The 72,089-nt window shown below is 40.3% G+C and overlaps 1 protein-coding gene across 1 annotated transcript; it reads right to left on the reverse strand.

Moving 5' to 3' along the window:
- Positions 1 to 30,712: 30,712 nt before the first annotated feature.
- On the reverse strand, positions 30,713 to 36,480 carry LOC115784140 (homeobox protein OTX1 B). The gene is made up of 4 exons (XM_030735255.1): positions 36,258 to 36,480; positions 33,985 to 34,156; positions 33,186 to 33,337; positions 30,713 to 32,067 (listed from the first exon to the last, which is right to left on the reverse strand). The coding sequence occupies exons 2-4, from the start codon at positions 34,079 to 34,081 to the stop codon at positions 31,267 to 31,269; spliced, it is 1,050 nt and encodes a 349-aa protein (XP_030591115.1). The 5' UTR covers positions 34,082 to 34,156; positions 36,258 to 36,480; the 3' UTR covers positions 30,713 to 31,266.
- Positions 36,481 to 72,089: the final 35,609 nt, after the last annotated feature.

Below are 72,089 nucleotides of genomic sequence, written 5' to 3' on the forward strand. Positions count from 1 at the left end.
GAATGCAGGCAGTTCTTGGAGGATGAGAGACTTGATACCATTGATTGGCCCCTTCATCTGTTTGACCTGAACCCAGTAGAACATCTCTGGGACATCATCTGTCAGTCCAGTTGACGCCACCAGGTTGCACCTCAGACTGTCCAGGAGCTCAGTGATGTCCTGGTCCAGATCTGGGAGAAGATCACCCAGGACACCATCCATTGTCTCATTAGATGCATGCCCCAGCGTTGTCAGGCATGCATACAAGCACACCGGAGCCATACTGAGTACCATTTTAAGTTGCTGCAATGAATGGACTAGACTGCCACAGTAGTTTTTCACATTGATTTTTGGGGATGTCTTTGAATTTGGCCCTCCATAGTTTGATCATTTTCATTTCCATCAAATGATGTGGGATCCGTTGTTCCCAACACGTTACCCGGTTCATATCAGTGTAGATATCCAACATGATTTTTTTTTTTTGTCCTATTGAGATCCAGTGTGTTTTCAAAGTGTTCCTCTAATTTGTTTGAGCACTGTATTTTTCCAAATGAAAATGAAAAATCCTCATTAAATAGAAAAAAAAAACTTCAGTCTGAGACAGTATGCTTCTAATTTAGCAATAGTGTACAGGTGAAATAAAGTAATCATATAGATTTCTTTAATGTTCAAGTCAAAGGACACATCCTGGTCAAAAATGTCCAAGTTTCCTCACAATGGTACATAAGGCCAAGGATTTGCCATCCAGAGTAAGCATTTAATTTGACATCATGCTTGATGCATGAAAGTTCTACCTTTAGATAAGGCCTTTATGTCTTTAAGATATGGTTGAAGTTTGACTAATTAATTTGTGCCATCTACATAGAGAAATTATCCTCTGGATAGCTCTTATAATTTATGAGGCTTTTTTCCTTTCAAAATGTTTCTGATATAGAATTGCTCCTTTCACTTCTTAGGTTGCTGTTATTTATCTGAAGTTGAAGCACTGTAGGAATATGTCCCTATAAATATCATATAGCAGATAGCTTTTATTTCCTTCTGGAAGAATGATTTTAAGTAGTGTCTGCTGCTATTTCTGATGCCTGATTCTCTGTTTTAATTTACAATTAATTCAGAGTTAAATGCTAGAAGTACAGGACTGGGAGAAGGTTACATTCTCTCTATTTTCATGCAGTATTTATGTGATCAGTGTAGCAGCTGAATGTGTAATGCATTTATGTGCAGCATGTCATTTCTCAGTTATTTCACATCTCTTTTCTGGATGTATACTGCATAAGAATTCACATAATAGGGAATTATTTTGTTGTTGGGTTCTTTGTAGGTTGTTTTTAGAGCGAAACAACTCAAAAATGTTGGATTTTCCATCACAGTGACATGTTAAGCAGCACTACACATTTTATAATTTCCAAGCTATGTTGTATAGCAGAAAGTATATATAACAGATTATGAGATCTGTTACATGTCAAAACCAAACTTAGCACCATACCACCCTCAGAAAGACAAGCTGCATACCCTGTTCTGTTTTATGGAAGAAATACGTTGTTGACGATATTTCCCATTACTGTGAGCTTTGGTCATAATTATGGCTTCCAGGCATCATCGTGTACCCTTAGCAGAAAAACAACCCCAAAGCTTAATGTTTCCACTTCCATGCTTGACTGTGGGGATGGTGTTCTTCGGATCATATTAAGCGTAGTGTGTTACCAATGGTGCTCTTGGTGACTGTGGTCCCAATTACCTTCAGATCATTAACAAGCTCCTCCTGTGTAGTTTTGGGCTGAGCCATCACCTTTCTCATAATGGTAATTTTATATTTCTTTCATTTCTGAATAATCTCACCAATCGTTGTCCCCTTCTCACCAAGCTTCTTCCTGACGGCCTTGGAGTCCATTCGAGCCTTGTGGAGGTGGTGGAGAGGTTGGAATGGAAGAAACTGATTCTGTGGACAGGTGTGCTTTGTACATATGAGTTGAGATCAGAAGTGTCTGTAATTGTTTGCTTGATTGTAATCTGTGTGCCACATGGGCAGGCAGCCAATCTGTGAGAGCCAGAATTCTGGCTGGGTTCTACGGGATCAAATACTTTATGTAATGTCTTTTTTTCTGGTTATCTTTTAGTTGATATTCAGTCTCTCTCAATTCAAATGAAAATACCATAAAATTAGTGACTGCTCATTTCTTTGTAAGTGAGCAAACTAACAAATTCAGCAGGGGATCAAGTAATTATTTTCCCAAATGTATAAGGACAAAAAACTCAAACATTACTGAATTTTGACTGTTTTTTGGTTCGGTTGGCATCAGCCCTGCAGCTTGTCACTTGTTTGTTATGACTCATAGATGAAAAATATGGGGATTAGGAAAATTTTTGGGAACTTGTAGCACCTAAACAACAACACAGACAGCAGAGGGGATACGTGATTGCATCGGAGAGACGGTTTTTGTTGCTGAATGGTTGGTACTTGTGGAAATAAAAGGTAGTAGGAGGTACTGACCTGAGATTGAACCCAGTCTTGGTGATCTCATCTGCGGTGACTGGTTATCTCCTGCTCTGTGCATGATTCAGACGGGTGAGGCTGGAGGCTCAGTGTCTCCACATCGTCTGTGTCTTCTTCTTCGCCCCTATGAACCTGACACCCATCCTCCGTTTAGGTGTGTCTCTAGGCAGTTACACTGCACCTGCGGTATCCGACCTGGTGGCGGTTAGCTTTGTTCATCTGCTCCTCGAGACTGCTCTGCTAGCTGCCTCACTCGATTCATATCTCAGCAAGGTGGACGTGCACATGGTCACATTCCGATGGGGATTTGCAGAGTGGATCGGAGAAACTCATCTAAACCAAGGATTAAAACTCTGAGCCAGTTCAGATGTTCTGATAGGAAATGTTGGCTACATCCTTATATTCTTCTTTTGCATTTCATGGGAAAGGCTGTCAGCATACCTGATGGCAACAAACACAGGCGGTTTACAGAAGCTGATTAGTGACTTGCTGACCTGGTATCAGAAAACCTCCACAGTGCCTTTCCAGCTATCAGTGGCGCTGGAAACCCATCACTCGGCTCTGAAACCTTGTCAGAGCACCAACACCTGGCAACCCTTTGGGATAATTAAGACTGGTCATGCCCTGCACCCCTCCATTCACTGCACACTTTTATCCCCCCCCTCCCAATGCTTGCTGGCAGCAGCCTCTGCTCTGTCTCTGCTTCATCCACTTCTCCTGCCAATCACACACACTCTACCATCTGCCTGGAATGGCACTGATAGAAAATGCCCTAAAGTGCTGGTGCAGGGCCAGCGACAGTTCTCTATATGGTGATTAATGGTTAATGGTGAAGACAGATGAGGAAAAGTGTTGTGCTTCCCCTCCTGAAATCTGACAGGAAGGCTGTTTGGCCTCACATGAACACAACAATGTGAGGTCTTTTCAGCCTGTCACCCCAGATCACATTGCTGTTGTCAGTTTAGTTCAGAGCACTCCACTGCGACATCTTAAACTCTTTTTTTTTTCTCATTTTTTATTTTCTGCACTGTTTTCTGTACATGACATCACTACACTGTAATTAAAATACATTATGTCTGAGCCTTTTTCTCATGGTTTAACAGTATGAATCACCACAAGAACACCAATCCAATTTAGAGCACACTTTCACAACTCAGTGCTAATTTAAAGAGCCAGCATACAGCTGAGGGTGACAAAGAACGAATGCACCATCAATCAAAAATAATTCCAGAGCATTTTTTGTTGTTATTGAATATTAAGCTGCTCTTAATTGTCTATTTGTCTGTTCAAAAGATGGTGGTTTATGGTGATAATTTTTGTGCCAGTTCATAGTTTTTAACCATTAATGCGACAGTTGTTACATTACATGAAAATTTAATTGAGTTGAACTAATGTCTGCAATATCGGCTTTAGAGTTAAACTGACAAAACATGAAACCCAGCTGCACTGAAGGCTGCATTGTTACAAACTGCTCCACAGCATAATCCTGAAATCTGTGTGGAACAGCTCCCCTGTGCAGACATTCAGTGGACATCCACAGTCACATAGTCAAAGAGACTAGTGTGAGGTCTTTTTGATTCTTGCTCTTCCTTATTGTAATGGCCAGGTGGTGGCGTATTGAATATGCATGGATTGAATAAGGGAGCAGAAGTATGACAAAGGTTCTCAAGTTGTCTCACATCCTTGAATCATTGTCCTTGACTACAAAGAAGCATTATAGAGGAATAACACATTTATCAAGTGTCCTGCCCACCTTTCCTTGACCTTGATGTTTTCATTGAGGTCATGAGGTTGGGAAAATGAGATATGAAGGATTTTTGGAACTCACTCCAAAATTCAAAAAATAGGATCAATTTTATATATTTTTTTAATTCAATACGACCTAAAATGAGTGACCGACCCATAAACTAACCAGGAAAGTGTTTAGAGGTCAAATCAGAAAGCTGATGTCATGGTCTCCTGTCCTCCTGGGCTGACTTGCCCTTTCTCTCTCCCTTTTGCGCTCTCTCTTCTGTCAGTATGAATGGGAGTGTGTTGTTGTTCTCTCTCCAGAGGTGGAGCCCTGCTGGCTACTCACCTGATGTGCATCTCTGATTACCCACCTGTTTGCCTTTGGCCTGATGAGGGGCTCCACTATAAGAAGCTGGTGTTTCCACCCAGCTGATGCCAACCTGTTGTACTGCTTGTGGTAATAAGCTCGGCACAGCTAATGTGCTTATGCAATTAAGTGCTGCTTCCAAAACTCACCTGTGAAGGGCTGTGGAGAGAAAAGCTGGATAGAGTGAGAGGAGAATCTGAGGATTGCCCACGGATTGATTTTAAAGACTGTTCCCCAGGAGACTTTTAATAAAATCACTGTTAATCTCATCGTGTGTGTCCAGGTGTCTTTGTAGCTTAACAGCTGGGAGCCATTAAGCACTGTCACTTCTCAGAAAGAAGGTCCTTGGTTCAAATCCAGCCCGGAGCTTTTCTATGTGGAGCTTGCATATTCTCCCTGTGCCTGTGTGGGTTCTCTCTGGGTATTCCAGCTTTCTCCTATGCAGGAATGCAGACTGGAGCAGCCAGGAATCAAACCACCAACCCTCTGAGTAGCAGGTGACCTGAGCTGCAGCCGCAGCTATCACCATCTGGTGGGCTTCAGATAGAATGCAGGTTTAAGGTATTTCTGTACTGGCTTCATTTTTCTGACCCGGATGCTACATCCATGTTTTATACTTTCTATGGCCTAACATTACATTTTACAGTAAAGCGATTTCTAGCAATCTGGTAAATAACTGCATATAAAATTTATTCTGACATCTTATTAACTCAGCTGCCCCCCAAAAGCATTTAACATGGTACACATGATCTTTTCCTAAGCCCAAACAAGCAGTTTATGCCTAAATCTTAGTGATTCCAGAGCAAATTTAGTTGTTATTGAATATTAAGCTGCTCTTAATTGTCTATTTGTCTGTTCAAAAGATGGTGGTTTATGGTGATAATTTTTGTGCCAGTTCATAGTTTTTTAACCATTAATGCGACAGTTGTTACTTCACATGAAAATTTAATTGAGTTGAACTAGTGTCTGCAATATCGGCTTTAGAGTTAAACTGACAAAACATGAAACCCAGCTGCACTGAAGGCTGCATTATTACAAACTGCTTGATTGAAGCTTATACCCCCCCCCCCCCTCCCAAAAAAAAAAAAAAAAAAAGAACGCACACACGCGCATAGACAAGACTTCAGTTAACTTCAGTCCCAGCCTCTGGTTTCTAACTTTCTCATTCCTCACTCTTAAACCACAAAAATCATGGTTTTTCTGACAATCTTCTCAAATTGAATAATGATAAAATGGAAATCCTGCTGATTGGTGCCAAATCTACCCTTTCAAAATCCAATCACTTCACACTCACCATTGATAATTTCACTGTCCCCATTTCCTCCCAAGTTAAGAGTCTGGGTGTCATCCTCGATAGCACTCTTTCTTTTGAGGCTCATGTCAAAAACCTCACTCGGTCTGCTTATTTTCACTTACGTAACATTGTATGTTGTGAGGTGGGGCCTCCATGGATCGGACTTCTTTGTCCAGCACATCCTGCAGATGCTCAATTGGATTGAGATCTGGTAACCTGGAGGTCAAATCAACACCTCAAACTCCTTGTGCTCCTCAAACCATTCCTGAACTATTTTTGTTTTGTGGTGCATTATCCTGCTGAACGAGGCTACAGTCATCAGGGAATACCACTTCCACGAATGGGTGTACATGGTCTTACAAATAGGGCTGGATCAGGTGACCCTGTACCTTAACTTAGGATAAGTTCACACTGCAGCCTGAAGTGACCCAAATTCGATTTTTTCGCCCTCATGCAACCTGTATCCGATTTTTTCATGCCAGTCTGAACAACGCAGATCGGATTTTTTCAAATGCGACCCAGGCCACTTGGATATGTGGTCCTAAATCCAATACGTATCCGATCTTTTCAAATGTGACCTGAGTGTGTACGGCCATGGTTGCATTTATCCGACCTGCACGTCATTGATACTCGACAAACGTCACTATTCTGCGTCCTGTTACGTGGACGCGTGTGTGACTTCCGCAAACATTGAGCGTGCTCGCTACATGTGACGTTTTCGCGTCCTCTACTGCGCATGCGGGACACTTTCAGGTTCGTCTGCTGTTCACACGCAGATCACATCCAAGTCGCATATATTTGGAAATGTGAACGACCACGCAAAAAAAATCGGATTTCACAAAAAATCGGAATTGGGTCACTTCAGGCTGCAGTGTGAACGTAGCCTTAGTCATGCTGCAATAGGCCTAGGCTTTTGGTGAACTTCCCATGATGCACTGAACACTTCTTCTGTACTCCCATCTTATATCATTAAACTGCATCTTCTGTCTTCAGTGGTACCTTCTGGATGTTGGGGATTTTTTTATTGCTATGTTATCAGTATTCACAGTAATCATTTCTAGTATCATTTATTAATAACTATAGTCATCACATGCACTGGATTAATGAACACTTCATGCTTTAGAATTGAGGCCTGTTATAGTTACTCTCATATTATTCCTGAGGCCTCAATCTCACCTACGCACATTTTGGGTTACGTGACATCGTATTGCCTCATATTATCCTCTATTTTACTTTATGACTGTGTGCCCCCTGAAGCATGACTCAGCAGACCAACCTGTGTTTGGATAATGAGAATTATTATGGGGATAAATTCTAATTAAGTGGGTTCTGTCTAAAAGTGGTGGTGTAACAAAGGCTTTTTAATTTTAATTTTATTTACTATGCCTGTCAGATTTGTCACAAAGCATGAGGTACTCTGGTGATGTGTGTATATTTAGCACACGTGAGAAAGTAGTTGGTAGTTCGCCCGGAAGTTCTTGGTCTGTGATCAGGTTTCAGGGGGACACTTTATGCAAATTGAGAGGGGTCAAAGGCAAGAGAGCAGAGTTAGCATCAGTTTATATGATGAAGTGCCTGCTCTTTGTCTCTGTCTTCTCTCTGCATCTGTCCCTGTCTCTTTGTTTCTCCCTTTCCTTTCCTTTTCTTCTTCTTTGTGTGTGTGTGTGTGTGTGTGTGTGTGTGTGTGTGTGTGTGTGTGTGTGTGTGTGTGTGTGTGTGTGTGTGTGTGTGTGTGTGTGTGTCTTTGTCATATTTCTGTTACTGTCTGTGTCCTGGTCTTTGTATTTGTGTAACCGTTTATTTTGTGTGATGAACAGTCTGCATTGGATCCTGCTCATCCTGGTGATTTTTTTTTTTTAATTTTAGTTTTAATTGAGTTTTTTACAGGATTGAATGCACTCCATTTTGGCCAAAAGGAAACATGGGGACCCCTAAAATTACAACCCAACACTTCTACAGTTTGTTTATCTCGTCTCCCTCTACTCTTCTCATTTTCTCTTCTTTCCTCTCACACCCCAACTGCTCAGGCATGGCTGCCCCTCCCTGAACCTGGTTCTGCTGGAGGTTTCTTCCTATCAAAAGTGAATTTTTCCTTCTCACTGTCTTATCATTACAGTATAAAACATCTCGATACAACTGTTGTTGTGAACTGGCACTATATAAATAAAACTGCATTAAACTGAATATAACTCACTGTTTCTCAAACTGTGGGGTGCAGGCTCATGACAGGTGGGGCGCGAACGATCTGGGAGAAAAGTCATGCAGAACAAATGTTGAACATCGGATTCATTCTCACAGCGGAATGTGGAACTAACGTTAGCATACCTTGGCAGGTACGTTAGTATAGCGGCTAGCCAAATTCTCCTCCGTCGCCATCTTTTTGTGTACATAGAGCCGTAGTGCTGCTTCGCCTTGACACCAAGGGGGAATCATCCCTCCTCCCTCCGGCCGCTCTTCGTGAAAACATTTCATCAGGTGAAGTGAAGCACGATGGAAAAAGTTTGAGAACCACTGATATTACTGACTGAAGGCTGTAAACATGACTGCTTACAGCCTTCAGTCAATTTTTTACAAACTCTTTTTCAGAACATTATTAGTTTGTGTTTTTACAAAAGTAGCTACTAAATTTACATGGATAAAATAAAACATTAAGTCAATGTAAAATGTTAAACTGTGCAATTACAGTCTCTGAGAGTCAGAGTACAATTTCATTAAAATGGGATTTATATTTCAACAATATATTTTCTTAAAATTTAAAACGATCAGAAAGAAATCCATATTTTCTGGTTGCAACAGTGTAACCACCTCTGGTAGAAACACCCCCCTGAGTTTCCATATAAAAATGAACACTTCAATTTTTTTTTTGTTGTTACTGTTAAACACCAGACAAAAAAACAAGTTAATGAGAAAACGATAAATAACCCTGCATTTCTGGTAATATGATAACAGGTTAACACAATCAGCATTATTCAAAAATACCATCACCAGCCTTGACTCATCTCCATGGGTTACTTAATGTGTCACATGAGTCTGTCTGTTTTGGGGGAATCTGAGGAAGCCTGCTGGATTGTGGCGATGGTGAATCGTGGCGCCGCTCTGTCCGCCTAGCACCACGTTGCCTCCTCAGGCTCTGCACTCATTTATGTTGCCTTTATTCTGGGCAAGAACTGAGCCAAACATCCCCCAAAAGGCCCACAGGCCAGCGAGTGAGAGAAAGAGAGATTGAGAGGAAAGGACTGAAGAGAGAGAAAGTGGTGTAATTTAAAACTTGGAATCAGTGTGACACAAATTGAGGTTACATGGCAGGAGAGCAACAATACTGCCGGTAGCAAAAACATTTGTGGTTGTATTGATTACGTATGTGTTTCTGTCATCTTCTTCTTCTTTTTTTTTTGTACAAATTGTGTTACATAAACACGCAGTGTGACATAGCTCCATACAAACAGTGAGTAAATAAACCCTGGACTTTCAACTTGCTCTTGTTGGGCTAGTTCCCCAAATTACTGTGCATGCTATACTATGTGTGTGTCTGCATATCACTGCATACTGTGGTTCACCGCAGCTCACATTAGTTTCAAGTGAATCCACACACACACACACACATGCACACACACACACGCACGCACGCACGCACACACGCACGCACACAAAGACTTATATTAATATGCAGTCTTTAAAAAGGGGTTTAAAGCTTTTTAAAACAAACTTTATTCCTGCTGACAAACGTAACACTCAGATGCACAGTAACCCTGGGTGCTTATGTCGTAAATCTGCATAGTCGCTGCACAATGTAAAATTCATAGACAAGTCGTTTCTGTTATGAAACAGGAGGTTATAGACGGACTCTTTTCTATACCCTAAGTATTATCACTGTCATTGTCCATATGGAAAATAAGTAGGAAAAAACTTTTACAATTTCTGCAATAATTTTTGTGTTTTATAAGACTAATCTATATCAGATTGATTTGCTCATTAAAGTGACCCATTTGGCATTTTCTCCTCCATCATACCATTTACTGACCATAATTTATGTGATCATTTACTCCAAGCGTTCTTTCTTCCCTCACCTCCTTGTGTTTATACTCGACTCTGCATTAATCATTAGTTGTTAATGATCTCTGGCTCTCTTCCACAGCATTTCTTTTGTCCTGTCTCTTTCCCCGCTGCCCCTCCCTGAGCCTGGTTCTGCTGGAGGTTTCTTCCTGTAAAACTGGAGTTTTTCCTTCCCACTATCACCAAGTGCTTTCTCATCTGATTGTCTCAAGAGCTTAAAAAGGCAACTGGACATTTCCCATCTTATCTAAGGGGCTTCTTCAGTTCTAAAAACAAAAGGTGAAGAGTCCCTGGTACTTAAATCCTAGTGGGGGCTGTGTTGCAGGGTCCTGATCACCACATGTTTTTGTTCCAGTGGGTGGGTCAAAGTGAGATACTGGTCTGTGCGTGTGGGCTTCCAGTAAACTTTGATGCTCAGGCTTCCATCTTCCTCAGTGAGCACAGCACAGTGCAGGAATGGTAACATATACCTGGTGTCCTCCCTGTTGAACTTATATTATCTGCTGAGTTGATGTGGTCAGTGAAGGCTTCTACTTCTTGGGCTTTGATTTTGACCCAGGTGCCATCCAGATGTCTGTACCAGTAGCTAGGTACAATTGCTTTGAAAGAGCCAAGAGCTTTACTTTCCACTTCCTCCTTGTAAAGGTTGGCTACACTGGGGAGCCCATGGTACATCCATGCTTTTTTCTGTAGAAACCATGGTTGTACAGTGCCTTGCGAAAGTATTCGGCCCCCTTGAACTTTTCAACCTTTTGCCACATTTCAGGCTTCAAAAATAAAGATATAAAATTTTAATTTTTTGTGAAGAATCAACAACAAGTGGGACACAATCGTGAAGTGGAATGAAATTTATTGGATGTGTCAAACTTTTCTAACAAATAAAAAACTGAAAAGTGGGGCGTGCAATATTATTCGGCCCCTTTACTTTCAGTGCAGCAAACTCACTCCAGAAGTTCAGTGAGGATCTCTGAATGATCCAATGTTGTCCCAAATGACTGATGATGATAAATAGAATCCACCTGTGTGTAATCAAGTCTCCGTATAAATGCACCTGCTCTGCGATAGTCTCAGGGTTCTGTTCAAAGCGCAGAGAGCATCATGAAGACCAAGGAACACACCAGGCAGGTCCGAGATACTGTTGTGGAGAAGTTCAAAGCCAGATTTGGATACAAAAAGATTTCCCAAGCTTTAAACATCTCAAGGAGCACTGTGCAAGCAATCATATTGAAATGGAAGGAGTATCAGACCACTGCAAATCTACCAAGACCAGGCCGTCCCTCTAAACTTTCATCTCAAACAAGGAAAAGACTGATCAGAGATGCAGCCAAGAAGCCCGTGATCACTCTGGATGAACTGCAGAGATCAAGGGAGCCGAATAATATTGCACGCCCCACTTTTCAGTTTTTTATTTGTTAAAAAAGTTTGACACATCCAATAAATTTCATTCCACTTCACGATTGTGTCCCACTTGTTGATTCTTCACAAAAAATTTAAATTTTATATGTTTATGTTTGAAGCCTGAAATGTGACAAAAGGTTGAAAAGTTCAAGGGGGCCGAATACTTTCGCAAGGCACTGTATTTGAAATATGTTGTGGTAAGGCAGAGATCTACCAGTGTGCAAATCTGTTGGGGGTAAAGCTGGTTCTGAAGTATAAGGAGCCATCTTGCTGTAGTTATTTTCTGGGGTCTCGCCTTAAGACCTCATAGGTATTGCTGTCACTGAGGAGTGTAGTAATTTTGTTGTAATTAGGACAACGGTGCACCTCCCTTTGTTAGCTGGCAGTATAGTGATGTTTAGGTCTTTATTCGGGGATGTGATGACCTTCTTTACTTGAATAGTGAGGTTGAATGGAAGAACTTTTACATTGGAGAGGGTAGCTGAAACTTTCATCCTGATTTGCTCTGCTTCAGGTTGTGTTAGTTTATTAATGCTTAACGCTGTTTCTTTGGCTGTGTTGAGATCCACTATGGGTTGCTGTTGTGGTTCTATGGCAAAATTGAGCCCTTTGGCAAGCACATCCTTTTCCGGTTTAGTAAGGACCCTATCTGATAAGTTCTTCGCCCACTTATTTTGGCTGTCTTTGGTTGTGGTGTCTTCCTGTTCTCATGCAGATGTTCTGGGTATTGATCAATCTTTGTTTGCAGTGTTTGGAATTTCCAAAGTTGTCTTTCTTTGCCTTTCATGTGTTGTGCCAGCTGTGCCTTGTCCACGAACTTAAATAAATTCTTCTAAGATGGAGAAAGGTAGGAGTGCTGTGAGTTTCTGTAAGGTCTGGTTGATCTTATTTTGGAGTGCATCTATAGTGAAACGGACCTTTCTCATCATTTCACTCAGAATTTGGTTCTCTGCTTTCCATAAAATCTACTCAGCTCTATCTCACTTGACCATGAACCCAAGGTGCATTCTCTTGGAAACCAGTCTGGACTGTTTGCATCTCAGGTAGTTTGTATAGTCTACTAGTTTCCTTGATTCCCTTTCATACTCCTGCACCAATTGAAGGGTGTTCCTCCTAAAGTGCAAGGCAATATGTCTGTGTTAATTCTTGTCCAGGTCATGGTGGTCTCAAAAGCTTGAAAAAAGGCAACTGGAGTTCTTTAATTTTGTTGACGATGTTTCCACTCTCATCCAAGAGGCTGCTTCAGTTCTGAAAACAAAAGGTGGAGAGCCCCAGGTATTTAAACCCTGGTGGGGGTTGTCCCCTTTGGCAGTGGTCATTGACCCACTATTAATCATGCGGCTCATAAGGTCACCCTATTATGTGACCTACTGAGGTCACCTGAAGTAAGGTGTGAGTGGAGGTGGCCTCTTTTACTCCTCTTTCAAACCATCAACCATGTAACACTGAACATTGAAGTGTTCACAGCAGAAGTACACCTGAGTCTTGTCCTGTCAATGAGGCTCTGCTGTTTGTGTATATTTACACACACACACACACACACACACACACACACACACATATATATATATATATATATATATATATATATATATATATATATATATATATATATATATATATATATATATATATATATATATATATATGCCTATCTAACACTTATATCATCCATTACTTATATTTTGCATAAACATCAACAATGCATTTACTGAGTGAGATACTTAAAGGTTCATACTTATGGTCTACAAATTTTGTGAAAAAACAGATCTTTGCCATTTTGTTCTGATAATCATTGTTACTTATTGCTGTATTTTCAAAGGGATGATATTGGCCCAATTAATCTGTTGTCTTTGATGAATTAAACCACAATGAGGAATTGTCGCTATATTGTATCTATTTTTTTCTTCTAAACCTTTTAGATCATTAACAAATACAGTAATTCAACTGTATGAGAAAGCAATCATCTACATGACATGTATTTGTATGCATATCCTCCAAGTGCACAATCACAGAGGACAGGTTTAAAAAGAAATTAACCCTGTTTAATGGAAGCCAAATGGACAGATGAACAGAAGAGAAAAAGAAGAAAGGAGGGACACAAGGGGAGGCAGAGGCCTATATGATCTCACTGCTCATCATAATGAATACATAAATGCATCTTTTGGAGCCCTGGGTGTCCCACCAGAGCTGGGGCATTATACCCGCAGTGGTGTGCCTTTGTTCTTCCCCATAGATGAGCAACAGTGAAAGCAATCTGTCCTGTAGTGGAGCTGTATCCAGCAGCCTAGCCCTGATAAGGAGACCCCCCTGGCCTCCCCACTAGTGTCTGGTTCAGTGGGCTTAACTTTGCCTTTCTAATCCCCACCAGGAGAAAAAAAGTGCTTTGATTATTTGCTGACCAATAAAGCCCAAACTGAGAGCAGAGGTGGCATTTGTTTCAGGGGTTGTAGACAAGGTTGAGGCCATGATTGGCACATTTATTGCACAGCGTTTATCACTTCTAGTGATCAGTCCGCCTGCTTAATAATGTCTGCAGGATCAAGTGCAAAGTGTTTGTGCTTTTTGTTCAGCTCTTTTTCATTCCTTTTCTTTTTTTTTTTATCGGTGTAAAAACAACTACTTAGAGAATGGAGGCGCTCAGAAAGAAGTTAATCTCACAGTATGGAGAGGCTTGGTATAAAGGACCACAAAGTGCCATTCAGGCTGCAATGCTATAGCATCTACAAGCCAAGATGGCAGGTACCCTGTCCAGTTCAAATATCAACCACAAAGGCCTGATTATGGCATGCACACACACTTCCCCTCCAGCCCCACAAACATCCAGAGTAAACCCTCGACAATGCAAATGAACCACGTAGGTTTGGGTGAGATAGCATAAAGGCTTTAAGCTATGCAAAAATATTCACAATTCAAACTAGAAAATGAAGAGAAAAATAATAAGATATGAAAAGTAGGGGGGAAAAAATGATATTTTGCTTTGCTGGCTGTATATTTAGGCTGTCTGGAGTGTGCTGGGGATTTGTTACTGTCTATCACCTTTCCCCCCCTCCCCTTCCCTGCATCATCTTCCTCTAATTAAAGTGTTTGTTGTCACCCTCAGATGCAGAGTGTGAAATCAAGTTAGCAGTTTATGTAAGAGCCGTGGTGAAAATCAAACACTTTGTTCATCAGAAAGACAGGGACTTCAATCACTCCGAGCTGGGATATATGTTCCCATTGTTGAATTTGCTATCTGCACGCTAAGCCAATTTTCTACTTAAGTCTCCCAGCTTTAAAAAAATGTTATTTGGTTCCCTATGTGGTCTTAATTCTTACCCCTTGCTGATAAGCACAGCTGCAGCAGGCTGGGAAAATATAGGCCCAATTATAGAAGACTTTAAGTTCCAAATAATTCTGGAAAGAATAGAAAAAAATATTTTAATGTGCTGGGGCTACCACTAATCACAGCCATGGTGGAGGTCAACTGGTTTAGAAAAATTGCAAATATAATTTAATTATAATATACACATTCAGACACATTTCAAACCATGCAGGCTACTTAACATCAGCTACCATTGCAGCTAACTATCACTCTCTGCTGACATGTTTGATTACATTCTCTGATCATAGCTACAGTAACACCATCCCCTGATTTATTTCTCACATATTAGTACTACAAATGATTTATTACCTTTGAGTTTATGAAGGTATTAAGAAATCTATAGCAGAAATGGGATTTGCTATTCCATATATTTTTTTAAATATATATTTTTGGCCTTTTCTGGCTAGTGAACAGTGACGATAGACAGGAGACTGGGGAGAGCGAGCGATATTGGAAGACACGCAGCAAAGAGCCACGGTTCGGGCCGCCTGCACCACAGCCATGCGGTGTACATGACGGCCTGCTCACCAACTGAATCCATATATTTTTTATTACCTGTAATTAGGACCTGTTTTTTCTTTTTTAGGTTGGAATGAGGCCTTTAAATGAACAAAAGACTGAGTCCTCTTCCACGGAGCCAGCCATGCTGTAGCAAAAAATGGACGTATTTACAGACATGGTGGGTGAGGGGAGGCTCTGACTGAGAAGCTCAGGGACATACTCACATGGTAGCAACTTGTCAGTCACAAGGTAGCCATACTCCGAAGCCTACCCTGCTTAGTCTGTTTGCTCTAAATGGGCCTATAATTTACATAATGAATATTGTCATTGTTAAATGAAACTAGTGACTGAGACAAACTCCTTAGGGATGTTTTTGTAAAGGTCACAAATCAAGTAAGCAGTAGAGTCAATTTCTTGTAATCTTCCACACAATCAGACTTCTTTCTGTTACCGTGCTGTAGCTTCCCATCACTCTTGGAAATCAGTGGTTGAGGGAGTTTATTATAATATACTAGATGACACTAAATCCTGCACACTTGGAATAACATAAGTCATCACACTACCAAGGAATCAACATCTGTGCATAATTTGGCCAGCCTACTGTATCTATGGTGAAATATTTCACAGGACAAATGAAACTTTTGATCTGCTTAGGATGTTTCAGAGAGTGTCGGGGAATCATTGTCCTCATTTTCAAGGTCTGTAAAAGACTGACAGCGATCAGTTAATCAATTTTATGGAAACTATTTCAATTTGAAACAAAGTAATAAACTGACTGAGTGACACTGTCCATTAACCTTGGCGCACTGGTGAAAATCAGTCAAATCATTATTTATGATACACGTGTGAAAGAAACAGAGACCTGGGGTTATTTTTTTGAAGCTCTAAATCAGAGATTTTCTGAGCCTAAACAAACAGCAGGGTAATGTAGCACTGCTTCTGATTTCCTTTATCCAGGATGCCATGTACTGCTGTTCCCCCGATATGGTGCCAGCTGAAGTTGCTAGGAGATTTGTGATGAAACTCCAAAGCCTCTATTGATATCAGTCAGCAGTGTTATTGTCCAACTGGGTAGAGGCCTGGCCAGGTGTTGCATCCTGTGAAGCTGAATAAGCCGGCATAGCGTGGAGAAGACTTCAGCCAGTCTGGAGAGTTAGACCCCCGGCCAGCTGCAGCTGTTGCTCAGATTGGTGGGAGGGGGGGCACAGGTGTGGCCTGATGCTGGCCTACTGAGGTACTGCGGTGACAGCAACCTGGCAGAGATCTAACCCCATAGTACCACCTGCACCCCCCCCCCCCCCCCCCCCCCCCCCACCCCCCCACCCCACTTCATCACCGCTAACCCCAACCCCTCCCCCACGCCCCTCAGGGGGAAACAGGATCTGGTCCAGAGGGATAACAGAAGAGGAAGAGAATCCAATTTCTTATCCAGCCTGGCAACTGACTTAATTCCATTTTTGGCAGCCAGTGACTAGACTGCTGCTACTGCGCCAGTGCCTGCAGCCTCCCCAAACCGAGCAAAATATAGAACTACAGTACAGGAAGAAGGAAAAGGAAAAAAAAATTACTCTTGCAAAAATCTTTTGGCAACGTTTAGTAATGAGTTGCATGAACGACATGAAGTAGAGTGGATGGAGGATAAAATAATTGCCATGTTACCAAGTATAAGAACTTTTAGGGTGTAAACTGTGAAACATTATTTATTTTTTATCATTCTATTTGGTGTTAAAGTAGTCGTATTATTCATTTCCACACTCTGGTGTCTTGCACATTTTTTTCATATTAAATGATTCATAAGAATAGATTAATAAAAAACAAACAAACAAAAACGAATGCAAGCTGGGGTGCAAATAGATAGGAAGATATTGATGACTTTATTGTCATTTTTGTAATAAAGGTTTCATGACTGATTAGTGACCGAGGTGTACTGATGTTTTCCTCCGAACTAAGAATCAGGAGTTTATTCCAACTGATTTCACGCCACACTCTTTTTTGTCTAACCCTCACTCAGTGGGTTTGGTGTCTAAATCCAGAGAATGCAAAGAAAGACAAACGTGACAACAACAAAACCAAAACAGGACACAAATCATCGTCTCCTGGTTGATTTTTTTATTTATTTTTTTTGTGATTTTGCACCCTGCAGGCACACTCAATACATTTTCTACAAAAACATTGAACACGTCAGTTTATGATGCTATAATGAGGCAGTTTTCATAGATACACTGTAAAGCAATTTTTAACCAATTAGTTATCTTTAATAATTACTTCAGTGCTTGTTTTCAGTAAAAATAATATCAAATATTTTTTATTTAATTATTATTTTCCATTTACAAACAACAGTTATTGTAAAGTGTTGAACTTCTTTTTGCTTTTGGTTTGAGTTTCTGTTTGAAATAAGCTGGAAGTGTTTTCACTGATATTTTTTCCTCAGTGATCCTCATTTGGTGACAGAAAGTGCTTTATACATTCACACACACACATTCATACTTGCACTGCACAAGGATACATTGACACACAGACTGGAGCAGCCAGGGATCAACCACCAATCTTCTGATTAGTGGATGACCTGCTCTACCTCCTGAGCCACAGCCACCCGTCAGACGCTGTTATTCAAACAATAAATGTAATTTCCCTTTGAGCTGTGGGTCAGTGTTTATCACCTGCTTCTCTGAACGTGCTTCAGACTAAAGCAGGCAGCCACTGAGAGGAAGAGTGAAGTGACACATTGAATTCCCTGGTTCATGGGAGCGTGCATAGGGACCCATTAAAAAAGAAAGTCATGATATAACCTAAAACCACAGTCAGTTATCTCTTTCATTTCACAAGCATACATCATAAATGCTTCTGAATATTTTCATTTAATTTCATGTCATAATGTGAGTGAATTAAATGCCTCCTCTATACATGTTAATGTGTGAGGACAACATTTAAGTTCTCAGAGTTGCAGCTGACGTTGCAGAGGAGAGAAACTACATGAAAGAGTTGGCAGTAATTTTATTCATATTTAATACATTTAAATACAGGACAGACAGATGAAGCAAACAGAAAAACATGAAAAAAGACGAGAAAAGGTGAGAAGCTGTGTGAAGAAACTGAAAGAAATGTTCAGTTCTGAAACAGAAGGAAAGATCGAGTTCAGATGTGGGAAAGGAAGAAAGGAAGAGATGAAGGAACCCACTTTCACCCCCGCTGTTTCCCTCCACCCTCCTACCCACACATAAGTGAGAACCACAACAGTTCCAGTCCATTTGTCCTGTAGGAGTCATCCACTGAGTCGAGCAGACTGAAAAGGTGGAGCTGAGGCCGTGGAGCATGAAAGAGGATAGTAGAAGAAGAAGACAACAGGAGAAGAGCGAATAAGACGAAAGGAAGGGGCGGGGGGGCAAAAAACAAGAAGGGAAGGTCAGTCTTCAAACAATCCCTCCTCCACCCCACCACTTAAGAGACCCTTTAGGGGGGAGTCAAATTATTAACACTCCTACAACCACTTTAATGATGACAAAAGAGAGCATGTGTGGGGGGGCACTGATTTTTCACCCAGTCATTCAATTTCTACTTTAATTAGTCTCTAAATGAACCCACCTACAACCCAGAACCCCACGTGTACACACATTTTTAAGTGCTTTTTCCTTTTGTTTGATGTCATTTTTGTTCTGATTAGAGCAGAAAAGTTGGCTCACACATTATGTGACGGTGGTTTTGCTGTGGACCTGTCACACTGCGGGTCAGCTGGTGTTGAACGCTGTGACATTGTTGATGGTTTTTTTTTGTTTTACTGATTGTTTGTCTCTTCGTCCGGCTGCACTCTCGCCTAAAGGAAACCCAGCAGTCATGATCGCACAGATACTCAGATTTAAACTTTAAGTCAAAAACACAGTTCATCCTTCCAGCACATTGTTTATCAGATTTAAACTGGAGCATTGAGTGAACCGTTGGTTTTGAATAATTTTGGTTTGTATGGCTTACACTGTGATGTAAACCTTGAACACACAAACTAAAAAAACACTTTCCTTGGACATTCGTAACACTCAAAAAGTTCCTAATAATACTGGTTGAAGCTGCTATGTTTGCGTGGCTGCTCAAAGGCAGGACAGAGTATCTGTAGGTAACCTGCAGGTAGTTGGCGTGAGTCCCTGTTCAGATGCTGAGATCTCTGAGATGAATGTTTTTGTGTGACGTCTACAGCGCTCAGTCCAGATTTACACATTTATGCTCTAAATGAGGAGCACAGGGCGCAGTTAATATGTGGTCACAGACTCTTCTTAACCCTCAGAATAAAAGCTGTCCACCTTTTTTTATGCGTCTGCATTTTTTCCATGAACTCTCTTGCTGCTGCACACACAAACACACACAAAATGAAAGCAATCAGTAAATAAAGTGAATAGTGGACAAAACCAAATGCACCTAAATGTCTCAGCCTGTACTTTATAACAACGTACAACCTCTGTTCATCTCCTAAGTGGACAAGAATAAATAATCATTAGACACGGCATTGATTTTCATGCTGTCAGGCTTCTTACTCAAAGAGTTTTATTCAATTCAATTCAATTTTATTTATATAGCGCCAAATGACAACAAACAGTCACCTCAAGGCACTTTGTATTGTGGGTAAAGACCCTAAAATAATACAGAGGAAACCCAACAGTCAAAACGACCCCCTATGAGCAGCACTTGGTGACAGTGGGAAGGAAAAACTCCCTTTTAACAGGAAGAAACCTCCAGCAGAACCAGGCTCAGGGAGGGGGGGTCATCTGCTGTGAGGGGGCTGAGGGGAGAGAAAAAAAGACCTGCTGTGGAAGAGAGCCAGAGATTAATAACAATTAATGATTAAATGCAGAGTGGAGTATAAACAAAGTAAATAAGGTGAATGAAAAGAAACAGTGCATTATGGGACCCCCCCCAGCAGCCTATAGCAGCATAACTAAGGGATGGTTCAGGGTCATCTGATCCAGCCCTAACTATAAGTTTGATCAAAAAGTTTTAAGTTTAATCTTAAAAATAGAGAGGGTGTCTTTTTATAAATAACAATTTAGCAGATATAAGAAAAAAAGTAGCTGGTTCTCTCTCAGTGCCCTGCAGCCAGTCAGAAAAGATGCAAATCCGTGAAATAGTGGCTGATTTACTGACATTTCAGTATAAACAGTCAGTAATAGTCTGTTGTATAATTAAACATGTTAGCTTAGCCAAAGAACAGGGTCAGAGAGCACAGGAGCTCAACTTACAGGCAAAAAGCAGATCTCAGCTGTATCTGAATACTTCTGCATGCTGTGAGAGACACGGCGTTCTGTTTCTTCAGACCTCTGTTTATACCGCTGATCATGTTAAGAGGCTGTGCAGTGGGCGACTGTCCACCCAAGAACCTTAGAAACCTTCCTCATGTGGGCCACTGGGCTCGTGATACACTGGTGGAAACCTTGAGGTTCAAGATCTTCAGCTGAGTTGTTTCGTGATCTTTACATGGAAAGTTGTCAAGAAATAGAAGAAAATAAAACCAGGTCAGAAAAAAAGGTCACATTTGCTCATATTTAAGACTAGCATAACAGATTAAATTTAGTGCTGGTATGTTGTGGTGATGAACTGATGCAAACAGAATAAATGGATATTTTTTTGTCATTTTTCTCAAATTGAAAATGGTAAGCCAAGAGTGCTGGTATTTGACTCCCATCAGGTAAAGGTGTCAGCCCTCCTGAGAGTTAAAAACGTGTGTGCTTTCTCTCACTCAGCATTGACACTCCCTCATTGTGAGGTCTAGATGTCACCACAATTTCCAAATTGATTCCATTTAACTGAGATCTCATCTAAATTGGCTCTCAGAACTTAATTCTTTGTTTTATAATTTGCTCTTAATCGCCTTCACTCTCTCCTAATGATAAGGCTGCCACTTTGCTTAGAGTAAAACCCCTCATTGTGAGCCCTTAAAGCTCTTAAATAAATAAGATTAGTGCATATCCCCTGTTATATTTGAGAATAAGATGAGTGCTATCAGATCTGCCCATGATCCCTATCCTCCTAGTCTGCTCTTCCCATCCATCCATCCATCCATCCATCCATCCATCCATCCATTTCCACTTAACAAATTCAGGGTGAATGGATCTGATTTTAATCTGAGTTTTTTTTTCTCTGCACTTCACAGATGTGCTAGTACCAACTCGTTGACTTGTCTTTTAACCAGTCCATGGTGTTACACCACATTAGCATGTTGGCCCAAACAGCATCTGCTGCAGACATACAGACTCCACTAGCCCCATGATCCTCAAATGGGTTCAGTTTGTCAAATGTTAATATTGGAGAGATGAGTGAGGGAAAAAAAGCAAAAGTGTAAAGTAGCAGTTTAAAAACTTAAGGCACTAATGGTTATTTCAACCAAGAAAATCTCAGTGCTGCAATAAAAGAGCATGGCTCAAGTATAAGTCTAAAGTATGTCCAAAGTCTCTCTGTTTGCTGCTCATTAAAACCTCAGTGTTTGTTTACACCTGATTAAATTTAATCCTGGGTTTCTTGTGTTGCACAGGGCTGTCAGTCAAAGCAGTGACAGATGCACTGAAGGGCACCTCAAACTTGCGAACATGCTCTGACTTGTTACCGGTGCTGTAGAAACAAAACCAGCCACAAACAAAGACCCTTACTGGGCAAAGCTCAGTTAGCAAAATGCCTTCATGGTGATCGAATAACAATGCAGACATTTGTGACCAAGAAACTTTGTGTTTTGTTTCAGAATGATGTCATACAGTGTGAGGCAAGAAAGGGAACCACTGTGAAGGTTTATGTTTAGAAGCTTGTATTTTTCACCTTTCACTAAAAAAACAATGATTGAACTGATGGTTGAGCCCCAGCCAGTCATTGCCTATAGGAAAAATGAATGGGATTATTTCTTCTGGTGCCAGGGGCAGATTAAATAACTCTTCCCACTTTGAAACTCCTGTTACTCCAGCCAGTACAGAGCTGAAGACAGGTGTGTAATCAGTGTTTATGGGTAAATGTTGTGTAGAGTCCATTCTGAGTGCTGTCAAACAAAGTTTTTATGGTCATGTATTGTGTTTTCCCCAGAATTTTTAGTCCCAGGGACTAATGTCTGGGAAGGTTCCTTCAGCCCTTTCTTATCTTCTTTTTCCACCACAGTCTAAAGCTCCATGAAGATTAGGCAAATTAGTTAGCTAATATATCTCAGTGCAGATCACTGTCTCAATTTCCCACTGGATGTCCTCCTTTGCATAAATAACAAGGGCTGTACTTTGTTGTTGGTCCTTCTGAGGATTTCTGCTATACCTCAGTGCTATTGTGTTGAAGCACAATGAAGACAGACTTTGTTGCTGTTGAAGGCTTCTAAAAATGGCAGGAGCAGAAAACCCCATCACAAAGGCACTAATACTTCTGGAAAAATACCACCTGATCACAGACTTAGAATTTTGTTACTCTAGGAACACATAAAAACCAGAATGGCGTCTGCCATCAGTTACTCTGTTTAGAGTCAGATTATACTACAGGAAAATGATCAACAGCTGCATGTTTCCATTTTTTAAGAGGTCACAGATCAAATGGAGGAGGCCAGTTTTTCCATTACTTGTGAAACATTCCTGGATCACAGCTCAGCAGAGACACATTCCTCTCTGCCACTCCAAAACTCAACTTAATGGGTATTCCCTAGAAGGCACAGACTCTCATTTTTCTGTCTCTTTCCCTCTCTGCTCTTCTTTAAGTGTTAATCCTTGGGAAACTTCCACCCATAGCGGCTTGTTTGAAGCAACCCAGTGGCAATCTGCTAAGTACAGCCCCCAGTCATCTGAATCATTAGATTAGGCTTAGCCACGGCCCTGACAAAGAGATTTCCTATCGCCATTTGTTTCAAGGAGAAGCCCTGCTTTAGTCAGCACAGCCTCAGAACTGAGAGGCATTTGGAAAGCAAATGACTCAAACGTAGGATGCTGAAAATAAGATGCAGTCCCCTCTGTCTGATTTATGGTACACATGCTGGTGCAGCATGTACTGTGTTCATGGTACCAAAGGTTACTGTGCAGGAACTGTGCAGATAAACGAGTGAATCTGAAAGAGTCACAAACACAACAAATCACTGGTTACCTGACAAAAAAATGCACGTAGTTAAATAACTGAATAGATCAATTGCTACAGTAGGCTGTCCAATGACATAAACCTTATAAGACGGATGATGCATCAATAATATTTATCAATAATAATATGGCAACACTGCCATATAATTAGTATAACAATATGTGTGACATGAGTATGCCTCACACATCACATGATTTAACCTAAACATGATTTTGACAAGTTTCTAAAACTCACCAACTTCCTGTGTGGTGAAGTTGATGGAACGTGAACAGAAATCACTTCAAAGAGTCGCTTTTGTCCTGTGCAGCATTTAATCTTCCCGCTTTGAAGACGACTGGCATTGTTGTTCCCGTCGCTGACAGCTCTGATAGGAATTTTCATGTTGGTGGAGGAGGAAGTAGTGCTGTTAGTGGGTGTGTGTGGTACCAGACTGGCTTCTTAAACAGCCGAGGAGCCATTTTGTGCCGAAGGAGTTCCGGACATGTTGGGGCTGTTGACAGTCTGCGCTCAGGATTAGTGGGCCAGCAGCAAGGCAATCCCTAATCCCTCACTGTAGTAATCTATTTACCCGCCATGCTAAAGGGATTTCCATATGAAACTATACACACAGAGATGCTGTCTCCAAGTGTTCAGAATCATAACCTATCATTTGGCTTTTTACCCGTTTTTCCTCCTTCAGTGTTTTTTTTTTGTCTTTCAGGTTCTATCAGTTTCCCTTAGCAATAGATATGTTATAAAAACAGCTGGGCTAAGTCAATGGTCAGTTGAAGGGAAACCTTTGGTTACATTTTATGCCACATTTAAATTACCCATTTAAATTTTTTCTGGAAAACATGTAATAATATAGTTATTACATGTTAACCCTTTGTGGGGCACCAGTGGGTTTGTCTCCAGTGGGTTTATATGTGAAACTGGTTTCTTATGAAATAAAACTTTATTTTCTCCAAATTGTCTGTAATTTACAAGGAACACATCTATATTTTTGTATTTTATGAATAAATATCCTCTATCCCGCCTCTATTTTAATCACAAGCTGGTACAAGAGTTTTATTGTGCATATTTTAATGGGTTCAGTGCAACAAATAAATCCTAGAGAGCAATGAATGTTTGGCTCTAATCTGGATCAAATGGGCAGTTTTCTGTGGACTACATTTGGCTCAGATCCACTCAATATGGGTCAGATCCCAGGTGGTTGTGACATTTGGGTGATATCTGGCACCCATTACAAGTTCATTAACCTGTGTCAAACCCGGCTCCTGAGTTTTGTTAATCTATCATAATAATAGTGTTTAGGTTAGAGGATCTGTTTCAGTTCCAGGAGTTTGGTTATGTTGCTGAGATTGGTAGACTCTGCTGGTGCTCTGTGAAAAGTTCTCTGAGGATCATCTTCATCCTTAAAACCTCTTTACATTTGTTGGGTAACTTTTGCTAGAAGTTCAAATTTGAGACATCACAAAATCCCTCCATTAGTCCTTTCAGCAGCTAGTCATTTATTTCAGCTGCTGCAACTTTCTGTAGTTGAGAAGGAAAATTAATAATAATTCCTTAATGCTTTCATTTCATTAAATCTCTCCACAGATAGACACTGAAGAAACACCCTCCAAAGGATACAGTTACCACCTGTAAGGTTGTTTGTGCCAGGGTAGGTGTCTCCTAGATCGCATTTCACCACACACACACACACACACACACACACACACACACACACACACACACACACACACACACACACACAAATGTCATGATAGTGTATTGATGTAACAATTAATACACTCTCATGATATGCAACAATAAATTTGGAGGGATCCAACCAAGGTCAATTTAGGAATGAGTTTGCTATGAATTTACCAAGAAGCTTGTGTTCATATGGAACTGGAAGGAACTGGACATGGATACTAACACAGCTATGTGATCCACTTTTATGATCGACTGTTGCTGTCACAATTTGGCAGTGTGGAGGGCAGGTAGTGGACCACAATGCAGGACTCAGGAGACATAGCTTTATTGCTGGCAGTCTGAAGGTAAAAGCAAATCCACCCCTCCGTACAAAAAAAAAAAAAAAAAGAGACTGAACAACTGACTCATAGAAATCCACTGAGAACGAAGGGCAAGGAAATGCATGTGTGGGGGACATGACAAGGAACTGAGGAAAACAGAGGGCTTAAATACACACATGAGGTAATTAGAGAGAGAAGACACAGCAGGGGAAACAAGATACAGGTGAACAGAATCTAAGTAACGAGACAAGGGGAAGCAAAACTCAACACAACACACAACACACGAGACTAGCAAAATACACCAGGAAACAACCAACATGAGACAAAGACTAAGGCATACAAACTTGACACAGACAGACACAAAAACCTGGGTCCAAGTCCCAGGGGCCATGACAGTTGCACAAACAACACTAGTTTTTGTTTTTCTGCAGACTGTGACCATTTCAATAAGGAGAGATAATTAGAAGGATCTGAACATGATTTACTGACATACAGAACTCAATTTATCTATTTGACAATTAGACTCCGATGGCCCATCAAAGCAGAATCCCAGCAGTGACATGAATTAAGGCAGGATTCCCGGAGTCGAGACACTGGTGGTGGTGAATATAAAGATGGAGGCTTGGATGGTGCACAGTGACTTGGGTGAGGTGGAAATGGTGAGGAGGTGTGTTACATGAATGAGTCTGCAAGGAAGAATGACAGGTGAGCAGTGAGATTTAAAATATGCAGAGTGGAGGCTGATTGGCTTGAAGAAGGTGGGCAGAAAGATGATTGGATTAGAGCAATGATGTCAGCTTTGAGTTTGACTGCATGGGAAAGTAGAAGTGATGTGAAGAACAAACTGGCAGCCAAATACCAGGAAAGCAGACAGAGGAGTGAACACAGATCTTTATTGAACTTATGCCTAAGCTTCATTTCATTGTGGTTGGTGCATGAGTGGCTCTCAGTCAGTCTCAGTGGTGTTTACGCACAAGACAGATACAAACTTGAAAGTCAATTATCAACACAAGAACCTGATAATACAGCACTGCCATTCAAAACTAATCAAATCTATTAATAGTGCCAACATTAGAAAATAAAACACATAATAGAAACAAAACAAAGCAAACCAGCGGTGTGCATTTAGCATGTTGGTTACACAGTCAGAGGGTGTGATCTCTGTGTAATTACTTGACCACATTTATGGTGAGCTGATGTTAGTAGCAGTGTTAATTTTGGCAGCAAATTTTGATTTAGTTTTAGTCATAGTATTTTGATGAAAATGTATTTTAGTTTTAGTCCTAATTTAGTCATCTGAATAGTTTTAGTTTTATTCTAGTTTTAGTTGACGAATTATCATAAGAATATAGTCGACTAAATCTACAGTCGATTTAGTGACTAAAATATAAAAGGTGTAAAATGTAAATGCTGTTTCTTCAGTTCCCTTGAATTAGTCATTATAGACACTTACACAAAATGTATTAAAAGTTATGGAATATTATTAATAATATTAACATTAGCGTTTCACCTGCTTCCCACACACCTGATCATTAACACCACCTTACTGAGATAATATGAGCGTTTTAGAGCAGGACGCGCTCTGAAAGGTACAGGGCAGTGTTCAGGACTAAGATCAGGAAAGGCTGATCCACCGCGGTGTGGAGATTTTTCTCTAAACACAAACGCTAAACTGGGAAAAACACTTTACCCTGCATGACATTAAAATGCTTACCTTTGCATGGAGATCTGGGTGACCGGTTTGTCATTTAAGATTTGTCGTGTTTTTACCCAAGATAGTCGCCCATATGGTTTACACATCGTTTTGTTTATCACGATATCAAAGGACAAATGTGTCCATACATCAGCTCTTCTCTTTCTCCCTGCTGACAAACTTAGTTCTATCGGAAGTAAAGACAAATCACAGGCTAGTTTGTCCTTCCCGGGTTCAGAGCAAATTTTGCAACTGTGCATTTGATTGGATGTTTTCCTAACTTGTCCCTGCCTTTCACAAGTTCTGATTGGATGTCGTCCTGCCAAGCATTTTTGTCTTGTTTTCATTCGTTGACAAAAGTGTCAATTAATTTTGTTATCGTTTTTATCCTTTTAGGTAGTTTTTATGTAGTTATCGTCTCATTTTCATCATGAAGAAAAAATGTCACTGACGAAAACTTGACGAAAATATTTCATCAGTGAAATGAACATTGGTTAGTAGCACCTCTTCCAGCACATAAACAGTTTAGTTGCATTTCCTTGTACATCTTTAGCCAAACTAAAAGCTAGCCATGAGAGTTTCTGAGTTGTGCTCTTGAGCCACCAGTGGAGCTGTGCTTATCTTGCAGGCGCTTCTTCAAAATGTGAAGTAGAGCTCATACTTATTATGACCCAGGCAGAAAATAATGCAAGTACAATGCAAATGTCCCTGTAATGCTAGCTGACCTGACTGACACAACCATAGGAAAGAAACTGGAAGGAGAGAGAGAAACATTTCAAATGTATGTGAGATTTTCTTTTCACTTTTTCTTTGGTTCTAACCAAAGGAACTGGAAAATGCAGAAACATCTTTTATATCAATGGTTTGCTTATTTATAATAACTGGTACGATTAATTCTATATTGTCACTAAGTGTGAATGTGACTGATTGTCGGTAGAGAGGCTTCTTTGATTCTGAGGAATTTCAACAAACGTATGACTGTTTAAAAAGAATATTTTATTGGAAGATCACGAAAGAGACTCATTTCAGCTCCAGTCCTGCAGGTCAGTAGGCCCAGGAAGTTGCTATGCTCACTGCTGCCATGTCCTCTATGAATCATTTATTTTAAGGCAACAGAACTCCTACTCCAGGAGCACTCATGAGGAACTCTGATATCCTCGAAAGTGCGTTTATATCTGAAAAAGTTAGGTGACCCCCTGAGAAGTCATTTCAGCATTTTTCTGGAAGACTGAGAAGCCAAAAAGCAGAGTCACTTGGTCACTACAAAGATGCAGAATAAATATTCACATCCTGGGGGAGAGGCTTGTTGGATAACAAGACATATGAAACAGCTGTTCAGGGAGAGGTGTCCTTTCTCTAAAATAAACTGCATTTATAGGCTGAACATGGCCTGAAGATTAGTTTGTCCTAATGTGCTAATTCCTGGCTCATGTTTGCATGAAGCTGCGGTGCACACTGCTAAAGCCCAGTGGGATGCAGAGTGGGCAAACACATAGCACTGATGCCGTGTTTACTAAAAGCTGTTTGTCCAGCTGTTGGAGGGACGCAGCGAGGAAACGGGACAGCACTTAATTAAAATCGTGATTCGTCCCTTTTTCCCTTGGATCAAATGAGTTGTACATTACTGTCGACACGGCCAAACAAACAGCAGGGATGCCAGTGTACATGTTTGCTAACCTGCCCGGCTGTGAGCTCATCACTGGGGGGTGGGGGGTGTTGATTATTGACATGTTGTTTGGATATTTTGTTCTGAGTGCCAGAGATAACATTAAATCTGACTTTGCATTGTGGAACGCTAATGCAGCTGTATAGATAGATAGATAGATAGATAGATAGATAGATAGATAGATAGATAGATAGATAGATAGATAGATAGATAGATAGATAGATAGATAGATAGATAGATAGATAGATAGATAGATAGATAGATAGATAGATAGATATACTGAAACATTGAGAGCTCCTTTCATTGGACCTAAGGGGCCGAGCCTAAAACACCCCCACACCATAATCCCCCCTCCACCAAACTTTACACTTGGCACAGACAGGTACCGTTCTCCTGGCAACCACCAAACCCAGACTCATCCATCCGATGACCAGATGGAGAAGTGTGATTCATCACTCCAGAGAACACGTCTCCACTGCTCTAGAGTCCAGTGTTTTGCATCACCACATCCAATGCTTTGCATTGTGCTTGATGATGTAAGGCTTCGACGCAGCTGCTCACCATAGAAACCCATTCCATGAAGCTCTCTGCACACTGTTCTTGAGCTAATCTGAAGGCCACATGAAGTTTGGAGGTCTGTAGTGATTGACTCTGCAGAAAGTTGATGACCTCTGCGCACTATGACATTCAGGATCTGCTGACCCCACTCTGTGATTTTACATGGCCTACCAATTCATGGCTGATTTGCTGTAATTCCCAATCACTTCCACTTTATTATAATCCCACTAACAGCTGGAATATTAGTAATGAGGAAATTTCATGACTAGACTTGTTGCACAGGTGCCATCCTATCACAGAAGCCTGTGAGCTCGTTTCAGCAAGCAACCTGAGCTGCTCTGCAACGTACACACTAACATGCTTCACTTTCGTCACATCATACACTAAACATGCGCTCCCAGTTTCTTTCAGATTTTCTTCTCTCTCCCATATATTAGTGCCATTGCTGCCCTGCATCACTGCCTGCTGTTTGCACCATCCCAGCATCCACCTGTATGGTCTCTGGAGATCTGGAGATCAGTTTCTAATTTTATATGTAAAAGATTTGCATTGAGTGATGAGCCTGGAGTCTAGACATTACATTCAAGCTGTATTCTGCTGCTGTAATAAATCAGTCATTTCAAATGTGGGTCGGCCGACTGAGCTGAAAACATGTAGAGTGAATTACTGCTTGGAAGCCAAATTCATTTGCAACCTTTCACAGTAAGAATATAATCAAACCCGGTTGTGAGTGATATTTATATGAACTAGAATAGGTGTTTTAGATCAGATGATGTCACCTTTGAAGACATGAGGTTCCCAGACAGCTTAAATATCTATGAAAACCACAAAAAAAGCATTATTTAAAATCAAAAATGATCATTTCAGCTGAATGGCATACACAAACGATGTCCATGATGATCATATAAATTGTTTTGGAACCGACAGTTTTTCACCAAAGTGGGAGAACGTGTTGCAGAAAGCATTTATTTGACAAAGATGTGTCACAAAGAAAAAGTAAACATTTTGGAAGTGTTAAAAATGTTTAATATAATGTATTTAGCATCTAAGTAATTAATTTATTTTTTATTGACTACATAATGAATTAAACAAGTAATATTCAGCTGTAATATGTTTACAGTGATGGGCCTGGGAGACGACACCTGTTCCTCCGTTCTCAACGGATTCCCCCACCAGAGACATTTGTGTGTGAACACAGTGTAAACAACAACGAAAACTCTCACTGAGTCTTTTCTGAACAAATATATATTCATTTTTTTTAACCAATTATAACACATAAGTTTGTGCATAAAAGCAGCAGCTCGGGCCTTCGGAAATAAGTAAAAATATTCAAACTGTCGTTGTTGTGACGCTGTCTAAACTTTCGAACCAGTTCAGCCAGTTTAGTGTGACTTGTTTTAAAACTGGGTTAGTGATTATGTGACAGTGGAAGCTGTTGTGTTGATGCTCAGCTAAATCCAGTGTGCTTGAGTCTCTTCAGAAATAACAGTTTGTTTAGACCGCACATGTTTTAACAAGACTTTATTATAAAAGACACGAATGTACATCTTTCAAATTTCAGTGGAATACCAACATCTCGTGTCTAATTCACATTTTTCTCTGCAAAGTACAAATAGCAGAATCTGTCACCTCACAAACAAGTGCTGCAATTCAGTCTCCAAAATACAACACGCACAGTTTCTGAACAGGATTCAAGGTGTAAAATTATAGCAGCATCCTGGTTCAGATTTTAGAAACGCAAACTCAAGAGTCTGATGTGAATGAATCTCAGAGCTGATGCTTTTATTTCTTTTGAAGAAAGAATAGTCAAAGTTCCATTGAAGTTTTATTAATAAAGGCCTTCAAAAGTTTTACATGGGTCAGTTTGTCTTGAATCTTGGAGTAGAAAAATAATCCCGGATGAGTCACTCCACTGAAAACCACACAGTCCACGTTGAGGCCTGGTGTCACGTATCTGCGCATCATTTCAGTTGGTTCACAAATAAACTCTTTTTTTTTTTTTTTTTAATGTCTCTACTTTTACTTTAAAGGATCTTCAGAAATAAACCACCAACAACAAAAGGAATGCTTCTTTAAAAGCACAGAAGAAGAGAAATGCAGGAAGTCACAGCACCTGGAAACGCCATGAGGCCTGGTCTTTGTAGTCTAAACAGTCGGAGGAGTTGAAGTTCAGTTTCCAGGCTGAAGCTGCCGTCTGCTCTTTGTAATCCAGACAGTCTGTGGAGTTGAAGGTGAGGCCGGGTGCGCTGTACGCTTGGTGGTGGTGCGGTGGGTGGTGGTGATGATGGTGATGTCCTGCTGTCTGGCTAATGTGGTGGTGCGGGTGTCCTGACATGGAGCTGCCGGTCATTGGGCTGAGCTGGTGAGGGTGGTGTGGGTGGTGGTGGGAATGCATGGGTGCCAGGTACGAGCCACACTCCACACCACCAAAGTAGGATCCCGATGCTGAAGCCGGGTAACCCTGGCTGTACGCTGCTGCCGTCTGGCTGTAGGAAACCGGATAAGACGGCGTTCCCCCCGTGGCAGATGATGACACAGAGCGCTGCATGCAGGAAGCGCTGGTAGGGGCGGCAGGGTCAGGCAGAGGAGCTGGTGCCAGTGCTGGTGAGATAGGCGCTGGACTCCAGATGGATGACACTGGAGCAGTGATGGAGGTAGAAGTGCTAATCAGACCAGGTCCACTGAGACCAGAGGAGACAGAGGAGGTAGAGGAGGTGGATGAAGAGGAAGAGGTGGTGGAGGAGGAGCTGGACACTACTGGCGGAGTGAACTGCCCACTGCTCTCTGAACTGGTGCTCTCTCTGGTTGGAGATGACTTCTTCTTCACTGGTTTCACCTTGGTGCTGTTGCTGCTCTGCTGCTGCTGCTGCTGCCGACACTTTGCTCGTCTGTTCTTAAACCAGACCTGAGGACGGAGGAAAGGTCAAGAGGTCATCATCACACACGAGCCAGGTCTGAAATCAACAACTGTAAAACCTGAATGAATTTGCAAGAAGGAAACATCTCCTGTCTGCTGCTGAGAAGCTTCAGCTCTGACCTTTGGCCTTACATCTCAAACTCACTTGCATAAAAACATGTAAATATCTATCAATCTAACTTGTAATAAGGCTTTCATAAACACCTAAGACTATCAAATCCTGGACAAATAAAACCAAAACATTGTGTAAAGTTAAGTAAGAACTTTGTTTTGTCTTTAATTGTTTATCTTTTTAATTTTCATGAACTAACCCCTCATATTTTCTTCTGTAGTGCTACATTTTGACTTCTGCCTAATGAATCAGATTTTAGAAAATAGTAAAATTTTTATTTTTTAAAAATTAATTTGAAATTTTGAAAATATTTTTTGATGAGGAAAAGTCACTTTTTGTTTGATACAGTCCGATACATTGCACTTTCATTATATTCAAAATTATATGAAACTATGTAAACTTAAAACATTAAAATATTCTTGCCTTTCATGGATGATAAAAAAACCTTTTTTATGCCATTGTACTGACATAAATCCTGTAATGTACATGAACTGGAGTTAATGACCATAACTGTATGCTGAATATATAAATAAACTGTTTTCCTATAACATTGTTGCTCATTATAATAATTAGGAAAAGGTTTTCTGCTGAAAGCAGAGAGGCAGCAACCATAACCACAGCTTTAATCCCAGCGCAGGGCTGCTGAAGCCAACCATGAAGAGCCTCCTCTAAAGAAAGCTCACGACATCAAAAGGTGGCCCTACGCTCTGCCAAATCCTCCCCTCACATTAAAGGCTTGTCTCTACACGATCAATAATAGCTCAACTTTCCCCCTCACAATCATGCAAATGCCTGAGGTTTTAAAAAATGCCACCAAATTTAAAACCTGAGCGCATCTAACGCAGGTAAAAACACTGCCCGCCAAACTTCAGTTAAGTCTCCCAAATAAAATATAGTTTTCAGTCTTCAATAAAAATCTTTTTATGTCATCTTTTCTTCTACATTCGAAAATTTTAAGTTCAAAACCAGGAAACAGGCTTTGTGAGAGTCTGACCTGCACTCTGGATTCCGGCAGGTTGATTTTCAGCGCCACCTCCTCCCTCATGAAGATGTCCGGGTAGCGCGTCTTGGCGAATAGCGACTCCAGAATGTCGAGCTGAGTCCGGGTGAAGGTTGTTCGCTCCCGGCGCTGCTTCCGCGGGTTTGCTTGGGGGGAAAAAGGTACTTGCTTAATATTCGATCTGAGTCTGTTAAATATTCTATTATTAACCCCCTAAAAGCTAAAGGTCTGCTCGCGCCTAAAATACATTTTCAAAACTTCATATCTTCATTTTATATATATATATATATATATATATATATATATATATATATATATATATATATATATATATATATATATATATATATATATATATATATATATATAGAGAGAGAGAGAGAGAGAGAGAGAGAGAGAGAGAGAGAGAGAGAGAGAGAACTTTATAAACATTTGAGACTTCCTATAGAAAAAAAAAATCAAGACAGGAGAGGGACAGACCTGTGTGACAAATGAAGCAGCGACAAACTTCGGCCTGAAAGTTTTAGACTTCAACGGAAGTTATCTCATAAGAACACTGATCAGAAAACAGCGCTCTTCAGAAATTCCCCATGAAAAACCTCACAATCATTAAACTCACTGCTCAGCAGCACGGAAATGACAAATAAATTAAACTTTCCATTAGCCCGAAGAAAAAATAATTCTACGCTGTGGAAATTATTACATTATTATGAGGATATTATTGGGAATGCTTTCCATAAAATTCAGTTTAGCGATAGGCCACGTTTGGTTGTCGCAGCTAAGCGAGCCTTACCGGGATATCCCACAGACGGGTGCAGCAGATCCATGGCAGCTCCGCTCAGGCCCAGTCCGTTCATGCCGTACGGGGCCTGTTTGAGATAAGACATCATGCTAGAAGCACAGGGGGGGCAGACCGGAGTCTGGACGGACGGAGGAGGTGTAGATCTCCCGGTGATCGGCTCTGGCTGTGAGGCGCAAATGCGCCAAAATGAATACAGATAATAAAAGAAATACACTGAGAACAGGTCATTTTATAAGTGAATAGTCAAGAATTATATATATATATATATATATATATATATATATATATATATATATATATATATATATATATATATATATATATATATATATATATATATATAATGTTTTTTTTTTTTTCTTGGCGCACAGAAAAGATGCAGAGTTCTGTTACTAACAATCCCGCACATTCACTTCACCTCACTGAAAACAATAAAAAACTAAAAACGTAACAGAAAACTTGTGCAACGTAAATGATCATGTTGAATTCAAAACTCTTTAAAAAACATATTTGGAGCGTTTAAATGAGCTTTATGATCCTTCATGATTTCAGCACATGGATGCAAATGACTCTGGGAATAACTCTCGGGGCAATTTAAAGAGAAATGTAATCTGAGATGAAGGAAAAAAAAGGATTTTTGGAAATAACTCGTGGGGTGAAGCATGGGTTATATAGGGCTTGTTTGGTTGAATGAAAACAGATCAGCATCGTTTAAATTGTAAATTAACGTCCTCAGGCCTTCAAGGAAATTTAGCATATCTGAATCTGATCTGAATATCTGAACTTTTCTGCTTTGGATGGGGAGAAAAAACGTTTCAGCAGTCCAATGAAACTGGAACAAGGCAAAACCAAAGGCCTGAACTTTGCCTGTCTTTGCAAATACCATCAGTTTGGAGGTAGTGTAGGTGCAGGAAAAGAAAAAAATGATTAAAGGGGGACTGATACCAGGGTCCGTCTGCTCTTTCGGGGAAAACACGGATTTTTTTCCTCTTAAAGAACGAGCAGCTGATAAACTAGTGACATTAGACTTTCCTCAAAGATCCATCAGGATGATTCCTGCTTTTAACAATCCTGTTATCACTCAGATCTCCAATTATACTTTCATTAATTCAATAGCTCACATTTAAATCGACCTGCCGAGACTCGCGTTTACATTATAGCCTTTTCGTACCCACACAGCTCTGCTGGTGTTTGTACGTGTTCAACACCGTTCACTTCACGGTTGTATTATAAATTAATCGCGCAATAAAATAGTTCACTTTCCCCCCAGAAAGCATTTGTTTAATATTCCTGTCACGGCTCATATTTTATTATTTCTTTATTATTTCTATCAGAGGCTCCCTGCAGTTTTTCTATTAACAGGAACCTTTGTAAAATGATCAAAGTGAATACACTGAAGAGAAACATGCAGCATCACCAGTAAATCTACAAACTCATATTTTAAACCGAAAATAATTAAAATACATAAAAATAACTTAAAATAACGGAACAGAATTGCGCATATATAAAAAAAAAGAAATAGTTTAATATAGAAAGAATCTGAGAATTTGCAGTTAATATCTTCAATGTTAGATTTGATCAATTTTTCTGCAGAACTCTCTCGTTAGTAGCGTTAGTGTAAGGGTGTCAGATTTATTGGCTAAAAAATTTCCATAACCTGATGGGGTAGGATTTCGGTAGCACCTGGAAGGTGCCCCGGGCCTCCTGTTGGATCTGAACTGAGGCCTTCAGCTCCAAATAAAGCTCGCCTCATTTCCATAGCCACAGGAAGCAGACGATCTGCGCAATGTAAACGCACCGAACTTGTGTGCAAATGAACTCCATTAAAATTTAGATTAGATCAACACAGCGACAATTAGCAGAGTGCTCTTATCAGTAAAGTAACCGGGACAGGAGGCTGCGGGCCGAAAGTCCACCGCAGGAACAGAAAGGAAATGAAAATAAAATGTAAAAGTTTGCTGCGTTTAATAGTTTTCATTGTTAAAGGTGTAAAATATATTAAAAGATTTTATTTTTGATTGACTGATTGTAAAATCTATTCAAAATATTTTCTTTGAAAGATTATTTACTTTTTTACAAAATCAACTTTAGTTTTGAAAAAAAAAATTCTTGTGATAATATTCAAGCTAGAAAAACGAGCAAACGCTTAAAAACGGAAGAGAAAGCACCTGGGACAACAGCCAAATTATTATTATTATTTTTTTTTTTTAAAGGATGAACAATAAATGAGGAAATTTTAAATTACGAGCACATTTTAGACTCACCTTCTTCGGGCTCCTTAATTTAAAATTCCTCTTAAATGTCAAACCAATGAGATCCAAAGTTCCAGAAAAATATCCTCATGAAGGAAAGTTTGTTGTGTTATTCAGCAGAGGGAAAGCAGGTTCAACTCCACGTGCAACTCACTCTGTTTCCAGCTATAGAGCAAACACGGATGTGCGGAAAAATAAAAAATACGCCTTATTTGACTCTTCCGGGATCGCTAGGTCTCCAGCCGAAGTTGACGGATGGAGATTGATGCTCGTCTCAAGGGCCAGAGCCTCTATGAGTCAAGGAAGCACACGGGCCCTGCTTCTGAGAGCCAATCACGGCGCTCTGCGCCCACACGAGCCCTGAGAGCCACCAACCAGTCCGCGAGCTGGACGCCGAAAAGCCCGCCCCGTGTGGGTGGAAGGCGCATCACGTGTCGTGAGTGAAAAGTTCAGGTCAGAAAGTTGGAGAGTTGGTCGGCTGCCATTACAGTGAGAAAAACACGATTCATTCAAATCCTCAGATGGAATCTTGATATAATTAAAGACACTTAAAAAACTGTTTAATTCTAAACAGAATAAACGTCAGCTTTAATAAAGACATAAAGTGACCCTAAAATTAGGCGCTGTGACTGTAAAGCCATTTCAGATATGATTTTATTCTGGCGTTGCACAGATATTTACTTAAACGAATTTCCTTCAGATAATAAAAATGTAGATTTAAAACAAACAAACGAAAAAACGAACTAAATAAACAAACAGACCACTGCAAAGTGATGTTTTATGTAAGGAAATCTAATAATGGAAACGATAAATGTATCTAATGAAACCTGCCTGATTCACAGTTAATCACAAGCATATTGGAAATGTTTACAAAGGCAAAGTACTTTAACTAACAATACATAAAGTAAACAAACTAAATTATTAATATGAAGAAGTTTGAACTTGTCTTATTTTCGCTAAAACTGGCTGACAGTAAATAAGCCGGTGATTGATCACGAGTATCAAGATATCAAATAGATGGAGTCATTGTTGTTGTGAAGGGTTTTTGGGGTCTAATCCCAAATTGCAGGAGTATTTTCTTAATACTAAGCCCGTAAATCCAGGGATCAAGCAGCTTGAAGAGGTGTGTGTGTGTGTGTGTGTGTGTGTGTGTGTGTGTGTGTGTGTGTGTGTGTGTGTGTGTGTGTGTGTGTGTGTGTGTGTTGGAGGTGGGGGTTAAGTTTGGAGAGGTTCTCATCTGTGTTGTTGGCGCTTATTAAAAGCAAGATGCATAAAATCCCAGGTTGTCAGAAAGCATTCAGGAGGCTGCAGCGAGGCTGCTGCATATTCTTCTACCTTGTCTAAAAATCGCACACAGAACCGCACAGACAGCGCAGAAACGCTCTAAAATCAGCAGTGTGCAGAGAATTTAGCTACAGGCTAAAGAAAAACTGCAGGCAGGTGAAGACTGCGTCTGCTATGATTTACTTCCGCTTTTGGCTAGCTGGGACTCTCAGGTAAGAAATATTCAAACTTGATATCATTTAAGCGAATTATTGAGTGTTTGTGGTTGAAAATGGCCTCAGTAAAAGGCAAAAGTGAGACATACACTTCTTTAGGTGATGTAAATTCAGAACTGGATTTCTAATACTGTAAAACATTGTTTGCTCTGCCATGTGATGATCTGTTGCTGTGAGTGATACAGTTCTGACTGAGCTTTAGATCTTTGAGCTGATTTCTTACTGTGTGTTTCGTGTAGTATTTGGGAATATCTCCAGGTATGGTAAGCATGTGATTATGTAGATTATGTAACCATGATGTTGAAAATGGAAATATGACATCTATCATTTTTCAATATCATGTAAAATCTTGTGGATGCGTTTGTACAGTTATGATCAGTCTCTCTGCTTCGTCCAGGCAGATATTTTGGGTTTAACTAATTTTCTGAAAAAGAAGGTATGCAGTGAACAAAGATGAATTTGACTGTAGCATTATTTATATTTTTTTTCTACCCACATCACAAAATTATTGTCATTATGATTTTTTTTTGACCAGGATAATTATAATGTGAAAATCTAATGTCATATCAGCTCAAGTTGAAAAGACTATCTGCAGTTAACACAAAACACAAAAATCCTCAAAATGTATTCGTTACTTTTAAAAGCAAGTTTAAAAAAAAAAATGTAATATATTTTTTTTTATAATGTTAGTAAAGAGCACAAATCAATATACAGGTATCTTTGCAATTTTCATTTATAAATGATACAACTGTGTTATATAAATATTTAAAATTGTTACCATGGCCCATATATATATATATATATATATATATATATATATATATATATATATATATATATATATATATATTTTTTTTTTTTTTTTTTTTTTCTATCTAATAGTCAACACATTCACACTCTCATGTTTGCATCAGGAGCAACTCTGGGATTTTGCTCAAGGATGGTATGCAGACAGGGGCAGCGCTATGGATCAGACCACCAACCTTCCAATAAGTAAATGACCTGCTCCTGAGCCACAGGTAGAGCAGCAAGTAGAGATTCCCTTTTAGTTCTTTTGGATTAGTGCATGTCTTTTGTCCTGTCTCTCTCCCCTCACCTCTAACCGGTCCCAGCAGATGACCCCCCCCCCCCTCCCTGAGCCTGGTTCTGCTGGAGGTTTCTTCCTGTTAAAAGGGAGTTTTTCCTTCCCACTTTCACCAAGTGCTGCTCACAGGAGGTTGTTTTGACTGTCTTCACTTCACAATATAAAGCACCTTAAAGCGACTGTTTGTTGTGATTTGGTGCTATATAAATAAAATTGAAGTGAACTGCATATATAACAGAAAGAACACAGTTTTTTATCATGATCAAATGGGCGTGCACAGGTATGAAAAGATTTGTCTGCTTAGATCTGTACATCTGTCAAGTGGATTTTCTTTGTATATCCCCAATCAAATCCCATTTTTGCCTCAGAGGGATTTGCACACCAGGCCTAACAACAGCTTCATTAAATGAGTGGATACTTTCACCCTAAGGCATAAACTTCCTTAGCCATTAATGCGCCAACAATCCTTTCAGATAGTTATGTGCAGTTTGAAGCCTTATCTCAAGAGCTTTATATGTTTGTGTTTCAAAGACTTCACTTTTAGCTTCCTAAAATCTCCCCGAAACAGACCCTGTGCCCACACCAGTATTTCCAGATTATTTTCTGAAAGTTTTTTGCCACACTGAAAAACTAATTTTAAAGTCTGTAATTCAAAACCAGAATTTCAAAATGTATCCAGCATGGAGGGAAATGTTTATCTTGGGGTGCAACAGAGGGATTCCCAAAGTTTGAAACACATTGGTGCTCTGTGATGTCTACTTGGTTAACAAAAAAAATGCAACATGGTGGACTGATTAATATTCTCTACAGTAAAATCTAATGTCTGTATGGAAATAACTACACATCTAAATAAAATCAAAACCAGCCGGTTATGAGTTGAGTCCAATATTAATAAAAAACCTACTATTGTACACTCTTACATCGAGCTGTAGAAAAACATTTTATGTGACTTCTGGATAATGATAACATTCAGAACAATTTTTTGTACAATATTAGACACTGACAGAAGAATAGGAGAAGATTTTGGATCTTTCTTCATGCTATTAACAGTCTTGGTTTTGGATACGCTGCAACAATACTTGAAACTTCTCCTGGACTCTCACTTACAGAGAAGAGTGCGCAGTCACTTGACCTGGCTGCTACAGTGTTTCTGCATTCACCATCTCAGCAATCATGAACTTGGCCCAGTGAAGCAGATGAAGCAGATAGCATTAGATAACTGGCTGTCATCCCACCTCGCGGCTACACGGCTGAATGAGAGAAAAAGTCACTTGAAGATGAGCTGGAGGAAACATGAACAGGAACCAGAAGTTCTTTGGAGGTATTCTCATTCTACAGTTCAAACAAACCACATCAAAATATTTTAAAATGGAGTCACTGTTCAGAGAAGTCAGGCGGTAAACATTTGCTGCCACCTTAAGAAACTGCTCTCCAGAGTCAAAACATGAAGTGCTCTTTCTCTCGCTCTCATAAGACTGTTATGAAACCTCCTTGTGTGTCAGCTGTCTGTCAGAGGTGGCCGAGCTGTGGGACTGACAGACAGCAGAGGAGCTGATGCAGAAACCTGAAATGAGAAATGACTCGTTATTCAGTGTTAAGTGCAGTGCAGACAGCAGTGAGCCCTGACAGAGACAAAGCGAAGAGCAGTGAGTGAGGAGCATGTAGCTGTCAATCACAGGCCCCCGTGGCCCCACCCCTCTCATTAAGAAGGCAAACAATGAAGCTAGAGGGGTGGTGTAGCGGTGTGGTGGGGTTTACAAGCAGAGTGAAATCAGACACCAGAGCCACAAAACCAACTGACCCCATCCAGTACCCATCCCCTGAAACACAGAGAGGTGTGTGTGGAGGGAATTACTTGGATGTGTGTGTGTGTGTGTGTGTGTGTGTGTTGGGGGTGTGTGGTGGTGGGGTAGACTTCCAATCCTTTTAGGATTATGCCCCCACCCTCATCCCCAGCCCCCCTTTGGCTCTGTTCTTTGCTCTTTCACTCCGCTGCCCCTCGGGCAATCACCTTAAAACTTGCATGGCCAGCACTCATTCAGATATCTCTAACAATGTGTAGCAGTGGTAACCATGTGAGTGCTGGCAAGGCATGCAGGAATGCACAGATTTAGTTCCCTGTCACCCTCCCTGTAAAAAAAAAAAAAAAAAAAGAAAAAGGAAAGGAACAAGTTGAAGATGATGAAACGTTTCCCCGATGTCTCAAAGCAAAATGGTGATTTTTGAACAACTATTACATTAAAGCAGTTCTTTTTTTGAAGGATGGGTGCATGTGACCTTTGCTGTGTAAAGTTACAGTACTGTGGAAAAGTTTTGTGTCACATTCTTTTTAAATGGCATGAAATTAATCAGAATTATTATCAGTGACAATGATAGATGGAAACATTCATCTGAATCTTAACATTTTTTCACTCTACACAGTTTTTTCAAAAATTAAGTACACCCTATGATTCAGTAGCCTGTAAAACCACCTTTAGTGGTAATACCTTGAAGTAATGGTTTTCTATATGACTTTATTAATCTCTCAGATGAGGGTGGAGCCATTCTGGCCCACTCTTCTTTACAGCATTGTTTCAGTTCATTGACATCTGCAGGCATTCATTTATGCACAGCTGTCTTAAGGTCCCGCCACAGCTATTCAATCAGGTTGAAGTCTTGACTTTGACTGGGCCATTGCAACACCTTGAAATTTTTCTTTTTCAGCCATTCTATAGAGTTAGGGTTAGGGTGGTTATGCTTGGTTAATATGTTGCTTGATATGAGCTTGTGATTATGGTCTTGTTGCATGACCCAGTTTTGGCCAAGCTTTAGCTAGAGGTACAATGCTGTGACATCTACAAACTGGAAGGTTGGTAGTTCGGTGCCAAAGTATCCTTGGGTAAGTTACTGAACCCTGAGTTGCTCCCAATGCCTTCATCAGAGTGTGTGTGTGTGTGTGTGTGTGTGTGTGTGTGTGTGTGTGTGTGTGTGTGTGTGTGTGTGTGTGTGTGTGTGTGTGTGCGCGCGTGTGTGTAAATATTAGAAAACACTTAGACGTAGAAAAAATGAATGGGTGACTGAGATATGATGTATGAAGCACTTTGATTGCTTAAGTAGAGTCCATTTATCAAATCTAATAATGGGCCTTGCCACATTCAGGAACAAGAACTGCACTCAAGCATTTGCGATACCTGACAATGAGTGTTTCACGTTGCTGTGGAGGAATTTTGCCCCACTCTTCTTTGCAGAGATGTTTTAATTCAGCCACATTAGAGAGTTTTCAACAATGTTTAAGGTCATGCCAAAGCATCTCAATCAGATTTAAGTGTACACTTTGACTTGGCCCGTCCAAAACCTTTATTTTGTTTTTTGAGCTATTCAGAGGTGGACTTGCTGATGTGTTTGAATTATTGTCATGCCACATAACTCAAGTGTGCTTGCACTTTAGGGCACAAACCGATGGCCGTCTCCTTCATGAGTTTTTGGAAGAGAGCAGAATTCATGGTTCCATCAGTTATGCTCTTCCGGGTCCTGAAACAAAGCAAAGCAGCCCCAGACCATCACAATACTACCACCACATTTGACTGGTGGTATGATGCTCTGTGTTACATCTGGTGTAAAGTTAGTTTTAGACACAAACCTTTCAAACAGTTCAAGTGTTCTCTCATCAGCCCACAGAATATTTTCCCAAATATCTTGGGTATCATCAAGACAAATGTGAGATCAGCCTTTATGTTCTTTTTGGAAAGTAGTGTTTTTTGCTTCGGAATGGATGACATTTTTGCCCAGTCTTCTTTTTACAGTTGAATCATGAACACTGACCTTAACTGAGTCAAGTGAGGACTGCAGTTCTTTAGATAGTGTTCTGGGCTATTTTGTGATCTCCTGGATGAGTTGTCAATGTGCTTTTGGAGTCATTTTGGTAGGCTGGCCACTCATGGGAAGGTTCACCACTGTTCCAGGTTTTCTCCATTTGTGGATAATGGCTCTCACTGTGGTTCGCTGGAGTCCCAGATCAGTATTGGCACAGAATGACCACGACCGCTTGCTGGCATAGCGCAGGGCGATGAGGCTCTAGCTAGAACCCTGAGATTCTAATTAAGTAATTTCTTGAGTCAACAGGTCTTGCATTAATCAGGCCTGGGTGTGGCTAGTGAAATTGAACTCAGCTGTCTAATCCTTGTTAATTCTTAAATTAATGGCAGGGGTGGGGAGTGAGGAATCAGGAATCAGGATACTTTTTCACAGCACTGATTATGGAGAAGCTTATGATTGACAATTACTGCAAAGTGGCCAGGACCTGTGGTTTCAAAACAAGCCCAAATTATCACACATCCACCACTGTGCTTGGTGTTTCTGCTTGAGGTGTTTTTGTTGATATGCTGTGTTTAGTTTTTGACAAACATTGTCAAACACTGATTGCCCAACATCAGTTCCATTCAATTCAATTTTATTTATATAGCACCTAATCACAACAACAGTCGCCACAAGGGTCTTTGTTTTACAAGGTAACGACCCTACAATAATACAGAGAAAACCCCAGTAATCAGAAGAACCTCAAGTGCTTGTGACAGTGGGAAGGAAAAACTCCCTTTTAACAGGTAGAAACCTCAAAAAGAACCAGGTGGGGAAGTCATCTGCCACGACCTATTGGGGCTGAGGGGAGAGAGACAGGACAAAAGACATGCTGTAGAAAAGAGCCAGAGATTAAATGCAGAGTGAAGTATATACCAACCCATAATGCCACGTAGTGGGAACAGGAAATCAGAAGTAGACTGATAATCATCATTTCATTAGCATGAAATTTTCATTGTTGGGTGCAGACATTATATACAACAGCATGACATGTAATTAGTGGGCACTTGCCAACACCACCTAGTGGCCGAATAATGCAACATCAGAGTAGCCTACTGGACTTAAAAACATCCAGGTGACCCCATGATGCTCCTGACCATAGCGACCCTGAACCATAGTGCGGCTCGACTGCACCGCGGCTCAACGGTTGCGAGGGCCCTGTGATCGCTACTTGCAGCTTTAATAAGTATTATTTATGGTCAGAGGCAGGACAAGTTTCAAATGTTAAAAAAATGCAGTAGCTAGCACAACAATTGCAGTCAACAGTTGCAAACGTTATTCCCAATAAGTGTACGGTTCACTGTGTTTGAGACAACACTATCCTGTGCTGAAATACACATACTACACACGTATGTAATGGAAGTATCGTCCTTGAGACACAATATAGGGCTCCCTTTTGGAGCAAAAACCACTCTGACCCTTCAAGGTATGGACATGGGACTTCTTCGTGTACTTTGCAGTGTGGGTTGTGGTGTTTGATAGGGTGTTTGATCTGAGGAGTACAGCAGCCTTGTGAATGCCTTGGGTTGTTTTTCATGTTCCTCAAACCACCCTGGAGCAGTCAGCTTAATCTGCCAGCTGCTGGTACATATGATTTACATCTCCTGCCAGTGGTTAAAATGTTGTGATTGGTTGTTGTAATATGACATTATTAACCCTAAAAAAGACACTGGCTGCAGCTAACACATCCCAACCACCTCTTTCTTATTATAATGCTCATGTAGGTTTTTGTTAACTCAGCAAATTCCTAATGGCCTACACAGACAGAGAGCTCATTGAGAGCTCCCCTGCAACTGCAGAGACTGTTTAGCCACTTGCTGTGCCATCTGAACATTAATGTTTATGACAGCTATACAACACCTTTAGCAAGAGCAAATTTTGAGTTATCCCTTCATCAAAAACAAACCAGAATCAGAGCAGAGTTGTTGTAACTCTTCTCGTCGTTGTCATGGTCGTGGGCCGTTGGCCCAGTATTTCGAGTTCCATTTATGCAGTTTTGTTTTTGTTGTGTTTTTATAGTTGTGTTTTCTTAGATTTCCTTGCAGTTTAGATCCTCAGTTTGTTATTGTTTTGGTGTCCAGTTATTAGTTATGGTATTTCATTCTGTTTCGCTTTGCTTTTGTCGTCCCGTGTCTGTGTACCTGTGTCTGTTTCGTCCCCGTGTCTTGACCCCTTTTTGTATTTAGTTTCCCTTCTCGTTGTTTCCTTGTGTTTGGTGTTTAGGTTCTCACTGTGTTAAGTCTGCATGTACCATGTTTAGTTAATTCCTGGTTTTTTTTTGACAGTCTCATGCTCCCTGTGCTTAGTTTTGCTTCCTCTGTGTTATTAGTTACATTTGTTTCACCTCTTTGTTGCGTTGTTTAGCTCTTTGTTGTCGTCTGTGTTCTCCCCAGCTGTGTGTTCCCCTGTTTGGTGTGCCCCCCCCCCTTCTTCCGGGCTTGGTATTTTTGTCTCTTTCCAGCCTAGGTTGAGATTTAGTTTTTTGTATTTTGAGTTTTGTACCTTTTGAACCTTCAGCAATAAAAGCTGTTTTGAGTTTAGTTTTGTGTCCTGCATTTGGGTCCACCCCTTCCTGCTACACAGCTCACAAAGACAGTCTTATCCTGTTACACGAGCATTAATAGGCTTTACACAGTTATAAAGGCAAGTCATGAAAAACTTAAGTGGGCATATACTTATATATGGCAGCTACTAAAAGTTACTGCAGCTTCAGGGTCAGCTGTCAGTGAAGGATGGATTCGTCTGTTGAAATCAGCTAACATGAGTGCATTAATGTCTCTTGTAGGGGAAGGTCAAGGAGGAGAACAAAAACTTTTCTTCTTTGATTAGTGTGATTGATGTGAAGTGCTTACACACCTGTATAGCATTATTTGTTCATCTAGCTTTATTGTTTTTGTTTGATGTGGCATAGCTGGTTGAGTATGTTGTTTCTGCCTTTGGGACAGATGTGTTCATCTCTGAAAGTACTGCATTTCACAGAGATAAAATGGTATTTAACTTTTTTAAATCTTCACCTATTAACAGGATGACTGGGATTGGTCTTGTTGAGGGTGAAACTCTGGAAGTGTTGACAATGTGTCCTCTCTGTAAAGCTGCTGACCTCATCAGAAAAGAAGAATGAGTCATCTTTTTACAGCATCAGTCTGCCTCGTTTGGTTCCTGCTACAGAAAGAACGATCGATGTCTTCCATGTCAGTTTCCTTTAGTAATCCTTCACAAATTGGCCTCTGTTGCTGTTTCTGTATCAGCTATTTGCACTGGATTAATGTGACTCACTGGTGGCAAGTGTTCAAATCAATGTTTATTAATGGTTTCTTTAAGTATTTAAAGATTAAGTCATTAACATATTGATGAAGTTTTCAAAGTTGCCCAGGGTGAGAAAAAGGAGCCAGAGCTGGAAAGGGTTTGACAAGTTGCTGAACCGATGCCAGCCGCAGAAAAACAAGAGGCTGGAGACGAAGAAAGAAGGAAAGTTCCCTCAGAGGAAGGTATCAGGTCATCCACTTGGCAATGCAAAGTTTCTTCTCTTTAATAAAATACCACACATTACCAAAGAAAATTTCACTTGACAGTGACACTTTGCTCCTTGGCAACATTTGGTAATGTGTTTATATTTACTGAGTGAAGTTTACTTCTAAACAAAACAAGCTTTGCGAAAAAAGGCAGCTGTGTTCTCCTTAGTATGTGACACACTCAGCTCAGATTGATTTTACCATTCAGCAGTGACCTGCTGCAAACCTTGGTAATTCCCTCTCTTGCTTGATAAGGTACCTAAATCCATTCTAATTAGTTTTATGTTTGCAGGGAATGAAGGAGGGGCTGTACTTTGCTAAGGGGCCCCTCTGCTGCCCCCTACCCCCACCCTCCACCCTACCTATCATCCTTATTTGTTTCGAGCTACCAGTCATCTGCACACCTGATATCAGTTAATCTCCTATTATTACGTGTGGATTATTGATGCAGAGGAAGCGGATGTACTTGCTGTGGTCTCTTGTATCAAGGACATGATGCTTTTGTTTCCTCTGCACTGTTTGTTTTTAGGGTGTTTGTATGCATGGGGGGGGCATATATATATCCTCAAACTTATTCTGTTAATTGTTTACTATCTAACCTTCAGTTCTGTTTCTTGAGCAGGGTAATTTATCATATGCAGTTTAAGACATCTCTCAACTAGTTCAGTTTCGTTTTCAATTCAGTTTTATTTATATAGCGCCCAGTCACAACAACAATCACCTCAACATGCTTTATATCATAAAGTAAAGACCTACAATAAAAGAGAAAACCCCAACAATCAGATGAACCCCTATGAGCAGCACTTGGTGACAGTGGGAAGGAAAAACTCTTTTAACAGGAAGAAACCTCCAGCAGAACCAGGCTCAGGGAGGGGCCGTCATCTGCTGCAACTGATTGGGCCTGAGGGGAGAGAGACAGGACAAAACACACTGTGAAAGTGATCTGGAGATTAATAATAACTAATGTTTAAATGCAGAGTGGTGTATAAACAGAGTGAAAAGAGGTGAGTGGATCATGGGAACCCCTAAGTAGTCTAGGTCTATAGCAGCATAACTAAGGGATGGTTTAGGGTCACCTGATCGAGCCCTAACTAGAAGCTTGATCAAAAAGGAAAGTTTTAATTCTACTCTTAAAAATAGAGAGGGTGTCTGTGTCCTGAATCCAAGCTGGGAGCTGGTTCCACAGAAGAGGGTCCTGAAAGCTGAAGGCTCTGCCTCCCATTCTACACTGAAGTATCCTAGGAACCACAAGTAAGCCAGCAGTCTGAGAGCGAAGTGCTCTATATGGGTGATACGGTACTATAAGGTCTTTGAGATAAGATGGTGCCTGATTATTCAAGACCTTATATGTGAGAAGAAGGATTTTCAATTCTATTCTAGATTTAACAGGGAGCCAGTGAAGAGAAGCCAATATGGGAGAAATCTGCTCTCTCTTTCTAGTCCCTGTCAGAACTCTAGCTGCAGCATTTCTGATCAGCTGAAGGCTTTTCAGGAAGCTTTTAGGACAGCCTGATAATAATGAATTACAATAGTCCAGCCTAGAAGTAATAAATGCATGAATTAGCTTTTCAGCATCACTCTGAGAAAGGATGTTATATTGCACAAATGCAAAAAAGCAGTCTTACTATTTGTTTAATATGTGCATTGAAGGACATATCCTGGTAAAAAATGACTCCAAGATTTCTCACAGTGTTACTGGAAGCCAAAGTAATGCCATCCAGAGGAAGTATCTGGTTAGACACCATGTTTCTAAGATTTGTGGGGCCGAGAACAAGAACTTCAGTTTTATTTGAATTTAGAAGCAGGAAATTAGAGGTCATCCAGATCTTTATGTCTTTAAGACATTCCTGTAGATGAACTAATTGATGTGTGTCATCTGGCTTCATGGACAGATAAAGCTTGGTATCATCTGCATAACAATGAAAATTATTGCAATGGTTTCTAATAATAGTGCCTAAGGGAAGCATGCATAGTGTAAATAAAACTGGTCCTAGCACAGAACCCTGTGGAACTCCATAACTGATGTTAGATTCAACTCATTGTCATTGTGTGCACAAGGCACATTCCAGATCACTCATCCAGAGACGAGCATCTGTGGTCATGCAGCCAGAGACCAGTGCTACCGTTAGGCAATGTGGTTTAAGCGTCTTGCCCAAGGACACAACGCAGCACAGGGACAGGGGCTCGAACCTGCAACCTTCTGGCTGCAAGGTGAGCGCCTACCCACTGCGCCACTGCCATGTGGGTAGGTGGGTTTACATGAACAAATTAGAGTCTATTAAATAATAAAGGATTTAGGAAACGGGAGGCAGTGGACCAAACTCCTGTGAGGCACATGAGGGGGGAGTCTTTTTTTTAATTTATTGTTTTACAACTGCATTTAGCACAGGTGATTTCAGTGCTTCTTAGTTTATTATTCAGTATTATATAGATATACTGAGGAGGACTGTTTCTCACAGTGTTTTCATTAACCATAACACCTTACATAATTGTTTTACTAACCTAAATCAATCTTACAACAATAATCCAAAAAGTCATGAGAAAAGAAAAAAACGTTTAATATAAATACAGTACATTTTGTAGCAATAATACAGTATAATGACATACAAAAGTTCCTGTAGGTTTTGAACAGAAGGGAAGTCTTCTGTTTATCTGACAAAATTAAGTTAATCCAAAGATTGCTCCTCAGGGAAATATGAACCTGTTACACAGCGAATCACAAACACTGGGAGAGAGAGTGGAGCCTCTTCTCTCAGACCAAATCTTTGATTCAGCTGAAGTGGGAGAAATTGTTTCCGACAAATCAGAAATATTGCAAGTCATAAAACACTGAAATGAGTTAGCAATTTGGCTAAAAATGTTATTTATTTATCTAGCTACCTAATAAATTATAGTCTCATTCAGTTAAAACAACTCTAAGGCAACATACAGTAACCAGGTGTAACCAGGGCCCTTCAAAGTTTATTTTGTTCACTTTTTGTACACTTCTATGCAACACTGAATGCCTTTGAGGTGAAACTGCAGTAACCACACTGAAACCCAGGCTCCTGTATTTTTGTATTTTAGCCATTTTGGGGGATATTTCCTCATAATTGCCAAAAAAAAAATAAAAAATAGTGCTATTTAGGTTTAAATCACATATTTCTTTCCAGCAGTTAGAAAAAACAGCTGTATTGGGACAGTCCATCCCCCAAAAATGACAGCCATGTGAAAAGACTTTTAGGAATTATAATAAATGTATCAACACAATAATAAGAAGCAAACATGCAGCCCCGAGACCACACCTAAGAGGAAGTGAGGTTGAGCTGTGATTTCCCAACAGTGTGCCATCACCTCATCCCTACCATTGATTTCTCCTGCATTTGTTTCTGTTTTGGTTCAGCGTTCAGGGTCTCTGTATTTGAAAGTTGATGCTCCTCTCTGAAAGATGGACTCATGCATAGCCTCCGCTATTTTTGTAGTCTGCCGCGGTTCTATACAATAAGCTTTTTTAGACATTCAAAATCAATATGTAATCCTCTGCAGAGGATAATCCCCAGGACTGGACCATTTGTGAGGCTCTTTGAGCTTTGTTACAGGTCTTCTGGAAGCTCTGTGCTGCAGATTGATTAGCTGCAGTGCCAGAATCCTATCAAATGGCTGGCTCTGATGATAGAGCAAAACCTCTCACTGCTTCTAGTTGACTAGACCAGGAGATAAAGACTGGTGGCAATTCCCTTTCTTGTGCACACTAAGGGCAGGGTGGGAACACTGTCTGGGTAAGAACAAGATCAGCAGCTGTTTGGGAAGGTGTGCATTCATATTTTAAGACATTTAGCCCAAGCTCTTGTCCAAAGAGATGCCCAGTGAGAGCCACACTTCCACCAACTTGAACAGCTTAAGTTATTATTTAAAATATGATTGAAATAAAAATACAACATATGTGAGTGAACATATTAATTGGAATAATATCTGAATAAGCTTTTAGCGCCAGTAAGTCTTTAAAATCTTCTCTCTCTCACTTTGTTTTTATTTTCTATTATTTCTGGCCACGTTGTCCACAGTTCATAAAAAAAGAAACCCAAAACATGAAATGCTACATCCATTTATTTATTTGTCATTTTATATGTATCCAAGAATGTTTATTCTGTTACCAGTGGAGTCAAAAGGGAGACAGGACAAAAGGGATGCTGTGGAAGAGAGCCAGAAATTTATAATAACTGACACTCAAAAACTCATCAAGAAGGTAAGCAGCAGCCATGTGTGACTAATCAAATGCACTTTCACTGATCGTCAGCAAGTATGACCTCCTCTATAAAAACAGAAGTTTGGGCAGTTTGTTTGAGCATTGTGGTTTGTGTTACCGCAATGCCACAGTCTTCCAAGGAGTGGACATCCAAGCAAATACAACCAAACTCAGGCCATACAATACTCAGAGGAATTACAAAAAAAAAAAACCCAAGCTACATCTCAGTGTCCACATGCTTCAGTTAGCATGTTAAATGTTAAAGTTTATGACAATACAATTAGAAAAAGTCTGACCAAGTACGACATTTTGGAAAGGTTACCGGTAGAAAGCCTCTTCTCATTAAAATATGTAAATTGTCACCAAACCTGCCGTGTGAGCAAGTTTAGGCATGTTTAGCCCAAAAGGCGATTCATTCGTTGGAAGAATGAACAGAACGATTACAGTAGGGCCTTTGCACAGTCAGCGCTCAGGGCCCAATTATTTCTATGTGAAGTTAACAATTTAACACACAGAAAATAAAAGCTAATCAGTGCAGCAGCACATGTAATGTTGAGTTTTGCTTACAATGCTTGAAAAAGCCTGCTGCTGTTAGCTAGCTAGCAATGGCATCGTTATAGGTGCTGACAAAGCATTGTACCTCTACTGGCTTCTACTGTCCCAGCATCTCCACATAGTCAAGATGGTGAAAACTAAGGTTAAGAAATGCACGGCATTCCACACTTATTTATTTTTACCATTATGAACACATCAACCACATACTCACGTAGAGCATTTCATGTAGCTCTATTTGATAGTGTGAACATACCTAAACAGGCAAGTGGACATACGAGATTTGAGCATACCTGTCAAGTCACCCGTTTTGGCTGGGAAACTCCCATATTTTACCCGTATTTTAATATAATATTTTTAAAAACCATTCCTGTGCAATCCAAACTGAATTCTGTCAGTTGCCTCGTGAGAACTTCCACCTGCAGTAGCCTGGGTGGCAGTTCTCGTGAGCTTAGTGCCGACAGCCGGAACAAACCCGGAAAAACAGCTGGACCTCGGTTGAGCTCAGTGTGGCCAACTTAGCGGCTTTTCAGACCCCCGGAGTGACTTTTTTTTTCCAAAAAGGGACTAGCGACAGTCACTGCAGTGATGCGGACGCTGCACCGGTCCGTCGTGGTGAAGAGGGAGCTTAGCGTAAAAGCGAGGCTCTCGATTTACCGGTCGATCTACGTTCCTACCCTCACCTATGGTCACGAGCTTTGGGTAGTGACCGAAAGAATAAGATCGCGAATACAAGCGGCAGAAATGAGTTTCCTTCGAATGGTGGCTGGCCTCTCCCTTAGAGATAAGGTGAGGAGTGCGGCCATCCGGGAGGGGCTCAGAGTAGAGCCGCTGCTCCTCCACATCGAAAGGAGCCAGTTGAGGTGGCTCGGGCATCTGATTAGGATGCCTCCTGGCCGCCTCCTGGGTGAGGTGTTCCGGGCATGTCCCACCGGGAAGAGGCCCCGTGGTAGACCCAGGACACGCTGGAGAGATTATGTATCTCGGCTGGCCTGGGAAAGCCTTGGGGTCCCTCCGGATGAGCTGGAGGAGGTGGCTGGGGAGAGGGAAGCCTGGGCTTCTCTGCTTAGGCTTCTGCCCCCGCGACCTGGCCCCGGATAAGCGGAAGAAAATGGATGGATGGATGGACTAGCGACAGTGAAATCTTCCGCTGTCGCCATGTTTTGTGTACATAAAGCCTTCTTACTGTGTCCTTTCACACACTTTGCCATCGCCCAGACCTCACTTAAACACGGAGCTACTTCTGCTCCCGTCCTCGGACCTCGATTCGGCCTTTATCAACCTTTGAGACAGGCGACAGCAAGTTTTCTTACACAAGTGGGCAACAGTGGCCCAGATAAAGGAGGAGGGTTGAACGTAGCTAGCAGTCGCACACCACAGTGTTTTTGTTAAATCTGATATTCTAACATTAACCAATACGGGACAGAAGTATATTTTAATATTGGGGCCAACTGGCGTTGTCCACATCTAGATGAAAGACTGGCTTTTACTACCTACACAGTTTGCAGTGAACCAGATACTGCAAATTATACTGCAAACAGCTGGTGCCAATCACACGGTGCTCTGCTCGACCTAATGCCTTGTTTCATCTCAGTTATATCTTAGTCCACTTGTTTCATATGCAAAGAAAACTGTAGTTGTCTCCATTTTATGAGCATGTCCCATTAACAGTGACTGGGGCTGGGCAAGCTGACAGGCCAACAGCTTTTTTCTGGTGGTTTGTGCATGCACATTGTGGGTAAACCTCTGCTTCCTTCACAGTAAACTGATGGGAGACTAGCAAGCGAGGAAAGCTGCCACTGGCTGTGCTTTCACTGCTCTGAGATCAGTTACGATCTGCCCTATGTGATTTATCATTGAAACAGATGAGTTTCCTCTTGCTAACCACTCTGGCCAACTAGAGAAAATGGAGTGGGAAAACGTTCTTAATAATGCCTTTAATACATTAGCAGGGAAGCTCTGATAATGATGATGGAGAGGGAAAAGGAAGCTCTGACCATGTCTGGTCTAATAAAACAAGGAAGTTGACCGACTGCAAATCGTCTCCCTGTAAAAGTCACCGAATGTTGATGATGTTGGCTGACTGAGATTTGCTGAGATGGTTGACAGTCAAGCAAAAGTTTCCCTGCCACATACTCACCCTTAGTAGCTGTTTCTCTCAATTTGAGTGTGTTTATTTGAATGTTGTAATATCTTGTTGACGTAATATTTGATGCAGATTTTCAGCCATAAAATCAAACCATGAATACCAAGACTTCAGTACTTTTCTGTTGGTTGGAGATACAAAGATGCTCCTTTAACAGGCTTGATTATTTACAAAAGTGCTGTATTTGAAACTATCATCTATACATACGCTACTCACATCAGCAGTATTACAAAAGAATAAATTTAAAGAAGAAAGAACAGATCTGCAGTAAAAATCGGGACTCAAATTAATTTCTTTTTCTCAGTGCTTTGACAATCACAGTGTTTCTGTGCACTGCTAAGAAACAGTTTCCAGCAAATTAAACACTTCTTTTTAAATGATAGTATCAGCCTCACAGTGAATGGCTGTATGACCTTTGAGCACATTATATTTTTAGCCTCTTTGTCAGATGCCACTTTCTAAGACTGAAACAATGATCTTGATATATTGTGTAAGCCTGTTGCTGCAACAATATTATATTTGCTTAAATCCTATTTTGAGGAATTTGTAGCTCAGTAATGGTCATGTACAGCAGAACACAGAGGAAGACCAGCGAATTCATGGAATAAAACAAGAATGGGCGCTGGGCCAAGAGATTTAGGTCACACGCCTCCAAGGCTGGTCAGCTTGGTCCCCTGAACCACAACCCCTGAGGAAGAAACCCAACAGCCAGAAAACAAAGAGCTGATGGTTTTTTTCTTTTTCAGAGGTGCTGGATTTGTTTCCCAAAGGACTTTGTACTTATCTGAGTGGACGAAGCCTCCATAACCAAATAAGATTAAGATCACAATCTGACCAAGTGCTACATTAAAAAGATAAGGTTAACGAGAATGGCCTATGAGAACAGCACCCACTCGCTGTCTGCTGGAGAAAAAACACATTTTCTGAAAAAAAAATAGGAGCATCTTCTTTTTCATGCTTTAGATTTTCAATATTGCACATACGAAAATGTTTCGTTGGTCACAATTTACCTTTAGTTTTATTGCTTTTATTTTCAAATAAGAAAAGGCTACATAATTGCAACAATTTAGAGCAATTATTATATTTACTCATATCCAGATTGTCCCAAAAGAGTTTTATTTCCCTGCTTGAATAAATATTGGAGGGATAACACCTTTCGCACAAAGCTACAATCTCTCAGAAGCCCCACAGACACGGCTTTAAAGCCCTTGTTGTATTGTTATAGTACATTTTTTTCCTGTTTGCTTTAGATAACAAATCTTTGGTTGACCCTGAGGGTTAGGGGAGCATTACAAATTAATCCCAGTTTTAATAAGTCTGTCTTAAGCCTGGGATCTTTCCTCAAAAGGAGAAAAAAAAAGGGAGAGGGAGAGAAGAAAGGGATCTGAGAGGAAAAGAAATATATTAAAGCCTGTGATCACAGGAAGCTTTTCTTGTTTGTTATCCCTTCATTTTACCTTTAATCCAATACTTGCTAATCCAATTTGTCTTTCGGGCTCTGACCCTAACTTCTCCTTATCTTACAGCTTTCTCTTAAATATGCCTGAGCCTCTAGAGTCACTGACTGCTCCTCATTTCCCAGCATTCCTGAAGCAAACTAAGAATGCAGCGATATATATGAAAAAAAGAGAAAGTTTAGGGGGTTATGAATCAAAAAAACGGAAATTGGAGCATGTTAACTGCTCATAGCGACGAACATAAAAGTAAAAGGTTGTTCCAGAGAAGTTGTAGCTTCAGCCTGAATATGTATGAAGAGCTATAATCAGATCTTGGGCATTCACTTACTGAAGGGGAATATTGGGCAACACAAAGGGATTGATTTAATTACTTGGAGTGGGCCTGTGCTTTGGAGCTGCCTTGTTAGGAGGGAATGAAAAGGCTGGCAGTATCCTTGTGCTATTTTTGCGAGGGGTGCAGGGGGGGTGCTGGAGGGGTTGAAGAAGGGTGGAGGAGGGTGAAGTTGCAGATGGTGGGGGTACAGAGGTAGTCTAGCATCTTAAGTCACCAAAACTAATCCTGAGTATAAAGCTCTCCTGATTGAAAGGACCTGCACCGATTGCAAAAAATGGACATTGTGCGTTCTCTATTTAATGTCAATCTGGGCAACATTCATTAAGTTTAGCCACCTTCTTTCTTGGGTAAATTGTGGTGATCATATAACATGTAATTTTCCTTTCATTTAAAGTATTACAAGAGCTAATTTGATGCTTTTTTTTTTCACCTGTGTTTTTGCCTGAGCACCGTGCTAAAGCTGACAAATGACTGCGATCAGCGAGTCTGACTGGCTTTGTTGCATCTTAAAAACTAATTCAGTCTTTTCATTTGTTGAAAAAAAAAGCTAGCTGTTACAGGATTTCAGTTGTTCCCTCACAATTACTGTAAATAGCTTAAAGTTTCCCATTTTAAGCTATTCACACCGGATCAAGTATGATTTATCGTGAAAGAAACACCGAAAGAAGCAAAATCATTTCACATATGCACTAATATTTTCTTTAAGTTTCTTCTCTTTGCTGCTCGCCTCCCTGGCAGTTGTCTTTGCTAAAGATGATGACAGATTCAAGGGTCTTTAGAGGAAAACAAAGCACTTGAGATATTTTGAAGGAGGCGTAGATGTGAGACTCCAAAGCAGAGCTCACCTGATAGATCCATGAGAGGTGTATTCATCAAAAGGTCCCCTTTCCACCACAGACTCACACAATAAGCTAGCCAGAGTGGATTCTAGTGCCTTGTGCTCAACAGGCACCGGTGACAACGAAGCCCTTAATCATCTCATGACAAAAGCCAAAAGGCATCATCCCATTAAGCAGTGTGCTCCGCCGCTAATATGAGCTACTGCCCAGGAACCTTTCACAGGGCGTTGTGCTATTAAAGTGCTTCTGAACCAGCCAGCGGGAACCTCGACGCATTCACCTTTCATCTGGGAGCCTGTTGTTTGGTGGCTATAGTGGAGGCCAGCTCAAGATGTTAGTGATCTCATTACAGCGGTTGTGAGAAACAGCCTCCAAATTTGAGCATCTCTCTTCCCATTCTCTGCCATCCAGTTCTGTCTTCCAACCCATGATTCTTCCTGCGTCAAAGGCTTCGCCCTCGCTTGGCCATAAAGTGATTATTACTTCAGGTTCACAAATTTGGCATTTTCCCTGAAAAGTTTACTCATCCACACCCCCTGTAGCACTCTTTTTCTTATCTTTTCTTTTTGGGGAGGTACGCTGAATGGGCGGCCAGGTTGAAAAGCGAAGAGGCCCCCAGCGTCACAAAAAACGTTCAGATTTCTCATTTAGTTGTCTTTATGCTGCAAACGCCATGTGGTCCTTGAAGGTGTTGAAAACATGGGAAGCACCGGAGGGATCAGAGCAATCTCATTAGCATTTGCTCAGAATTGGAGTGGCCCGGCTGTATGGCAAGACCAAGTTCTCTGTTGGGCCCGAGACGGCTGTCTCAACTGCTGTACCCTCCTCCTCTTTGTGTCTTTGTGTTCTTTCAAGATTTTTTTTGTTATGTCCGGCTGCTTTCCTAGGTGGGATGTTGCAAATAGGATCATGGGAAAAGGCAATATCATTGCGGTGTTGGATTCATCAAAATAAAATTGAAATTACACAATAAAGCTCCGGTAAGTCACATTATCTATCTCACCTCCAACAGGAAAAAAAATATGGGGAGCTTTGAACAGTATCCCAGCAGCAAACATGGTTCGCTTTAGTTGCACAAAGCTCACCAATGTCTCTCATTTTAGCAAATAAAATACAAAAAATACTCTCTTTTTTTTTCAGTAATATTAAATTAAAAATAAAGTAATAATTGACCTCAGGATGTGAGCTAGGACAAAGAATACAAATATGATTCATCCCAGAGAATTAGACAGACTGACTAACCTCGTTCTTCCCTCAAAAAACAAATTCTGTTCTCTTCCTCAACCACTCAGATGATTTTTCAACATATTAAATTATAGTTATTTCTTAATTTTCTTAAAAAACAAGTAAACGTCACCAAAAACTCTGTTAGGATTGATATGGGATTAAATTGGGCAACAATAATGGAAGTAGTGAAAAGTATAATGGATGTATGTCTCAGTGGAAGGGTTTATCTACTAAATCCCAGCAGTTGGCCCTGCTATCATGGACAATGACCCTAAATAATGTCAACAGCTCATTTCCACCAGAGCTGGCCTTCTGTGTGTGTGTGTGTGTGTGTGTGTGTGTTGGGGATGGAGAGGCATAGCTGCTGGTGATGCAGCTCACAGCAGACTGATGTGACTGATATTAGGCCACCTCAGCACTGCCTGGAAATGTGATTTGTTGGTGTTGAGTAAAGGAATCTCTGCCTTTATTTCAGCTGGAGGCTTCAGCATTCACAAATGTTGATACTTTATAAAGCTGATCAAATTTAATACAGTTCAAGCAGACCTGCTGATAAACTGCAGTTAATAAATCAATGAATTCATTGTGTGATTTCACATTATGTGACTAAACAGTCAACAACTGCAATTCCTTTTTTTTCTTTTTGATAATTTTGCAGATAAAATCTTAAATTGATGAGTTGAAACAATAAATGCTGGACTGATTTTTACTGCTGTGCCTTCACTCACAGCATTGCTACTGTTACACTCTCATCATGAACGTGATACTCTGTTTATTGTTATCTTACTTTGGCCTTTTATTTTTCTCTAATTGATTAAACAAGTCTATCAGCGAATCACTGAAACGACTTTTGTGTCCAAGGTTTCTTTGTGGTTCCTCTCCCCCAGCGCCTGCCCAGATTAACGCTGAGTCGTGAGAGTGAGCATGAGCTGAAGACAGGGGAGTGAGCAAATCCAAAACACTTCAAAATTTGTCATTAGACACAAATGACATTCTTTCATTACTGAGTTTATCAGAGCAACCAGCCATAAGGCGCAGGTTCATGCACCCTTGAGCACAAAGACTCAAGTTGTTCTACATTTACAGAATCATTTAACTTCTTTAATTATTCTTCAAATTACAATTGCAAATAAAGGCGCTGCCTGAGGTGGATATGCATGGCCTGCAAAAAGAGCAACATTTTTAATGATTACTTTTCACATCGAACCAAACTAATCTCCCACGGACAAGAAATGAATGAAAAAGGGAAGATTTTCTCTGCCATTCTCCTTTAATGGAGGGTGCATCCATCATCAGGCGCACTGACTGTTCTGGACCAGATGTTGCAGAACTAACCAACAATTGGGCTGAAAATAGAAAAGGAGCTGGGGCAGGGAGGTTGGAATAAATTAATTGCTAATTTCTTAGTCTTTGATGGAATTAGGCTCACTCCTTTCCCCCCATGTGCTGCGTGAATGTCCATGCGTTAAACATTTTTTCTTCTCTTGCACCCCCCCCCCCCCCCCCCATCCCACCCCCTTGCTTTCCTGATGGTTAAGGGCCACCCAGAGGAGAGTGAGTGATGCAAAACCGAAGCGTAATCCCTCTGTTTATCTCGGCTTCGAAGCTCAGCCCCAACCTCTGCCTCTATTATCCAAAGGATTTAAGGCAAACTTTCATTTATTGGTCGGCCTCCGTCCTCTATCCCGGCTCCTGAGCTCAGGATACCCCCCTCCCCAAGTTTCTGTCCCAGTGTGAGTGGATTTGCATAGAGCAACAATGCATGTTGCCAGGGCAGTGGCCAGTCAGCAATGGGACAGGCCTACCCAGAAGCACAGTTTGCTCAGGCAGCACATGGCTATAGAAAAATCTGGCCTTCAAGGGGGAAGGAGCAGCACCTGCGCAGCATAGCAGCCAGACCTTGCTACGCTGTTAAAAACAGCAGATGCACTGTAATATGGACACCTCCCCATTCACACAAATGAACAAACAGGGCGGAAACTGGTTGGCCAAAAATGTACAAATTTGGAACCGAGCGGCGCCTCCGAGATCAGCGGTGACCTGCTGAAGTCATCATTTCCTCAGAGTGTCCTCAAATTTAAACTAGATATTTACCGTATTTTCCGGACTATAGAGCGCACCATACTATAAGCCGCACCTACAAATTTTTTGGAAAAAACTGGAAACGTACATATATAAGCCGCACCGGGCTATAAGCCGCTGGTATCTCCGCCGCTCTCGGTTTTCCACAATTACTCGGCACTCAGCAGAGGGGGACAGACAACCCCAAATTTGAGTTATAACAAGTCAATTCACCATTGATTCGTTCACGCCGAGCTTACGTGCAGCGGCTCTATTTCCCTCCTGTAGTGCCAGGTCGATAGCCCTCAACTTAAAAGCGGCATCATAGGAAGTTCTTTTTGTGGTTTCCATGATGAGGGAGTTTGAAAAAAATCTCTTTTGTGCCTGCTGCTAGCACTTGTTGGCGCTTTCTTCTTTGATTTCCAACTTTGACGTCCCATGATTCATATCCTGCTAAAGAGCCCCCTGGTGGTTAAAGAAAAATCCACAGAAACGCCGCACCGGGCTATAAGCCGCATGGTTCAAAACGTGGGAAAAAAGTAGCGGCTTATAGTCCGAAAAATACGGTAATAACTGCTGTGATAACCTCAGTGTGTGAAATGTAGATTTTACACTGGGGGTTTAACTTTGTCAAACCATGAAAATTAGTTCAAGAAATTTTCCCTTTATGGTATTTCACAATAAATATCAGAGGGGTCGTTTGCTGCTCACATTTTCCTGCAGACTGCTCTGTCATTTGGTTATTGCCATAGTAACAACAACAACAATAATTACACTCTTCACGGTTCAAAGTGAATAAATGAGGCTTATAAGCAAATAATAATGTAACCATTATAAAACTAAAAGTAGGGATGATTTTAAGTCTTTCATACAAAACAAAAACCTAAAACAACACATAGTAAAAATAAACGACACAGTTGTTTAAATGCACTCGAAGAGCTCGATGTTGTCATTAAAAATGCTTTTTTAAAATGGATGGATGGGCTTAAACAAATATGCCACCGGATTTTTTTTTTTTTGTCCATATAGTTAAAGAATTAATTAAATGAGAGTCAGGTGGTTTATAGTTACGTCTATTAAAAAAAAGGAAAGTTAAGTAAAGTGCACAAAAATTGTGGCTTCTCTTTAAACCTAAAATTCTCTCAGTAAGCCCATAAATAATGAGCAATCAGTAAAAGTAAAAATCTAATGAACATTATTTTGGCTGGCAGTTTTGTCCAAGTGTCTTAGATTTTACTTCCGCAACAAATGTAATAGGTGGTGAGAAGTACAATCTAAAATTTACTGTTATATAATTTCATTAGGATTAGGTTGAACATGAGGTTGGACTTCCTTTTATAAGGATATCCAGTGTGTTTGCGTAGTCACTATACTACAATTAAGCATTGGTTAACTACAAATCTACTTTAGCTGTTTAATTAACCTCTGAATTAAATGATGCGCCTGCCTTTTTGTTACTGTTAGTATGACAAATATCAGTCAACAATGGCATATAATAAACTATATTAAAAATATAAACTATTTGACACATATTGGGTTTTTTAAGCACAATGCTGTCACATAGAGTGTAAGTCACAGCGACTGCTTTGCGCTCATTTCATCACATTTTGATTTCTGCCTCTATTCATGTGCGAGCGTGCATCAGGAACGGGTGACCATATGTTCCTCAGGCTCTTGTGCACGAGTCCGTTGACTGTGTAGTACTTGGAGTGAGTGTTGACAAAGCAGTGGGGGGCACACAATGTAAAGCAGTGACCTGCAGGGAGCTGAAATCCCTTGACTTACAGGTAAACAGAGACCACCCACTCCCACATCCACGAGAACTGGCCTTATCTCCACCTGCCACAGACGCTGCTTCACGACAGATAGAAGATAAAACAAAGAACAGTCCGTGTTTTGCCTAATCCATGGGTTGTTTTCACACCTAATATCATACTCCATGATGGAATCATATCAGCGATTAAGTCTCTTCAGCTAAAAGGTTGTAGTTGTTGTAAGTGCAGCCAATTGTCCTCATGCTATCTCTTTCCCAGTCACTTGATGGGAAATGACTATAAACCCTAACCAAATATTTGGATCTTCTCCCTGAGGTCATTTCAACCTGAAATTCCAAGGAGGAATATGCACGGTAGCATTTAAATATGAGCTTGTATAGTTTTGTGATACAGCTTAATCTGTAATCAGGTTTAAATTCGCCTGAACTAGAGATGTAAAAGGATGATTTCAGGTTATTATAGCCTGGGCCGTGTTTGTAGCTTTGTGTTACTGAAAGAACAGTTTATGAAGATTATTTCTAGCACTGGCACTGCAAATTTATGGTAGGTAAAGTTCTAAATTTGGATCAGGAGTTTTACCCCTATCGTATTTGCATTGCCCCAGGCCAATGGAAACAGATCCACTGAATATTTCTGCACCTGTATTATATTTTGTTCCTGTCTTTATGCAGCATCTGTATGGATGACCCAGCCTCAGCAGATGCTCTTCTCGGCCCAGAAACCACTGAGCTCACGGTCCATTATCAGTCTGACTGATTATGCTTTGAACACTTTGCTTGGTACTCTCAGCATGGAAGACTGTCTGCAACAATGAAAGGTTACTTAAGGATATACCTGTGAATGTTTATAACCACACGACTATCTGCATCAGCTCCACTTCTGCTGATTGTGTCATACGTTGGTCTGTGGTCTGAAAATGCCCTGAGCACTCACTTTGAAAAGAACTAAAAACTGCAGTTTTGAGATAATGAGCAACAGCGAGGAAGCGCTTTGTTCAGGTAATTAAAAAAGTTCCTTTGCTTCATCGAAACGTTACATTCTTCAGGCGTGAGCACTGACCTGATCGTTGTTGCTCCAAACTCAAATAACGTTCTGCAAAGTTTTTGTTTTTACATGAGGAAAATTAGGCGCAAGGAACAGGCTGCAAAATAACTAAAAGTCACATTTTCACATGTATTGAATGTGAGGTCATCAGTTTTGTATGAAAAATAAAATTACATATGGCAATGTGTAATTTTTTTAAAGGAATATGTCCAAAAATTACATGTGGCTATATATCAATTTAAATATATCTTTAGTTACATGATCTTATATATGCAGAGCTTCATAAAGCTATGTGATAGATAAAGGCCAAAGGCCTTGAAGGTGGGTTTGAAATACTTCTCCCTAAAATACTTGACTCATCAGCTGTGAGAGATTTCCACACTTTCAGCCTGAGAATAGCAGCTTTAAGAGCAGCAGTGAGATTGCTGTGTTTAAGTAGGAAGGCCGGCTGATAGCACACACAGCAGATATCGCCCTAATATCTGTTGACACTCAGCTCTCCTCTGCATAATTGGCTCCACCTCCCCCATTAGCGCCAGCTCTGTTTGGCTCCCCAGGGCATGTGTTTGAACAAATTTGATGAGTGTCATATTGCACGCATTTCAACAGGGCCAACAGGGTTAGAGTCAAATTAGGGTAATGAATCAATTTACTTTGCTAATGGCTGATCTAACTGCATTAGCACAAGGAGACGTCTGAGGTGACAGATTCCACCAGGGAGGAAAGATTTTAGCTCTTCTGCAAAATCACAAATTTATTATTAACAAAAAAGAATAAAATGAACAAGTTTAAATGAATTTCAGCATCTTCTCTAGTAGCTGTACGCACTGTATTGTGTTGGATTTCACAATAAAAGCCATGCAAAAACAAAACTTTGCAATTTCTTGCTTTTTAAATTATTGTAAATAAATAATAAATATTTAATGGTGGCTTTCTGAGTGCTGACTTTTTTCTGAACGTCGAAAGAATCCGTATCTTAACATAATATTCATGATATCACACCAGCATATTTTTCTAAAGCAGGTTTTATGTTTAAGAATTTATGATTACAAAAGACAACTACATGCACATCAGTGACTTCTAAATTCAGACAAAGAAGGATTAAATGACAAAATAAAACAGGTGATGATAAACAAAAAAAAATAATATTTAAGTAAAATCAAAGAGCAATTCAACTGGAAACCAAAATCAGCATCATTATTCCTGAAACATTCATGACAAAAGGCAGTAATGACTACGTTAGCATGTGAATGGAGGCAGATTACTGGCAGAGATTCAGTCTGTGACAATGAACTGATTCGATCATCTGATTAGAAAGGATAACAGGCTGCAGGCTGATCATCAGGGCTGAACAACAGCAACTAAACCTCTCACAGGTGAGCAGTCAGTATGATCAGCTGTCAGCTTTAGGAAGGAATGAAGGTGCCTTTTTTTTCTCCTCTCATTTTATAGGCTTATTTGAGCAATTATTAAAACAACAGCAATAACAATCAAAACTGCCACACATGTTGTTGGAGCTTCACTCTGCAGACTATTTCAAATTTCATCAAATTCATAGATCTTGCTTTGGGTCATTTATTAAACCATTATCGTGACACCTTGATGTCTCCCCCTCAAACAGACCTCTCTGAGTTCTAGTGTTGCTTATACTAAACTGTAACGCTCTGATATTAATGTGTAACCTTAATTCTCAAACCTAAAGGCACCGAAACACACAACTCAACTTAAATACTTCTGTCCCTAAATCAGTAACTTAGCTTCTTTTAAGAATAACTGATAATGTTTCTCTCAACATAAAAACATTGACATTGAAGGCTTGTGGTCGTTTTGTTTCAGCATTTCTGGATCTGATGAGAGCTTTATCAAGCTATTTTGGATTTGGGTTCTTTAGAGTGGGATGTGGATTTTACATCTCATGAGCAATTCGTGCCAGTCGGCGTCGCAGGAGTTGCTCTGTAGCACAACAAAACTAACAGTGGATCCTCTCGTTTCAGGATATGTTTTGAAATATGAACAGTATGCTCTCTCCCATTCATACAAATGGGTGAGCGTGTCCAAACTGTATATTTAGAAAACCAGCAGATGGCTGAAGGAAGGTTACTGTCACATTGTTCTCTCTTGATAATAGATAAAGCCATTAGTTGTAAATTGTATATCTCCAAACTGCTGCGTGTCGCTCCATTTCCCATCTGACTCGTCCTGTTTGCATCTTGCAGAGGCTTGAGTTCAATATCTGAAGTTATTAATGAGTCTTATGTCAAGGATATAAGGCTAATGCTAGCATGCAAAGTTAGCCTGGGCTCAAGAAGAGAGTAAAAGAAATCTGATCGGGGGAGCCAGGCCAGAACCCGTCACACTCAGCTCAGGGATTTCCTTATTTCTATTTACAGGTATGGAGATATTTTAAGTTTAAGTGATATCTTGAAAATGTAGTTTCCAGTATTTGTTTTTGTATACCAGGATGAGTTTGTATATTTAGCAGAGGCTGTTATATGTACGAGTATTCATAGATGTCTGTTAACATGATTTCAGTGCACCTAGGTTTATATGTTGATCTGTGAAATTTTAGATTGTACTTCAAAACAATCAAATCTGGGATCCTGGTTACAAATAGGAATTTGTTTGATTTATTGTTTGAGTTTATGTATACGTTGTATTTTCAGCGAAATATTATTTTTATGCTTCTTGCTAACTTGTAAGAGCTTGAACTGACATGTTTAAAGGACCAGTTAATTTAGAGTAGACAATTTAATTTATTACATTATTATGTTATTTAATGTTCTGAATGTGCCAGAACATTCAGTAACTCTAAATGCAGACCTCCACAGGTGTAACACACATACAGATTACACTTGTTCCATACTCTTAAGTGTGTGTGTGTGTCATATCCTGTCACGGCTCTCCCATGGACAATGAGGTCATCTATATAAACTACACTTTCCAGCCCATGCAGTATCTTATTTGCTCTGCACTGGAAAATCTCTAGTGCAATTTTATCCCAAAGAGGAGGTGCTTGAAACAGCACCGTCTGAAGGGTGTAATGATGGTGGTTAGGAGGCAGTTTTTCTCCTCTAGTGGAATTTGCCACAAGCCTGATGCTGCATCCAGTGATGTGAAGACTGTGGACCTTGCCAACTTTCAAAGTGTCTCTTTTTGCTGGGTGCTGACTTCTCACCACCTGAGTGTTGTCTGTTGCTCCTGTTAACTTATCTGAGGTGCAGCATTTTCAGGTTGTCTTGCCATTTGCCCTGCAATTTCCAAAGTTAGATTTGACATGATCGCCTGGAGAGGTCCTCATCTCTGAAGTCAGCAACTAGTTTTCCTCTCTCCAAAGTTACAGCTCATAAAGGGCTCTGACAAACTCGGCTACTTCTCCTGGGTTCTGCACTCACTGGTGAAAACAGGCTTTCTCTCTTAGGAACAATATTAGGAACTTAGTTAACACTGTCTCATAATCGTTTATGTCCGCTTCCTCCACATAGATAAACAGCTTCAAAATATTCTTGGCTTCATATTCCATGCCATAGATAAGCATGCTAATCTGCGCTGCATCATCCTTGTCAGCCAACTTAGTGGCCTGTACCATGAGAATTGTTGTCGCTACACTAGTGAGTCTTGGGATTCCTGCAGGTTGAACTTCAGTGCACATATGAAACAATTATGTCAGACACCCTCCTTATTTTTAAGATTGTTGTTTCCTTTGCAGAGAGCTTGGCTAGTTGTCTCTTATTGTTTCCAGTTGTTATGATATCTAAGCTAATGGCTGCTTTAAAGCAGTATTAATCCCCTTATCTAAGTCTTGGAAAAAAAGCAAAGATTTGCCACTACTGGAAAAAACAAAAAATGAATATAAAAAAAAAAAAATAGCACAGCCCGTGGACAAAAAGGAAACTGCTATCTTTATTGCCTGTTTCCAAGTAATGAGGCCAAATGAACAACTATACTGAAGCAGGAAACTTTTCTTTCTGCCAATAAATAGGAAGCAGCATATCACTTCCAGATATCCACATTCTTTTATTCTGAAACCCCAGATACCAGCCAGCCAACCAACACCACCACCACCTGCCCCAAGATCTTCTAACCCCACCCTCCCCCTTCTCATCCCACCCTCACTCTATCCCTGCCCCCACTCCCCCGAATCAAAACCAAACCAATGCATTTCTTTCTTTCTATCTGCAGATTCTCAGACAATGCCTGGAGGATCCCGTAGCCTAATCTCCCCCAATCCCGCCCCTCCTCTTTATCCCACTGTTAAAGAATGTTTGAAAGGGCAAACTCGACTTATCCACATTGTTTTCTACCAATTAAATTGTAAATACAACGTATATTTTCAGGAGAAATTCCCAGTTCTGTTAAGCTTTTATGAAAAGAATAGAAACACTAAATTTTTTTTACACTTTAAAAAGCTACAATCATGGATGTTTAATGTATAGCATTAATTTTACAACTAGCCTTATCGCTGACAAATGTGTTACTAAGCATTTACTACCTTGAAGTGTATTAATTACTATATAAATGTATATATGGTACATATCCAGTCTGATATTCATGTCATCCTTTAACCATCCGGTAAATATGTTCTAACAATACTGACAAAACGCCACATTTTTCCTTTTTGAAACCTGCATTATCTGGATCCTTTCACAGAAAAACGCATTTCTTTCTGTCAGCGTGGCTGAAAACTAAAGGAGACTAAAAAGTCAAGGCTGGTAAAATAATAAAGTTTCTGTGTCACAGTGTGACTCTCGAGTGTCACATGGGCCCACTCAGAATTTAGAAGGGTATTATGTTTAAAACACTTTATTCCTCCCATTCCTGTGAAAGATTATAGTAGTTATCCCATCAAAGTTGAGTAAAAACGCCATTCTTGTGTTTTTAAGCTCTTGCATAGGAGGTCAATAAGACGCTGCCTCTGCTTACAAGGCTGTGCTGGGTGTAATCTCACTGAAGTTACATTAATTAAATGGTAAGCTCCTTTAGCAATACGTCCTTAAAAGAACTTGGCTGATAATATACTTAAAGCATTTGCAGGTCTGTTTGTTTCAAAGCCAGCTGATGTTTAGCCATGCGGCTCACGTACAACGGCTTAAAACCTTCAGCTCGAGCCACAATGAGCGAGCAGCGGCTGGCAGCAGAAGGGAAATTCAATTTATCAAAAGAAAGCATATTTGTCTCAGTATGCCTGATTTACGAGACCGGCAGTCTGCTGCTGACAAACTGTGACTTCTGGAGAGCAGGGAAATTTTTGCCAACTTTGTAAACTGATTAAAAAAAAAAAAAAATCAGAAAACATTTTTACGATGTTTGTTGACATGTGAGGTCTAACAGGATCTTGGCAGAGCAAATGATTTGAAGTAGTACAGATGAAAAACTGCAGATTAATGCTCATTGTGAACCTTAAATCTAAACACGATGGCCCAAAAAAATCCAAGCTGTGCTAAATTCATTGTTGTAGATGTTTAAATTATGCTGATGACACAAATTCACTTGGGAAAAAAAACAAAAGAACAACTATGACAACATGTATTACAAAAAGGCATGAATTTTATTTATTTACTGTTTTCTATTTTTTCTTTTTCCATTTAAATTGTACTTTCATCTTATGTCTGTACTTCAGCACAATTACTGGACTTGCTGTCCAGTAATTGTGCTGAAGTAAGGGTTTGTTAATATTTTATCATCAGCAAACTGCAAAATGAGTAGGCTGGTGTAAACCAACAGTGAGATTTTCTGTGAGATTTTCAGTTGTTGCGTGTTTTGAAAGCTGACACACGAACTACTCAGTGGTTCAGGTTCAACATGTGATGAGCTGGAGAGAGACAGGTTTCACACGTGTATCACGAAACTGAATATTTGACATGATGGGAAATAAAAACAGATCCACTGATCAGTGAGGAACCTTTTTTTTTTTTTTAAATAATGTTTGGAAATCATTAACAAGTACACAATATATAACATGCAGACGTTGTTATTGGTTTTATCAGCTATGACACATTACACAAAACATTAAGTGTATATATATATATATATATATATATATATATATATATATATATATATATATATGAAGAATGTCTATGTTCTTTTCAGTAGTTTTTTAAATAGTGTCTCTCAGCTCTTCCACTGGTGTTTTACTGTAATTAACAGAATTTGATCAGGGAATTCCCACTCTAAATGCTGGAAGTCTGCTTAATTATGCAAAATGGGAGCAGATAATCCTTCCAACCTACAAAAAAAACAAACAAAAAAACAAAAAAAAAAAAAAATCAAGTCTACACCTATACTAAAACACAGAGAGGTGAAGTATATTTTTTCAATAAAACAACAAGTTGTGCCACTGGACCCCAGCCTGCAGCTCCTGCTCACGCACTCCATCAAATATCAGCCCTCACAAATCAATTTTACACTTCATTGCAACCCCGCGCCCTACCCCTCGCTGGCCCGTCCCCTCCAATTAAGCGTACATATTAACATATATATGATATCAGTAGTAAGCATCACTTGGTTGGTAATTCACAAGCGCTCCTGGATAATAGGAGGGTTGAACACCTATTAACCCCAGTCAGCAGCACAGAGGCAAGCTGGGGAAATTCCCCAACCTTCTCCCAGAGGAGAGAGCGCAGGGAGGCAGAAGCAACAAAAGGCTTTGATGATCACGGAGAGGCCGTTGACGGAGGAAGTGATGTCACACTGCTAAACTGTGTTTGCTGTGTGTGTTTCTGAAGCAATGCTTTATGGCTTTCGTGCCATCTGCAGACGGATTATGAGGCACGGATGACACCTTTCAGTTGAGAAATCATGATTTCAGTCCACAAATCAAGAATTTCATATTTATTGACTCCGTTAAGGATTAAAATGTTGTCAGTGTTGTGTATACCTCTTTATACAACATAGCATGTAAGTGATGCAGGATTAAAGAGCAAGAGGAACAACTGATAAATCCCACAAACACCTTAAAATTATGAAACTCTCTCTTTGCAAAGACAGTGAATATTAAATGTAAATTCAGTAGCTTTTCATTAATTAAAAACTCTGGATTTTAGATTAATACTAAAATCATCCAAACTATGAAGAAATACACAGTAAACAAAAAAGTGTTAAAGAAACCAGAACATGTTTTATATTTTAGATTCTTCAGTGTAGCACCTCTTGCTTAGATGACAGCTTTGGCATTTTTCTCAGTCAGCTTTTCTTGCATTTTTTGCCCTCTTGACGTGTTTTGTGACCTCTGTCACCGATTCTGTTCATAATTTTTATCCACAGAATTTCTAGGCATAGCCAGGTTGTGGAAGGCTTCCACCTTGGTGGCCTCAGAATTTCTTCTCTGGTGAACCAGGTGATTGTAGTGTGGTCTGCATTCTCAGCACATTTACAGCAGCACATGGCATTGAATGGTCACTGGACTCCAAGTTTTTCTGCTAACTCAAGCAAGCCCAGTAACTAATCTGCATATTGAGACTGACTAAAACAGATAACACATCCAGATGATCAGAAGTATTGTAATACCAGGTATAAATGCTTAGATCATTGATCAGACGCCAGTATACATATGCCTGCAAGCCAGCTAATGAACACAACTCGAGCTGCACAGTGGGATACACACTTATATGCCTTACTCTCCTCACCTCCCTTTACACCACATCATTTAAACGTACACCTGGTTAATTGGTTGTAAGTAGGGTTTAATCCCGAGATCCGGGATTCCCGGGAAATGCGATCAGAACCATTTCCCGTTTCCCGGGAAACGTTAGACGGGAAACCGGGAAAAAAGTCGCGCGCGTCGATTTGACTTTCAGAAAGAAAAGAAAGCTTCAGAATGTTAAATTTAAGGAAATATTGAGAGAAGGGTTCGTTTAATGCGAAAAGCATTACTCTTCATTTCAGGCACGTTCAGCCTCCGTTTAAGGCTTCAGCCTTCATCGCAAGCGTTTTAATAGAGGTATTACACAGTTGTGCTTTTTTCCTCTTTAATTTGTTGAAATCGTAGGCAATGTGTTTACCCTAAGGTATTTTGTATTATATAATTTTATATTATTATATATTGTTATATTGCATTATATAGCCTATAAAATATGCCTGCCCTGAACAATAAAGAAATATCTGTTTAACTTCGAGTGTTTCTTTTCCTCGTTTGCAGCCGCTTACTAACAATCATGAATTAGGATACGGGCCTAATGTGTGAAGAAATTATCATGAAATAGATTGCTTTAACATATTTCGCTTTTAAAATGGAGTTGAGTAAAATGTATATTTTTTTAGGCTATAAGGATAGACGATTCACAGCGAACCTACTTTAACCCTCAGACACGGTGTTATAAATTTGCTGTTGCCAGAATGGCAATGACCAAGTCGTAGTGCATTACTCAAGGCCCTGTGTTATGCCATATTATAGTGTAGTACGGTAGTTAACTTTTCAATGACTATTACAGCGTTCCACTGGTGGAGATATAGTGCAACAGATGTCGCCACGACAGCGTGGCTGAGCCTTTATCAATGCTGTGGAGATGAACCGTATTGTTTTGCACCAGCAGTTGTAAAATAGCTTGGTATAATTCCATGTACAATGGAGGAATATTCGAATTATATTTGTTAAGGGAGTGTTGAGGAACGACACAACACCGCATAGCTCGAGCACTCGAATGTCGAGATGTAGGTTTTATTGCGTTAATCAAGCCGACGTTACCCCCTACTGGGCATAACAGGACATAGCTGGAAAGCTACCTCTACAATATCAGAATAGGTTAAGGCCGACACAGGCTACAGAAGGCCTAATTAAAATAAAAAAATAAATAAACTTTTTCCCGGGATTCCCGGGAAATGGCTCTTCATTTCCCGGGATTTGATCCATGTCATTTTCGGGAAAAATATTAAACCCTAGTTGTAAGTTGCATTATTTATGGGACACTCAGCTGATGTGGAGCAGCGCCCTTTACTAACCTCTTAGCACAAGAAGTGAAAAAGCAAGGCTGTAACTGCTGGTTTTCAGGGTTAACAAGCAAGATATGTTTGAAAGAACTGCTAAATATGTATAAAAGCGCTGCCTATTCTGAGCATTCACTTCTCTCACAAAATGGTTTCATAATGATGCTGAAGAGTTCAGATCATGAGAAGGTCTGCTAGGAGGGAAATGTGTTTGGAGACTGTTTGAACCTTTGGTTTTACCCTAACAAGCAGAGATAAGACAAAGAGTCAATTGTGTGAAGGGGAAACATTGTTCTATAGGTCTGTGTAAAGTAATTTCATCCTAAAACAGAGACTGATTAAAACCTTGTACTGGTTGACACTGAGAGACTCACAAAGCTGTCACACCAGTTTTAAGTCTGTTTCTATAGTTACTGTTTACTCTGATCTGACTGTGTAACAGTCAGCATTTCAACTAAAAAATTAATATATAATAATAATAATAATAACTTACACATTCACACAGTTTGTTTCCCTCCCGGATTTCTCTGCAGCAGCTGAAGTGCTTTTAGCACTGCCCATTGTTGACACTATCAGGCTTCTAATTAGCAATCAGTCAGTGAGTTGTCAATCAACAATAATCTCAGACCAGGAAACACTGGCCTGTCACCTTTGTAACCTCCCTCCATTGTGCCACAGTGACTTTAACGTAGTGACTGCTCCTCGTTAGCTTCCCATCACTCTCCATTATCTGTTGTGCTTTCAAGCAGGCTCTTCATGGCAACTTTCACTTGTAATTGTTACTGTTGTGTCTAAAGTAAAAAACAACTTTTGAGAAGAGAGGAGGGTAGAGAAAGGATTCTGCCTTTACCTTTGTAGGCTAAATATTATCCTCGAGTTTGAAACTTAAGCTCTGAACAAAGTAATCAATAAAACCATTTAAAAGAAGCTGAAAAAAATGTGTTTTTTTTGTTGTTGTTTTTCTTTTGGGGGGGGGGGGGGGGGGGGGCTGTAGCTTACACATTCGCAAACCAAATGCATTTATGTCACATTAAAGCTACTTAAATGTTTCTAAAGTCATTTATACTTTACATAAACCTAACTGGCTAGCAGTTCAGTCAAAAAAAAAAATTACACTCAAAGTGACTGATGACTTATTACAACAGCAAAATACGGCTAGGGCTCAGATTATGAATGTAAATAAATTGGGTTGTTATTAGTAAACAACACCCTGGATCCTACAGGTGTATGCTGGAGTAGTGATGCAGCAGCATTTTGCAGCTTGAACAGACCAACAACTGGATGGTGCTTTTGGTATATGGCACCGCGGCTTCTCTTATACGCCACAGGAATA

Source organism: Archocentrus centrarchus, chromosome 1 (genome assembly GCF_007364275.1).
Source record: "Archocentrus centrarchus isolate MPI-CPG fArcCen1 chromosome 1, fArcCen1, whole genome shotgun sequence".
Lineage (NCBI taxonomy): Eukaryota > Metazoa > Chordata > Actinopteri > Cichliformes > Cichlidae > Archocentrus > Archocentrus centrarchus.

Coding starts and splice junctions, on each gene's coding strand:
- LOC115784140 (XM_030735255.1), bottom strand. CDS start 34,081: ATGATGTCTTATCTCAAACAGGCCCCGTACGGCATGAACGGACTGGGC. Junction 33,338..33,984: donor CCCGTCTGTGGGATATCCCG/GTAAGGCTCGCT, acceptor TTTCCCCCCAAG/CAAACCCGCGGAAGCAGCGC. Junction 32,068..33,185: donor TGCCGGAATCCAGAGTGCAG/GTCAGACTCTCA, acceptor CTCCGTCCTCAG/GTCTGGTTTAAGAACAGACG.